Raw genomic sequence first — 72,089 nt, 5'->3', positions numbered from 1 at the left:
CATGACAAAATGAGGGCTTCGGACTCCAGGACCCTCCCTGGTTCAGGAGTGTGAAGAGCTCCTGGCTGCACACTGGCTTTTCAAGCACACCCGCATGTCCAGATAGTGATCACAGGAAGGACGACGCTGGGATGGGATCATCAAATTCATCCTGCACCTACTTGCAACACCTCAGCATTTTTCTTTTAGCCCATTGTATGCTTCATTTTTAGTCAGACTCTATGTTTATATAGATGCCCTAAGTAAAGATATTAGAACCCTTTTTTGATTGTACTATAAAAAGAACTCCAGTGGTGCAGCTTCCACAGGGCTTGGGGCAAAGCGTCCATTCATTGTTGGGCATTATCTGTGCCCTGAGCATACAGCAGTGAATGAGATGGAACAGATTCCTGACTGCAGGGAGGCTCAGAGGGACTCAGGCAGGGAAGTGCTGGGCAGGTGCACAGAGCACCCGGAGAGTGAGGTCTGGAGTGTCCTTGAGAAGTGATAGCATCCAATCCCTGAAGGATGGGTAGGAATGAGTTAAGAGGTGTAGGTCAGAGAGTAGGAGAGCATCCAAGCAGGGGAAGCAGCTGTGGAAAGGGCCCCAAACAGTAAAGAACTGACCCATTAGAGAACCTAAAGGGATGGGCAGGCTGGAGCACAGACAGAGGGACAGTGGTATAGGCTCTCCCTACACCTACAGATAAGGCTGCTGAAGGAGGTAGGGCCAGTGTATGCAGGGCTCCCAGGGTCAAGAAACATGGGTCCCAGTACCAGCTGTGACATTAACTGGCTGTATGGTGTTGGCAAGGCAGGTAACATCTCTCATCTTCTATTTCTTTAACTTAAACATTAGAGGTTTAGCCTGGCCAGTGTGGCTCAATGGTTGAGCATCGACCTATGAACCAGGAGGTCACAGGGCAATTCCCAGTCAGGCACATGTCCAGGTTGTGGGCTCAATACCACAATGAGAGGGCAAACAGGAGGCAGACAATCAATGATTCTCTCTCACCATTGATGTTTCTATCCTTCTCTCCTCCCTTCCTCTCCAGAACAAACATTTCTTCCCTCACATAAAGCACTGGGCTTTGTCCATTCAGGCTTTCTCCTTCACACCCAACATGGGCTACTTGAGAGGTAGTGGTGTTTCTTTCCCAGCTAAACCACACCAATCATACCTCCCTTAAAGCCATCTTCACGGGAAGGTAACCGGCTCCAGGGAACTGACTCATTTGGGAGTATCGAAGGGGACAAAACCTGTGGCTGCTGATGACTCAGCTTCTTGGTTTGGAATTCCCATCCTTAGCTGAAGTTTTCTCACTAGGGGAAGGGGTATCCCCACCACCCAACCCACTCTATTCTGTTCATGTGAGCAAATGGCAAACAAACATGACCCATGATGCCTCCTGAGTCTGCTGGCAACCAGGGGGAAGAAGTGACCTGTTTTTCTGGCCACAAAACGGACTGTGTTCAGTTTAGTGCAGGTTAACAAACTTTCTCTATAAAGGACCAACTAGCAAATACTTTAGGCTTTATGTATCAGACAATCTCTGTTGTAAGAACTCAAATATGCCTTTATAGCCCCAAATCAACCACAGATAATATGCAAGTGAATAGGCATGCCAGTTTATCAATAAAATTTTATTTACAAAAATAAGAAGCCCATAGTTTGCCAACCAATCCCTGGTCTAAGGTAATCAATACATAGGAACAGCTGAATAAGAATGGGAATAATAACCTTTCCCATACTATTTTTTCTTTTTATTGAATTTATTGGGGTGATACTGGTTAATAAAATTATACAGGTTTCAGGTGCACAATTCTATACTACATCATCTGTACACTGTATTGTGTGTTCACCATCCCAACTCAAGTATCCACCCATCACCATTTATCCTCCTTATACCCTCTTCCAACTCCACTCATCCCCCTTCCCTGGCAATCACCACACTGTCGTCCATGTCCATGAGTTTTTTCTCTTTCAGCTGTCAGCCTGCTCTCTATCTATGAGTTTGTCTCTGTTTTGCTTGTTAGTTCATTTTGTTCATGAGATTCCATATATGAATGAAATCATATGTTACTCGTCTTTCTCTGACTGGATTATTTCACTTAATATAATGCTCTCCAAGTCCATCTATGCCATCTAAAAGGGTAACATTTCCTTCTTTTTTATGGCTAAGCAGTATTCCGTTGTGTAAATGTACCACAGCTTTTTTACCCACTCACCCACTGATGGACACTTGGGCTGCTTCCAAATCTTGGCTATCCTATACAGACAGTCCTCAGGTTATGTCAGACTCGACGTACATCTTTTCGCGGTTACGTCGCCATCTCCCATTTATTTATATTTTTTAAAAAAAGTTCCATCATTTCAACGTATGTGCATATGTGCTTTATGTTTTTTATTATTTATTACTACAAGTAAATGCCAGGAATTGTTATCTTTCTTTTAAATTTTTTTTACTTTTTCACTTCATTACTGCTGTGTGTGTGCTCCATGTGAGTGACATAGGTGCTTATGTAGGTGGGTTCTGACTTACGGCGAAAATCGCATTACCTCATGCCGTAGGAAGGGATCTCCAATGTAACCCAAGGACCTACTGTATATTAAAAGCCCAGTGACCAAAATGGTGGAACGACCAGTATGATCAGAATGACTGCAGCCCCTCACCCCTGCTGGCCCCACCCCCCGCTAGGCCCTTCCACCCTGATCAGGGGTGGGACCAGCTTGCAAACTGCTTGCGGCCCCTTGCCCCAGCCATCCCCGCCCCCCAGCGAGGACCCTCACCCCAATCAGAGGCCCCCATCAGGGCAGGCCAGCAGGCACCGGGCCTCTATCCTATATAATAAAAGGCTAATATGCAAATTGAATGATCGGTGGAATGATTGGTCACTATGACACGCACTGACCACCAGGGGCAGATGGTCAATGCAGGCTCATGGCTGGTGAGCGCAGTGGCGGTGGTGGGAGCCTCTCCTGCCTCTGCGGCAGCACTAAGGATATCCGACTGCCGGCTTAGGCCCGCTCCCCGCAGGAAGTGGGCCTAAACCATCAGTCAGACATCCCCCAAGGGCTCCCAGACTGCAAGAGGGCACAGGCTGGGCTGAGGGACCCACACCACCACCACCAAGTTCACAAATTTTGTGCACCGGGCCTCTAGTTGTAAATGCTGCAGTGAACATAAGGTTGCATATATTCTTTTGAATTAGTGTTTTGGGTTTCTTCAAATAAATTCCCAGCAGTGGAATCACTAGATCAGAAGGCAGTTCCATTTTTAATTTTTTGAGGAAACTCCATACTGTTTTCCACAGTGGCTGCACCAATCTGCAACATTTCCCAAAACTTTTAAAAGAGTTATTTGCATCAAAGAGAGTAGAAGACTTAAAAAGTAGTTTGACCCAGTCACCATAGCTCGGTGATTGAGCAGCAACCTATGAACCAGAAAAACATGGTTCAATACCTGGCCCAGGTTGCGGGCTCGATCCCCAGGGTGGGGCATGCAGGAGGCAGCCAATCAATGATTCTCTCTCATAACTGATGTTTCTATCTCTCTTCCTTCCTCTCTGAAATCAATAAAAAAATTTTTTTAAATAGTTTGGAAACTTTGGGGGAATCAGAGTGGAAGAGCTCTTCATAAAACCTTCTGTGGCCTCTTCTTACCCTGACCAGCTCTTCAGGACCACCCCTGGCTTGGAGCAGGCAGAGGGACACTGGGATCTCATTGGATAGCCACAGATTGCAGAATGTTCAGGACCATCCAGCTCCCAAAGAAGAGGCCTTTCTGAGCCCCTAGAAAGATTCCCAGAGAAAGAGAGTGGAAGAGACCAGGGGGTGCTGGACAGAGGGGGTTTGTGAAGGTGACTTCTAATGGCCACATGTCAACAGCATCCTGGACCACCCCATCTGGGGTGAATGTACAGGTTGTGAGGAATATGTATTCATTTTGTAAATTTGAAAAAGGAATTTAATAATGAAAGATTTAGGTTTTAAAATAGAGCTCTCAAGATTCTGTCATGGAAAGGTAGAGGAGAATGATAACCAAATGTGTAAATCCCCTCCATGTGGCTGGGAGAGAAGGCAAGAAGTGGCTAATCTACAGTTCATGGCCATATTCTCTAGTTCATAGATCCTGCATACTGATTACAGATTCAGAAAATTACCCTAGCTACAGAGCAATGATTTCCAAACTGTGTTTTCTGAAATACTGGTGTAATAGCAGGTTAGCAATTACTATGTGAGATTTTCAGGGAAACTGAAGAATGAATTGACATTGACAGGAAACTGTTGTGTATCTATTCCAATGCATTTTTGCTTTGCTAAGTTATGCTTGGTTTAAAAAAAGAGAGAGATAGTATTGGAAGAACAGGTTCATTTGGAAATCATTCTTAGGAAACAGATTTTTTGGAGTCAAGAACAGACTACCAACCTGAGCCAATGCAAATAAAAGAGTTTTTCAGATAAGTGTTGCAGTGGTTCTCAAAATTTGGGTGTACATTCGATTCACCCACAGGGTATGTTAAAACTTAGGTTGCTGGGCCACACTCCCAGAGTATCTAATTCAGTGGGTCAGGGTGGAACCCAAGAATTTGCATTTCTAACAAGTTCTCAGGAGATGCTGCTGATGATGGTGTCCTAGGACCTCACTTTGAGATCCACTGCCTTACACTTGGCCCAATGCCTGACAGATATGAGACTTTATACCATAACATTACATTTATGCTTGAGGGTTACCACATTATAGGAAATCTGTTGGATGGCTTTCCACCATGCGTGAAGGTGTGTTGGATAAACCAGCCTCAAAGTCAGAAACATAGATGGGCTTTATTTGGGGGAGCTTTATTTCTGGGACACAATCTTCCTCCCAAACAGCTGCACTTGTCATAAGCAGCGGCAACTGCACATAGCCTGTTTCAGGATTTAGTTTCTTGGTTCATGATTCTTCTGTGCAAATTTGGAGATGCCAGTTAATAAATCAATAAATATTTCCTGACAGGGACATGGTTCTTCAAAATTGGGAACAAAATTCAAAATGAAGTTAACAGGAGGCCATAGTTGTTCAGAAAAAAATAAATTCAGCTTGAACAATTGGAATGTGACATATTTGGGGATTAAAAAGTACAAATACAGGTTCTGAAAGGACTACTCCAGCAAGGAGAACCTAAATATCTAGAATGTGGATCTGAGTCAGCTAAATGACGGAGTTATGGACAAAAGGCAACAAATACACCCTGAGATCTGTCATGTAAGGGCTGGGACACAGTGCCTCTCAACCTCAGGTCCGTCTTGAACATGGTCCTGATTTTTGCTAGCATACTCTAAAAAATAACATGAAGCAGTTAGAAAATGTTCACGGGATATTGACATATATTCTAGAAAAAAACATGAAAAAGCAGAAAGGTTTGAAAGAAATTTGAGTTGTTAAGCCTAGAAAAAATGAAGATAACTATTCTACCTTTAAATGAGTAAGAGTTTTATGCCTCTGGTCTTTCATTGCAGTGGTAAACTTAGCAAGAGGAAATATAATTTAAAAAATATATGTGATTTTAATTAACTGTGAGGAAAATATTCTTCAAAACCAGATGATAAAACACTGGGTGTGTGTCATTTTGGGCCTTGGAAATTTGCAAGAATCTAAGAGCAGTTATCCATTTTTTTTTTTAATTTTTTTATTGCTTAAAGTATTACAAAGGGTATAACATATGTGTCCATTTTATCCCCCCGCCCTAGACAGTCCCCCAGCCTCCCCTATCCCCCAGTGTCTTATGTCCATTGGTTATGCTTATACGCATGCATACAAGTCCTTTAGTTGATCTCTTACCCCCCTACCTCCTGCCCCCCAACCCTCCCCGGCCTTCCCACTGCAGTTTGACAATCTGTTTGAGGCAGCTCTGCCTCTGAATCTATTATTGTTCAAAAGTTTATAATGGTCAAAGAGCAGTTATCCATTTTATTTGCCTTTAGAATTTCATAATCTCTTCCATGGGTGCTATAGCCTGGAGCAAACCTGAAGGAAAGAACTGCCAAATTATGGAAATAGCTCAAATGTCGGTCAATAGGAAGGTGAATAAGTTGTGATATATTAGCACAGTGGAATAATAAACTATAGTAACATACAACAATATAGATAAATATAATATTAAGTTAAAAAGGTTTCAGAAGATTACACGCAGTAGGATACCCTTTTATAAAGTTACTAGAGGCCCGATGCACGAAGATTCATGCAAGAATGGGCCTTCCTTCCCCTGGCTGCCTGCACCACCTTCACTCTGGCTGGAGCCGCCTTTCCGCCTTCCCACACTGCCCAGAGGCCAGGAGCGGCTAGGGCGGTGCGGAACGCCTGCATCCTTGCACATCCCACCCCGTCCCTGGCCGCTTGGCGCCTGTGTATGCAAATTAACCCGCCATCTTTGTTGGGTTGATTTGCATACTCACTCCTGATTTGCTGGTGGGCATCATGAAGGTATGGTCAATTTGCTTCTTTCTCTTTTATTAGTGTAGATGAACAACTAAATTTTTTTAATCCTATATAATAAAAGGGTAATATGCAAATTGACCCTAATGGCCGAATGACCAGGAACAACCAGTTGCTATGACGTGCACTGACCATCAGGGGGCAGATACTCAATGCAGGAGCTGCCCCCTGGTGGTCAGTGAGCTCCCACAGGAGGAGCACCACTCAGCCACAAGCCAGGCTGACAGTTGCGAGCATAGCGGTGGTGACGGGAGCCTCTCCTGCCTCCTCGGCAGCGCTGAGGATATCAGACTGGGGCTTAGGCCCACTCCCGAGGGCTCCTGGGCTGCCAGAGGGATGTCTGACTGCCAACTTAGGCTCAATCCCCCAGGGAGCAGGCCTAAGCTGGCAGGTGGACATCCCCTGAGGTGTCCCAGACGGTGAGAGGCACCCCTGGGGGCACCCCCCCCACCCCCCTCCCGAGTGCATGAATTTTTGTGCACTGGGCCTCTAGTATTTTTATAAAAGGAAAACAAGAGATGACTACAGTGAAAATGACTGGCAAGGATATGAATCAATGGAAATTCACGTATACTGTTCATGGGAAGATACATTGGTTACAACCATTTGAGAAATGTTTTGGCCCAGCTGGTGTGGCTCAGTGGTTGAGCATCAACCCATGAGTGAAGAGGTCCCTAGTTAGATTCCTGGTCAGGGCACATGTCTGGGTTTCAGGCTCAATCCCAGGAGGGGGCATGCAGGAGGTAGTCAATAGATGTCTCTCTCTCATGGATGTTTCTATCTCTCTATCCCTCTCCCTTCCTCTCTCTAAAATCATACTTAAAAAGAAAAATGTTTTGGCATAATATCTACTGAAGCTAAACATACACAAACTCTATGTCCCAGCAATTCTCCTTTAGGTATAAACAACATATATCCATGGAAAGACATGTTCAAAAATGGTCATAGCAGCACTATTCATTAAAACCTCACTGTTCATTAACAGAGGAATGGATAATGTATGATATAAAAATATATAACAATGAGAAAAAACAATCTAAGATTACACACAACAATATAAATGAGTCTTACAAATACAGCATTGTACAAAAGAAGCCAGGCACAAAAGAGCACTAGTATATGTTACATAATTCCACTTATATAAAGTTAATAAGCAAGAAGAACGGATTTGTGATGGCAGCGGTCAGGCTACTGGCTACCTTGGGTAAGGACGATGACTGGGAGGAGGCATAACTGGGGTCTCTTGGGTCCTGGTTCTGTTTTTTATGTGGATGCTAGTTACAGGGATGTGTTTATATTGTGAAAATTTACTAATGATTGCACATGTCTGATACCTTATACTTTAATTAAAAGTTTATTTCAAGAGAAAAGAGAAGCAAGATAGAAGAGGGAAGGTGAAAATAAGAAAAACAAAATCAGCCCTCGCCGGTGTTCTCAGTGGTTAGAGCATCAGCCCAAGCACAGAATGGTCTTGGGTTTGATTTCTGGTCAAGGGCATGTACCTGGGTTATAGACTCAATCTCTAGCCTGAGGCAACCAACCAATGTGTCTCTCTCATATCAACGTTTCTCTCTTTCTCTCTTCCTCCCCCTTTCTAAAAACCAATGGAAAAAATATCCTTGGGTGAGGATTAACAAAAAAAAAAAAAAATGGAAGATGTAAAGAAGTAAGAAGTATCTAGCATATTTATCAAAAATATTTCAAAGTATACATAGTATCACTAGACAGTGAAATCTGTTATTGCAATGTTTTTCATTTGTGTTTAACGTTTATGTCTATTTATATAATCATCTCTTGAAATAATATTTTATAACATGTGAAATAACATTTAAAACATATTATGTTTATTTTTTTATTTAAAAAAACACAAGGAAAAATTCATTATTCCATCACTGAGGTCTAATTACTCTTAACATTTTCATGTGTATTTTCTTCTTTTTGTAAAATATATTTTTATTTATTTCAGAGAGGAAGGGACAGGGAGAGAGAGAGATAGAAACATCAATGATGAGAGAGAATCACTGATAGGCTGCCTCCTGCATGCCCCCACTAGGGATCAAGCCCACAACCTGGGCATGTGCCCTGACCTGGAATCGAACCATGACCTCCTGGTTCATAGATTGATGCTCAACCACTGTGCCACACAGGCTGGGTTGATGTGTGTTTTCTTAATCTTGATTATGATTTTTTTTTTAAATTTTAAAGCAGGGTTGGTGTGTGTGGAGGAAAGCAAAGAAGTGATGAACGTATGGTTTAGGATGATGGTATTGGGTGGGAGAGGGAGGAGAACAAAATGCAAGAAGGGAAAGTACAGGTAGGGAACTATTGATGTCCTTTGTTGTGGATGGTAGAATATCAGATTTTCATTCATTATTTAAAATAATTCAATTATATGGCATTTTTTTAAATTAAAAGTATTTCTAAAATACAAAAGAATCAATGAACAATAAAAATAATTTAAGTAATATGAGAGCTCAGTGACGTATCAGGACATATAATTAACATACAAAATCAATAGCTTTCATAGACACAAACAATAACCAGCTAGAGGAGATAATGGTAAAGAAAGCCCTATCTACACTAATAAAAGACAAAGATGCTAATTGACTGTACCTTTGCTACACCCACCAGCCAATCAGAAGAGTATGCAAATTAACCCAACAAAGATAGCTGTTAAATTTGCATACTGCAGGTGGGGCAGGCAGCACCAGATGCCACCCGGGGAGGCGGAGCCAGTGATCACCCCAGCCAGAAGCTTGAGGCTTTGGCAGGGGCAGAGCCGGCGATCGCACAGAGCTGGGGGTCACCTGCCCAGGCCTAACGGCCCGCCAGAAGCCTGAGGCTGGGTAGGGGCGGAGCCTGCGATCTCATGGGGCTGGGGGTCCCCTGCCCAGGCCTAATGCCCCAGCCAGAGGCCTGAAGCCTGGGTAGGTGATTGGAGCAGGCTGGGGGTCCCCTGCCCAGGCCAAAGGCCACGGCCAGAAGTCTTAGGCCTGGGCAGGCGATCGGAGTGGACTGAGGGTCCCCTGCCCAGGCCTAATGCTCTTCTGGCCTGGGCAGGGGCAGAGCCTGCTATCAGAGCGGGATGGGGTCCCCTGCCCAGCCTTAATGCCCCAGCCAGAGGCCTGAGGCCTGGGCAGGGGCTGAGCTGGGGATCAGTGTGAACTACAGAGGAAACACCTTTTCTGACCGCTCATTGGCTAAGCTCCCTGTATTCCACTAGTAATATTCTTAGTAACTTGGGCAATAAGAATCCAAGAAGGTGATGTAGGGTTTTTCCACCTCATTCCTGGAAAAAAAAAAAACAAAGGTCTGCTGCTGGAGGGGCTAAGAAATATCATATCCTGTCCTAGCCGGTTTGGCTCAGTAGATAAAGCCTCAGCCTGCCTACCTCAGGGTCTGGGTTCAATTCTGACCAAGGGCATGTACCTAGGTTGCAGGCTCTTCCCTGGCCTGGGCCCAGGTCAGCGCTCATGCAGGAGGCAACGAATCAAAGTGTTCCTCTCACTTTGATGTTTCTCTCTGTCTTTCCCTTTCTCTTCCACATTCTCTAAAAATCAATGGAAACATATCCTCAGGTGAGAATAAAAAAAATAATAAAGAAATGTCATATCCTATGAAAGACACATCTTGAAAATGCCTAAAGAAAGTTGTCATTTTTTCATGGTGAAGGGACTGGAGTCCATGTTGATGAAAACACCTTGGTGGCTGCGGTGACTGGCAGTGGCTGCAGCAGCAGGGTTATGGGGCTGGTTCCTTCCCCTGATCAGCCCGGTCGCCTCCCAAAAAGGGAGGCCAGACTGTGGCTTAGGCCCGCTCCCCAAGGGGAGCAGGGAGCGGGCCTAAGCCGTCAGTAGGACATCCCCTGAGGGGTCCCAGTATGTGAGAGGGGGAAGGCTGGGCTCTGGGATCACCCCCACCCCACCCCCCAGTACACGAAATTCGTGCACTGGGCCCCTAGTTTATAATAACAAAAAATATTAAGTAATTAGGAATACACTACTAAAATGTGCAAAACCTGTAAGAGAAAATGCTGCTGACACAGAATTCATATTGAACAAAAGGAAAGTCATAGCTGTTTTTAAATAGGACAACTCAGTATCATAAAAATGTCAATGGAATATAATCCCAATAAAAATATTTGCAAGCTTCTTTTTATGGAGCTAATCAAGTTGATGCTAAAGTTCATAAGGAAAAACAAACATACAGGAATAGACAGGAACAAAAACTACAAAGGTGAACTAGTCCTACCAGGTATTAAACCATGCTGTAAGTCTCCTTAGTTAAAACAGGGTGCTACTGCCACTGGAATAGACATACAGACCAGTAGAGCAGTTCTAGGGTAGATCTACCCCTGGGCTAAATCTAAATAAATTTGGAAATACCAAAGGTGGCCTCATAAATCACAGAAGTGAAGATGGGCTTTTTAATAAATGCTGCTGGCACAATTAGACTGGCACTTGGAAAAAAGATAAAATTAGATCCATATCTCACACCATGCCCAAAAATAAACTCTGTACTGATCAGGGAACTAAAGGTACAAAAGCAAATTAAATAGAAAATAATTTAAGCTAGAAAAAGTAAGGTGAATTCCTCTATAAACCCTGTGTAACACTAGAAAAAGCTTTCTAACACTGGCAAAATCCAAGGGCTATAAAAGAAATGGTTCATTAATTTGACTACATAAAAAAGATTTTAATTGTATGGTAAAATGAAGACAAAGACCTGCAAATAGAAGAAAACCTTTACAGTATTTATCACAGATAAAGGGCTAATACCAAAATATATCTAAAGAGCTATCAAAAGTTGAGGGGAAAAGGACCAAGCTCTGATAAAAAAATGGGAAGGGGGAGGTCGGGAAGAGATTAACCAAAGTACTTATATGCGTACATGCAAACCCAGAGAAACAGACAATAGTGTGGTGAAGGCCTAGGGGCAGGAGTGAGAAGGGGGGAAAAATGTGGGGAGAAGGGAAAGGGAACATCTGTAATACTTTAAACAATAAAGATACATTATTACAAAAAGAAAAATGGAAAAAATATAAGAACAAAAAAAATAAATAAAAATAACAGTAACGAAATAAAAGTGCACCAGGCATAGATCAATGATGGGGATGTCACCAGCTGGTTAATCCAATTTTGTGCACCTGAGGTCCAATTAAAACAACAAGAATGTCCAGAATAGATTTTATGCTGTAATTGAAAGTACGTTTGGTCTTCTGGAGACCTAGAATGATATTAAGACACACTAGGGCACACTGACAAATCAGAAAAAGAAAGGAAGAAAATGAATTTCTTTTCATCCCTAAACCTCACTCAGTTTCTGAATAACAACTCCTACACATGATAAACTTGGCCACCATGATGCAAACATTGCTGCGTCAGAAGGTTTCAGTGTGAACCAGACAAACTTCCCCGTTCCCTTCTGCCTCTAAAGTTCTGTGTTTCAGATTGATGGCCTGGTGTGCCCAAACAGTCTGCTTAAATCCACCCAGTGAATGAGGCAAAGGACGACCTTTCCAGACACTTTCCTCCTAATTACACAGGAAGTTTCCCCTGGGGATACTTCTCACTGTGTTCAGCCAAACTCCAGATTTACATATTTGTTCATGTGTTTATTCCCTGTCATTATTTATGAAAATGAAAGGTTTACTAGGGGGAGGAAATTGGGGTGAAATAAGAGCAGAAATAAAAAGTGACACCATGCGTAATATTAAAACACAAAAATGCACGCTTTTGGTTTCTGTCTTACACACATTTGGCTTGCAGTTTCCTAACAGTCAGTGCAGAGAGGGAAACAGGAGATAGAAGATGAATATGCCTATGAAGTCATTTGGGTAAGTTTTTCCAAAGAAGACCAGTATTTCTGCTCGTTTAGACATACGTCCCCATGGTATGCTGGAGCGAGCAGGCTTCCACCATCATGAGAGCCAATGGTTAAATATCAAGGATGTTTGCAAGTTGGCTGTGAAACCATAATAGCTGGAAATCTGCCATGGTGGGAATATTCAGCAAACACTACAGATCAAGGCGCTTTTACGCTTTGGTTTTGTTTGTTTGTTTCGCCTTCGGAGAGCACACCACTGCATGTTCCAGTGGCACTTGTAGGGAGACACTATACGAGGCCAGAGTTGCTGCAGGAAAAAGGGAGAGAGGCTCGGTGTGCAAGCTTGTTGAGTGCAGCAGAAACATCCCTCAGGAGAAGAGAGTGGGAATATATGCCCAGGGCCAGAGAATGACTGGAGGAGTATGTCTCAGCACTCACCTATCCTACCTCAGTCCTGCCGGCTTTCCAATACTACCCTTTGGAATTTCATACATGGGCTTACAAAAAATGCTATGCCCAGTGAGGGTCAGATATATCTCCCCATTCAAAATAGAAAGAGACTTGACTTGGGGTTCTGAACACCCAATGCACTATATAGATGATGTATTATAGACCTGTACACCTGAAACCTATATAATTTTGTTAACCAATGCCACCCCAATAAATTCAATTTAAAAAATGTATCCAAAGAAACTGGGAGAGGCTCAGGTGAAGGATTTTATGTTTTCCTCTAGGTCAGCATTCCCCAAGCCTATGTTTCACAGCATGTCACAAGAGTCCTTGAAGGGAAAAGGGGAGCAGTGAAAATGTTCGATGCCAACGTAGATTTGGGAATGAGCAGGTTACAGTAAGCAGTTATCTTTTTTTAACTTTAGTTTGATGGTTGGCACTATTACAAATGTCCCATTCCCACCCCTTTGCCCACCTCCACCCAGCTCCCACCCCCCTTTCCCTCTGGCTATCACCACACTGTTATCTGTGTCGTTGTGTTACGTATATATGTTTTTTGGCTAATCCCTTCACCTTCTTTCATCCAGCCTCCCCATCCCTGACAAATGTCAGTCTGTCCCATGTATCCATCCCTCTGTTTCTATTTTGTTCATTAGACTCCACATATAAGTGAAATCATATAGTATTTGTCTTTCTCTAAGCAGTTATCTTTACGTGGTGAATGTGCCCTTGTGTCCCAGAGTGCACAGCAATTCTCATATTTATTTTATCCCCAAAACATTTTGTGGTGGCACAGTTTGGGACACCAGACCAAAAATACACTCCCTTGGTAGTCAGGGCTCCTTGACAATTTTGAAAGACAACCTGGGACATTATTCCACAGAAATATTTCTTTCCTGCAGGACTTGAAGCTCTGGCATTTTTCTTCTTCTTCTTCTTTTTTTAAATATATTTGTATTGATTTCAGAGAGGAAGGGAGAGGGAGAGAGAGAGATAGAAACATCAATGATGACAGAGAATCATGGATCATCTACCTCCTGCATGCCCCCAACTGGGGATCAAGCCCAGAGCCCGGGCATGTGCTCTTGACCAGAATCAAACCCAAGACCCTTCAGCCCATAGGCCGACACTCTATCCACTGGCCAAACCGGCTAGGGCTGGCATTTTTTTTTTTTATGACAACATAACTTGCACGTCTGCTTTTCACCTGAACCATTTCATTAAGCCTGTGGGTGTCCACACATCCGTCAGCAGAGCTGACTTAAGGGAAACGTTTCAGGACATCAAATTTCTTAACTCGCGACCTGTGTGGGACACAGGCATTGGCCATATCAAAGCCCCAAAGCCAGTGTACATTTCAGCTCACAAGGTTCTGGAACAGAGAATGTGCATTTCTTTCATTTTTTAACCTTGAGTTTTTACTCCCACCCCTCAAATCCCATTCTGTTTTTTTATTCTTTTTCTGTCTTTCCCTTTCTCCTGGAGCTAGCCCTATAGACTCCTACGATGGTTTAGCATGTCTTCAAACTCCACACATGCATTCATTCACTCAGTCACTTAGGGGGCCCCTGCGTGTTCCAGGCCACAAACGAGACAGACCAGGCTCTGTCCTCAGGGAGCTCATAGTACAACATTTATAAGTGTTTGTTTCCTGTCCTACTTATTGTCTTTATTTGCTTTGTCTTGGCCATTTCTCCCCACTTTGCTGGGTGCCCATGCTGCTCCCGCCCACCCTGGTTCATCCTCTCTCCTCCCTTCCCTGATAGCTTTTCCAATGACTAACAGGAACCCAGCTCAGCTGGTTTTTATCACGCTCCTGTCCTTGCATTTTTCCGACTCAATTAAGCCATTACCCGGGCTAAATGAGGCATGGACTCTCCAAAAGTCACACCTGTTGTCAGGGAGATGGAGGGTAAACCTGTGCAGCTGGCCGGCAGAGGCAAGTAGGCTGGAGGGAGGCAGTCGAGTGTGACCAGAAGTTTGTGTCCCCTCAGTGCTGACAGAGGGCCCTCATTTTATTTTTTATTTTTATTGAATTTATTGGGGTGACATTGGTTCATAAAGAGTGTCCTCATTTTAAACAACATGCCCCTTGCTTTAATGCAGAAGGAATGAAGTCTGATACAGAACTGGGGAATGGTCACATTGGTGATGACAGATAAAATACCCCTAATTCTTTGGCAAATGTGCACCGGGTGTGCATAAAAACCCACATTGTGGGCTTGTGATCAGCAAGAGGTAAAAACAAAAACAAACACGCTGTAATCTGAGCCAGGTACCCACACAGTTTTGGTTGAACTTGCTCAGGGTTTCCCCGTCCACTCACATTAAAACATACACCTTTCTCTCAGAGTGGCTTCCCACCTTACTGTTCATATTCTTTGTGATGCGTGTGACAAAAGAGGGCACTGATTACAGCACAATCAACCAGAGACAAATCAGCATAGTTCCCTAAAGAACATAAACCATCTCTATTGGGAATACATTTTGGTTTCATAATCACCTTTTAGCTAGGCAACCTAGAGTTTTTATGTCTGCTGTCTAGGAATTGAGAAATCATAGATTTTGAGCTTGCCACACCTCTAATTTACTGAGTGGTTTTATGTTCCGAGGTCTATGCCTCGGTTGCCTCTAGCTGGAATGTGGGCAAAATCATTCTGCTCTAGAATTACACAACTTCCAGGAATTGTAAAGCTCAGGGTGGTTTTTACTTTGATGAAAATTGAAATAGTGCAGTGTTCGATCTAACCTTGCCTTACTATCCTCTGTTAATTTGTCCTCAGCTCTGGAGCTTGGATTAGCCATCCAACTTGTTGGACAAATGCAAGTTCACCATGTATTTTTTGAGCATCCATTCAGTACCAGGTTCCTTGTTCAGTTCTGGGGATGCAACTGGGATCATGATGAAGCCCCTTCCTTTAGGAATCTTCAATCTTGTGGGGTGACCCCTTCCCTATCCCACCCTAGAATTGCTCAACCAGCTTCTAGTTTTTCCTGATCATGTTTCACTCATTCATTCAGAAAATATCTGTGCAGCATCTATTAAGTTCCAGGCACTGTAGTTGGTGCCAGGCTACAATGATGAAGAAAAGAGACAAACCATACCCTCAGGAAAGTTCCAGTCCTCACTTGAATTAATTCTCTCTCCTGGCAGCCACCAGAGAGAACATCACTCTTCCCTCTGTGCTCCCTCAACACTTAGTTTATGCCTCTTCCTAATATTTGCATCACTGTAATTATAATGCGTCCTTTTCTCTCCTTTTAAGCCATGAGTACATTGAAGTTAACAATCTCAACTTTTTCCCCAAGTGCCTTACACTCCCTTGTGTCTAGCACATAGAGGAGTTTAATAAATGTTTTTTGAGTGAATAAATAATCATATGAATTTAGAAATTCACAAATCTATGGAACCATAGACCAGTCTGCCTTGACCTTTCATCCCACATCTCTCTCTCTCTCTTTCTTTCTCTCTCTCTTAAGTATGAGAGAGATCGCTCTCTCTTTTAAGTATGAGAGAGAGATAGGAGGGGAGAAGGAGAGAGAGATAGAAACATCAATGATGAGAGAGAATCATTGATCAGCTACTTCCTGCACGCCCCCTATTGGGGATCGAGCCCACACCTGGGCATGTGCCCTGATCAGGAATCAAACTGGTGGCCTTTTGGTTCCTGGGTTGACGCTCAACCTCTGAGCTATATTGGCAGGGCCATTCCACATCTCTTGGATGAAGAACTCATTGACCCATCATCTGTCAGTACTGGAACACTCCTCACAATTTCAAGGACCTTCTAAACATAAAACCAGCTGGTCCACGGATCATTTCTTCCAAATGTACCTGTCATTGAAATAAAGAACAAATAAAGCTTTAGCTTGTGTTTACAGTACTCTTTTTTTTACAGGAAGGCAAATATGATTACATATGATTTAAATGAAATAAACTTATAGCAAGGAGAACAAATGAGTTTATTTGTGACTCTTGGATAGATACAGTTAATACAGCTACAGTAGGAAAAATATAATAACAGTGGCTTAAACAAGCTAGAAGCTTTTTGTCTCTGTCACGTAAAAGTCCATATGGAGGTTCTGCTCCATGAAAGCCTCACCTCGTGGCACTGAGTTCCCTGGGATATGGCTCATGGTTCAAGATGGGCTCCAGCTATCACTTCACCTCCATACAGCAGAATGGAGGAAAGGGGGATGAAGGGACAAACAAGCACCAACTCTCTCTTAAGCAAAGGTTCCTGGAAGCTGCCAGAGGGCACTTCAACTTAACATCCCATTGGCCAAAACGTAGTCCTATGACCACACATAATTATAAAAGAAGTTGGGGAAAGTAGTCATTTTATTTTGAACAATCACTTGTCCAACTGAAAATTATTTCACTATGGCACAAAAGGAGTATAGATGTGAAGGATACAATTAGAAGTCTATCACAAATACTAAAACTGAAGTGTTAGTGATTATTCAAGAACTTTTGTATTCTCACTATTATAGGCTGAGGTGACAATAATGAACTCCAATTGTTCATCCACAGTGTAACAATCATGGTTGGTACTGCTCTGGTTGTCCATAGCTAGGAGCAGGAAGGAGTGAAGAAGAAAGAAAAAAAAGCTTTTGTAATAAGGAAGTTGGGGTGGAGGTGATGCACTGAGGAAAGGAATGAAAGGAGGAAGGCAGAGTGGAAAGAGATGGTAGAATCAACAGGACAAAGTGATTGGATATTGGAGGAAAAGGAGAAGAGGGACCTAGAATGATTCTCAGCTTTGAAAGCAAATTAGACCCTGGTAACTGGACTAAAAAGGGTGGTTTGGAGACTACATTAGACTGATGGAGTTAACTACTGCAAATTGACCTGAAATCTCCCCTTCATCTATTATTTCTTGCCATGAATTTTCTCTTGAATGGACTAATGAAGTTAATAAACTTTTCTAAGTAGTTAATCTTTCACAGGAAAAAATTAACAGGTCTTAGTGACTTACCCAAGCCAGTTATAATGTTCCCTCTCTTAATTCAGTACACTACACAGGACTCCTTAAAATTTAGTTCTTAGGGCATTTTTAACTCAATGTCAGAATTTCTCACTTGACTAAGCTGACTATTTGAAGAATCTATCCCCACAACTGGAAAGTAGAGTTGGTGCTTTGCCCTCTTTACATTGTGAAGTTTAAAATACATTGAATGTTTAAAGGACCTGCCTCATGACTGGTTCAGTAAATGCTAGTTTCTGTCTCCCTCCAAAGTGCTTTTTCGAATGCATTCATACAAACATTTATTCAGTGGTTACTATTTCACACTGTGCTAAGTGCTGGGGAGAAAAAAATGAATTTAATCATTGAAAACAAAGTTATAATATTTTTTCTCATTTCTGGATGTTGAGGTAAAATGCAATCCTTTACACCAGAGTGCCTGCCCCCTGGACTGGGAGTTTCTGAGGGCAAGGAACAGGCAGGTGTTTGTTACTTTATATCCCTGGGCCTTAGCATGTGTGTTTATTAAATGTACTAGAGGCCTGGTGCACAAAAATTTGTGCACTCAGGGGGTCCCTCAGCTCGGCCTGTGCCCTCTCACAGTCTGGGACCCCTCAGGGGATGTCCACCTGATGGCTTAGGCCTGCTCCCCTGAGGATCAGGGAGGAAGGAGGAAGGCAGAGTGGAAAGAGATGGTAGAATCAACAGGACAAAGTGATTGGATATTGGAGGAAAAGGAGAAGAGGGACCTAGAATGATTCTCAGCTTTGAAAGCAAATTAGACCCTGGTAACTGGACTAAAAAGGGTGGTTTGGAGACTACATCAGACTGATGGAGTTAACTACTGCAACCCAGGCTCCCAGCCCCTCCTTGAGTGGAGGCCAGGCCAGCTGGAAGCAGGTATCTGGGATTTATTTATCTTCTATAATTAAAACTTTGTAGCCTTGAGCGGAGCCCAGTGTGGGCCAGGGCAGGGGGGAAGCTTGGCTTCCTCCATTGCCGGGGGCAACTCAAACCTCCTGCTGGCTCCAGCTCCATGGCCGCCGCCATCTTTGTGACAGAGTGATGGAGTGATGGTTAATTTGCATATTACTCTTTTATTAGATAGGATGGTTGAATGTATGACTAAGACCCAAGGAATAAAGCCAAAAAATCTAAAAACAGGACTGGAGTTAGAGAACCGGGATGATCAGTATTGTTCAGACATTACTGGAGGCCCTTCCATGAATCCTGAGTATCTATCTGCTGGGCTGCTCATGCCATGTGGGGCTCAGCACCCTCTTCTTGAATGGCTGTTGGAGGAGGTGGGGATCTTAAGAGACAAGGGGCGCATATGACAATGATAAGAGCTTGACATTTATGCATATAATTATAATAAAGTTTGATGAATCTTTCAAGAATACTTACCTGGCAGGGGAGATACCATGATCACGAAGGTGGTTTTCCCAGGGTGAGGCTTATCCATTGCACTCCAGATGTGCTGACCCCTGCGATTTTCCCAAGAAAAAAAAAAAAAAAGAAGAAGGGAACTCCAAGATCCAAGATATAAAAGACTATTACAGGTGGACCTACCTGGTCTGAGGGTTCAGGGAAGGCCTCCTTGAAAAGTCCTATAAATTGCTTATTGCACAACTGAGGTGTTAGCATAGGTGGAAATCCAGACTGTGTTTCACTCCCCAGGCAGTAGGTTCACATTGGCCCAGGACTGTTTCTGCCCCCAGAGGAGTTCTTTTCTCCATTTACACAAAGGCCTCACAGTTCACTATGTCTTCCTCACTGCTACCCCTCAGCCATGCCTCCGAAGTTATGGACATCTGAAAGATAAGCGGATGTTTTCCAGACAAAGTTTAGGCCAGGTGGACCAATAAGGGGAGCATCATGTATGAGGTCTGGGGGATATAAAACAAGCCTGTGGCCTGGCTGGCGTGGCTCAGTGGTTGAGCATTGACCGATGAGCCAGGAGGTCATGGTTCGCTTCTGGCCAGGGCACATGCCCAGGTTTCAGGCTCAATTCCCGCATCCTGCGGGGCGTGCAGGATGATTCTCTCTCATCATTGATTTTTCTATCTCTCTCTCTTCCTTCCCCTCTGAAATATTTTTTTAAAAAAATAAAAGAAGCTGGTGCATTTGAGGATCTGAAGAAAGTTCACTATGGCTGGAGTGGGGAGTTCAAGGGGAAGTTTAGCAAAAGTGAGGCTGGAAAGGTGCTCGTTACAACTGGCATTTTCTGTGACTTTACTAGCTGCGCTCTGCTAATGGATATCCATGCATTAATTTATTGAGATAACAGAGGTTAAGTGACTTGCCCAGAGTCATATGTTAGGAAATAGTGGAATTATGATTCAAAGCCACGTTTAACTTCGGAGCTGGCGCTCCAAACCCCTTGTTCCCTGGCGTCAAATGGTTTGCAACAGTGGGTTGCAAAGGGACATAACTGGAGGAAGGGAGGCCAGTGAGGAAATAGCTGCAGAAATCCAGGTAAGAAATGTTGGTGGACTTAACATGGCCTTGGAAATGGGAAGGAGTGGGAGGATTCCAGAGATATTTAGGAAGTGCAATCTATGAGGCTTGGTGCTTGTTTGAATATGAAGGGCAATGATGAGAAGAGGGAGGAGATAAGGATGACCCTATGTTGTGTCTTCGTGGATGGCATGTCATTTGTTGAGATAGAAAATGGTGGAGGGACAAGTTGGAAGCACCTGTGGAACATTCAAGTGCAGATGTCCAGTTGGTGGTTGGACGCTTGGGCCTGAAACTCAAGGGAGGCTGTGTAGCTGACGTCAACATGTAATTGTTAGCCCACAGAGTGGATAATAGAGAGTGTAGAGTGAGAAGAACAGAGAGTTCCTCCTAGGACAGCCATGCTAAAGCAGATCCAGCTGTTGAGCTTTGTAGAACATAACTGGACTCTTGGTTTACTTGCATCCTTTATCCTTTTCAAGAACTAGTCTTCAAAGGTTTGTGGAGTGTCATGTTATATAAATTGTAACCAGAGATCTGTGTTGAAGAAGCACAAAAAAGGGAGGCTACCATAATGAAGAAAGAATAACTGGCCTTCCTGACATTTTTGTTTGATTTAAAGTCAGATGTAAACTTAAATATGACTCATAAGAACATATGTGCTCAATAAGGTATTATTATTATTATACAAGGAATTGCCAATTGCCTATGCATTAATTACACAGAAGGACAAGAGCCATGCCTTCCCCTGCTACCCTCCAGCTTCTCTAAATAGAAATTCTGAACCACGTTTGTTGCAGTCGTCATAACAAGATGGAGAGTTAGGCTTAGTTGAATTCATTTTGTCTCTCTTTTCTCTTAGAAAGGCTCGCAGCAGTCTCTACATGATGTGGCTTCTAAAGATTCAAGGACCATCCACCTTACTAGTTTGCAATGGAAACGGCAGAAATGGAAATTCAAACACCACGACTTCCATTCTGTTATTAATCACTCTGTAGGCATGTGCCCCCACCGCAAGGAGTGAGCTGCACCAAACTTCAGCACTTCTTGTCTCTCCCCCTGGAGAGGAAGCAGAACTATGGCGCTTTATAGCTGCTGTTTGATCCTCTTGGCATTTACCTGGCACACTTCTGCCTATGGGCCCGACCAGCGAGCTCAGAAGAAAGGGGACATTATCCTCGGGGGACTCTTTCCTATTCATTTTGGAGTAGCAGCCAAAGATCAAGATCTAAAGTCAAGGCCAGAGTCTGTGGAATGTATCAGGTAAGGGAAGGAGCCAAGTCAAAAATCTCTTCTCTTCTGGGTGGTTGGAGAAAAGCTGTACCAAACCCAAAACAATTCTTCAAACTTGGTTTTCTCTTTTCAAAAATGGTGATTGGTAATCATGCTGAAATTTATTATCCTCCCACCCCTGACTTTTTAAAGAAATTTTTCCAAAAGGATATTATCACCTTCCTTAACCTGGACACGAGAGACCCTTACTGCACCCCAAGACTTGACCCATCTTCTAAGAGAGAATAGCACCTTCATTTTGAGATTTGCAACTTCCAAAAGTGATCCAGCACTTTCCTTGGTCTTCCTAGTAGCTGAAAAATGAAAATGAAGAGTAGGATTATTCTTAAAAAAAACCTGGATTTTTGTTTATGTACTAGTGAGAGCTCACAAATTAGAGAACATTCTCACATTTTTTTTTACGAATTCAGAAAAACTGAGTGCAGAATTTTACTGGTCCTGATTATATCCTTCACATAACCCCTGTGGACAAGAACCCCTTTGCTGCACCCTGCTGGTCAGAGTTGTGCATGTGCCACATGTATACCTAAGATCAAGCAAGAAGCTTGACATTGAGTGATATGTATTATATTAAGAAAGATAGCAAAATTAGCTTAACAGTACAGATGTTTTATGTAATCAAAAATTCTATAATATCTCTTCACAACTTTTCAGATTTAAAATAAATAATTAAATAACAGAAACATAAAGGAAATGACTAAGAGAAAACATTAAAAGTTAGATCAGGACCTTCAGCACCCTAAACAATATAGGGGAGATTGTATTTCTCACCTCCTGTCACAGAGTTCAAGTAGTACAGCCCACGATGCAAAGGGAGAACCTGCAGAGTTGTTTTGGGCACAGATACACTGACTCAGCACATTTTTGGAGCCTTGACTCTGAGCCAAGTCTTCAGAGGATAAAACTATGTCACTGACCCTATTTCTCTGGGTTAATTTGCTTGATTTTTTTACTTAAAACAATGTCCTTTGAAGAGCAATCCATGCTCATTTTTTTAAAAAGAGGAAGTATAAATAAACCAAAAGCACACAATTTTAAAATCATATTCCACCACCCAGAAATAACCAATGCTTGTGAACAACCTTTCTATGCATAATATTTGCTTACTTGTTTATTTACAAAGGTGACACCACCCATTTCCCTTTCCCCTTTGACCTCCAGGACTGTCGTGGTCTAAATTTGTGACTTTGCAAATCTGAGGTTATTCTTGGGCTCCTACATATTAAAATCCTAATCTATTTTTATTTTCCCTAGTCCTTTTTCTTTTTAAATCTCTATATTACCAAGGAACCTCAAATTCTTTGTTGGGTGAGTCAGATACAAATTATTAATTCTGTTACTAATAACAGTCTTTATTCGTATTATTCCCTAACTCTGTGAGGCACCATGCTGAGAAGTTTGTATAATTATCGCTTGTTCCCAGCCACCCTATGAAGTCTGTGTTATCCCCATTTACAGAGAGGACCTTGAGTCTCAAAGAACCCAACGTCATGAAACCAAAAAGTAACAGAGCCAACCCAGCTTTGCCCAGTCCTTACTCTAAAGTAGGTGACCGGAAAGCCTTCCATTTTCTTCCATTTCTTCTTTCTTCCAGGTACAATTTTCGGGGGTTTCGCTGGTTACAAGCTATGATATTTGCCATAGAGGAAATAAACAGCAGCCCGGCCCTTCTTCCCAACATGACGCTGGGATACCGGATATTCGACACTTGCAACACCGTTTCTAAAGCCTTGGAGGCCACCCTGAGTTTTGTGGCCCAGAACAAAATTGATTCATTGAACCTTGATGAGTTCTGCAACTGCTCACAGCACATCCCCTCTACCATTGCTGTGGTGGGTGCAACCGGCTCGGGCATCTCCACAGCCGTGGCAAACCTGCTGGGGCTCTTCTACATTCCCCAGGTATCCGGGCCTTCTTAGAAGGGGCGATGTGGGCTGGGGTCAGGAGAACCGCCTTGGGGGACTGCCATCCTCAGTGTCTAAACAGTTTGCTCTTTTCCTCTCTCTGGCTTTACATGGACACAAAAGTCCTCTTAATCACTTGGGACATTGGATCATGACCATTGGGAATTTTTGAGACCCCCCCCCCCCCATGTCAACATCAACTAGACCTTCACAAGTCTTCCAAAATTCATTTAAATATACCTTATGTAACACTTTGTATATGACTTCTATTTATTTATTTGTATACCTTGCATAGAACTTTCCCCCCCAAAGTGTTCAGTTCTTTAACTTCCACGCCATTCCTTTAGTAAATGACCTTTCTTCTGCCTTTACTAAAAGGAATGAGACCATATGCGTTAAGCTGTTCAAACCTCAAATATGTCCCTAATCCTACTCTACTCCCTTAAACATCTCTTCCTCTCAACTATCTGGTTGGAAATTTAGCTCAGAGAGAAGCAAAGCATGTTTTCTCACAAAACAGGAACTTGGTTGCAGATTCTAGAAATGGAAAATATTCTATTCCATTCAGCAATTATTTATAGAGTATATATGAAGAAGCATCTCCACCCTGTAGGAAGTCAGTGTAGGTGGGGAGATGTCTGTATTTTCAGTGAATTGCATATTGACTGAAACATGTGCTTTGATAAGTGTTTGTTCAAAGTTGTATATTTTTTTCACCAAAAAAAAAAAAAGACAGCAAGCTTTCAATGTCATTTTATAACCTAATTTTTCTGCCTTAATACTATAGAGCAAACTTTTTCTCATGCCAATATTTATAGATCTATGACATCATTTTATAATAGTGAAAAATTGGAAACAACCTAAATGTCCATGGGTGGGAGAATCAGCTCAATTGTGATTTATTTCTTATATCATTTTTTTAATTAAATTGTAAATCACGTTTTAAAAATCAAATTTTAAAATTTTTTATGTCTAATATTTAAAATTTATAAATTCCTTCGATAAACCCACATTTCTATGTTGTGAGATCCTTGTTTTGCTGGATGCTAGCCATTATCCCTTTACATACACGTGGCAACTGAGAAAGTCTTGTCATCATTTCCCGAATCCTTACTTTCAGGGAATTAAAGGTGTTTCCCATGGGGAAGCCCTGGCTCTGTAACTTTTGTGCTAAAATGATCTAACAAAGTGAATGTGTTGGGCAAAATGCAAATGTGTATCTTGTAAGTTTCACATATGGTGCAGTATTATTTTTAATACACAGTTAAAGTAGATTGTTGTGATCTCATGTCCAGCAGGTATAAGATGTAATTGTCATCAATTAAGAACATGAAGGGAAAGATTTTAATTTTTTGTGATTTGAATGAAAGATAACGTTAGCTTGAATTTGAATATTAGAAGTGCTGAGAAGACGACAGTGATTACCAGTCAAACCAATGTAAGTGTATCTACAGCAGTGGTTCTCTGCCCTGGCTGCATGTTGGAATCACTGGAGAGTTTTCAAGATACTGATTCCTGGGTCTTATTTCCCAGAGATCGTGGTTTCATTGATGTGAGATGCAGCTTGGGTGTTGGGAGCTTGGGAAGTTCCCCAGGCAATTCTAATGGGCAGCAGAGTTGGGAACCACAGCTCTGCAGGGTGGGGTCAGTGGTATTTCTGTGCCACTCACGCCACCAAGTGGATGGAACGAGCAGACCAGCTTCCTTGTTCTAACCATAATAAGTTGTGGTCAGAACAGGTTAGTGAATCATCCATGAAATTCTCCCCTTATAATAAAAAAAATTTTGTGTGTTTTTAAGGAGTTTTGTAGGGGGAGGGAGTACAAAGTGGTGTTTATCCCCCCACTGGACAAATGTTATGAATGCATTCTTTAAGAGAAACATACACATGAGGGATATGTTTGTTTTTCAATTGTATTCCTTTAAAACTCTTTTTGGCCAAATTTTCAAAAATCAAGAAGTAAGCAATAATGAATGGATTTAAAAATGCCCAAGTAGGTTTTTCATTTGCAAAAACCTGATTTAGAAGCCTATTGGTTGGGTCTGCAAATAGAGCATCTCAACAAATTATTTAATCTCACAATCTATCTCATTAACTCCCACAGTACAGCAAGCAGGGGCTTATTCTGAACAAAAAATTTTTTTGTCAATTTCATATTATAACTTACAAATTCAAAGTTTTTATTTTAAAAATATGCCTGCCCATTAGCAATATTGGTCCAGTTTTTCATAGACCAATGCCTTTTATGTTTTGGTATAGAAATAATTCATTGTTAAGAAGAAACATTTTAGAAAAATTCATTTTAAAAACACTGAACATAGGAAATTAATTGTTTTAATTGGTGATAAATATCTAAAAAGGCATTCTTCAAAATTTCTTTAACTTCATATTTTTAAGAAGTTTAAAAATCTCCCTAGAAAACTGGAGAAAAGTGATATTAACATCCCTCATTACCTAAAAGAAATTCCATTAAATATAAAAATGCTTTGTTCTTCAGAAGAAATGGTCCAATAACTTGGAACTTCCTAACTGGTGAGCCAGGACACACAGGAGTGCTACAGATAGGCCAAAGCCTGCCAAGATATTGATCCCCTCAAAGTTTTGGATGGCTAAGTCAGAGCACCCTCCACCAGGGCTGCTCAGCCTCTTCCATTAACCTCATTTTCTGTGTTTGCCACAATGTTGGAGGGGGAGGGGAGTTGGGAAGCTCTGTACTAACAAATGCTTTACATGATATTCAGATACTTCTGCAGGCAATGATCTTTTACCATCAAAGAAAAGGCTTTCTTCCCTTGGTGCCTCAAATATAGAACGGGCTATGTCTAAGAAAGTGGAAAGACAGCAAGGCAGCTTCCCAAGGTTCCTTTTCAGTCTCTCTAGGATTTAGAGACCCACCTAAAAGCCTGTCAAGAGGCTTAGGCCATCACCTGAAATGAACAGAGGAAGGGGCTCTGAATGGTGACAGAACCCACTGAGAAGCCAGGCGGGGAAAGGATGTATTTCTGACTACATTTAATAATGTATGTCATTGTTATGGTGGTGCAGGGAAATTGAGCCTAATAAGCCTAATGACTAATTGAGCCTAAAAGATAAACAGTTCTTGTAAATGACTACAATTAAGGATACTTTTATCTAAAGTACTGTGGGGAGGAGGAGGGGGAGAACGGAGTGGGAAGAGAGTGAACTGCTAAAGACTAGAGATGGACAGGAAGAGAGAAACTAGGCAGACTAGGAAAGGGGAACCCCTTGGGGCTCCTCTGAAGAGACTTAGGCTCATAACCCAAAGGGAACCTATACCTTTCAGAAGTGAGTCATGGAAAATGTGTTCATCGCAGTAAAGGGGGAGCTAAAATGTTCATATCAGAACCTGGACCCAACAAGCAGAAAATGTGTACATGGGTATAGTGTAACCAAGAGGCAGTACCGAGGAGGTTAGGAGAAACGATGGGACAGTGCATAAATACTCTCCGTGAAAGAATAAATGGACCCTACTATTGTTGAGCTGACTTTATGGCCAGACCCATTTTTGAGGGTAGCATTGTGAAGATCCAGCACCTGCGAATTAGAATGCTCCCTGATAGACTGACTGACAGGTGCTTGGATGCTCACACTGGAGATTCTGGTTGTCCTCACCCTTTCATCATGTCTGCAGTGAAGAACATATTTGATAAATTATATTAATAAATGCTCAACAAGCCACCTCCACACAGCCTTGAGGCTCACCTAGCACCTCCCCCAGTCATTCATTCTGTGTTCTGTATTCTTTCCAGGTCAGTTATGCCTCCTCCAGCAGACTCCTCAGCAATAAGAATCAGTTCAAGTCCTTCCTCCGTACCATCCCCAATGATGAGCACCAGGCCACCGCCATGGCAGACATTATTGAATATTTCCGCTGGAACTGGGTGGGCACCATTGCAGCTGATGATGACTATGGCCGGCCAGGGATTGAGAAATTCCGAGAAGAAGCTGAGGAGAGGGACATCTGCATTGACTTCAGTGAACTCATCTCCCAGTACTCTGATGAGGAAGAGATCCAGCAGGTAGTAGAGGTAATCCAGAATTCCACAGCCAAAGTCATCGTCGTCTTCTCTAGTGGCCCAGACCTTGAACCCCTCATCAAGGAGATCGTTCGGCGCAATATCACGGGCAGGATCTGGCTGGCCAGTGAGGCCTGGGCCAGCTCTTCTCTGATCGCCATGCCGGAGTACTTCCATGTGGTCGGAGGCACTATTGGATTTGGTCTGAAGGCTGGGCAGATCCCAGGCTTCCGGGAATTCTTGCAGAAAGTCCATCCCAGGAAATCCGCCCACAATGGTTTTGCCAAGGAGTTTTGGGAAGAAACATTTAACTGCCACCTCCAAGAAGGTGCTAAAGGACCATTACCCATGGACACCTTCCTGAGAGGTCAAGAAGAAGGTGGTGGCAGGATAAGCAACAGCTCCACTGTCTTCCGACCTCTCTGTACAGGGGATGAGAACATCAGCAGTGTTGAGACCCCTTACATGGATTATACACACTTACGGATATCCTACAATGTCTACTTAGCCGTCTACTCCATTGCTCATGCCCTGCAAGATATATACACGTGCTTACCTGGGAGAGGGCTCTTCACCAACGGTTCCTGTGCCGACATCAAGAAGGTGGAGGCTTGGCAGGTACATCCTTCTCTTAGATAGCAGTTCTCTGTGTAATAAAGCAGAGTTTGGCCGATCTGGGCAAGACAGATAAAATGGTTACTGCGAAACAACAAGATCCTAATAAAATCACTAAATGTAGCTGTGAATTCAAATTGCCTTTACAAATGTCTGAGCAACTGACTCTGAACAATTGATATTAATTTAATTTGATTATCTGTTTAAAGCTTTGGCTCAATTGTCCTTTAGCCTAGTGGTTCAGAATATCTACAGTATGGCCCCTAAAAGGTTTTTAATATCCTGGGATAGATTTAGTACTGAGGGAAGGATGTTTTTCTAATGCTTTACTTTAAAGATACTGCTGTGAGTAACATGTATTTTTTTTTTAGTATTTATTACATTTCATATGCTAACAGACATAAAACTAGTGTTACTGTGTGTAGTCACCACTTTGCCATTATAGTACTCAAAATATAATGTACTAAACCACCCAGTAGACCATTTAAGCTTAGGACACAAGCAAGTCAAGGGTACAGATAAAGCTTGCCTTAAAAGTATTTGATATTGGGCATTTCAAAAAGAAGCACTGAAATAGTTACAATAGAAAATAATCAGAACTTAAGTGGAATTCCAATACTCATTCTATGGTTTACTCTAGCTTTGTATTTTTAAATTACATGTAGGAGAGACATCATAATCTTTTCATTTCATAGAACTTATGAAGATAAACCTGACCTGACTTATGTCTTACATAACCATTCATGTCTGGCATATGTATCTTGATTTTTATTTTTTAAGTATAGTTGGTATACAATATTATATTCGTTTCAAGTGTATGAAATAGTGATTTAACATGTATATACTTTACAATGTGATTACCACACTAAGTCTAGTAATACTCTGTCCCCGTGTAACCTTGCCACAATATTATTGACCATATTCCCCTTCACCTTGTTACCCATACCCCTCACTCTACCTCCCCTCTGATAACGATCATTTTGATCTCTGTTTCTATAAGTCCATTTCTGTTGTGTTTTCTTTGATTGGCTGTTTTTGTGTGTTTTTTAGATTCCACATATAAGTGAAACTATACTAATTTTTCTTTTTCTGCCTGACTCGTTTCACTTTGCATAATGCCCTCTAGGTCCATCCATGTTGTTGCATATGGCAAGATTTCATTCTTTTTTATTGCTGAGTAATATTCCATTATATGTAATTATATACCACATCTTTATTTGAAGAAAACAAGAACAGTAATTCAAAATGATATATGCACTTCTAAGCTCCTTGTAGCATTATTTACAATAGCCAAGATATGAAAGCAACCTGGGTGTCCATTGATAGATAAACGTACCTTAAGTTTTAGATGGTGAACCTGCAACCCAGATACATGCCCTTGACCATGAATCAAACCTGAGACCCTTTGGTGCTCGGGCCAACATGCTAACCACTTAGCAACGCCACCCTAGGTTCTTTTGAAGATGAAATGAGATGATGTATATGAAAGCAATTTGTAAAGTTTTAAACTCTAAACAGGTGGTGGTTATTATAGTAGGATTTCAATATGTCTCTAATTAATCAATTAGGAAAAAAAAACACTAAAGTAGCTTTGTACACAGAACCAAATCACCATAGACCCTTTGGAAAAGATACCGAGACACAAAGAATTTACAACCTATGTCACTCATGTTAGAGATTCTCAGGGGATAAGGCGTGACTATTGAGGCTTGGCAGAATGAGTCAGGACACACACAATTTTGGTTGTCCTTGTGTGGGAAATACCTTACTCAGACATCATTGTTGGCTGAAGTTTCTAATCTCTATGAGGTCCTTAAAGTTTCCTTCCTTGCTTTGCACACCTCCCACCCCCAACCCTGTCAAAGAAAGAGGAGCTTTAATGAATGTCAAAGGCCAAAAAGAATTCAGAAGCCATGACTCTAAGTTGTGGAGTTTTAAGAAGAAGAAATAAATAGACAATCTTTGAGTAAATGTCTTTTCTCTCTTCCCTTGCACATCCCCTGGAAAGAGGAACCCAGCTTCTGAGAGCCTATAGAGCCAGGGTGGGGTTGAAGAGGAAAACACTTCCAGTGGGTACTTTGACATTCTGCTCTTCAGTAAATCCTCTCCCAGGCAAGGATATAAGACCCAGATGGTCAAGATCAAAGCTTGGACATATGAGAAAAAAGCCAAGAATCAGGCTATAGTCAAAATATGAACTTTTAGTTGCATGCTATAGAAAATACAAGCCAACGGGCTTAAACAAAAGAAGGAACATTATTAGTAGCTCATAATACTGAACATCTCAGAAGTACAACTAGATGCTTTCATCTCCATGTCTCTCTTCCTTAATCCTCAGGATTAACAACAGTTTCAGGTTCATAAAATCCTTACTGCTAGGCTCTCCTTAGTTTCCAGGATCTCCTGTAAAAGTCCCAAAATCCACATTGATTGACCAGTCCAGGGCCACATATTCATCCCTTAAGCTAGACTTCGTAGACTGAGAGTAAGGCAGGGAATAGATCCCCCACGTTAAATCAGGATGCTATTGTGAAAAGAAGGTGGAAAGAGAAGGAAAATAGCAAAATAAAGTGTTCTCTACACAGACACCTCAGTTGACCCTAGTACAGGTAAAGATTTGGCCTCCTGACTCACATACAGTCTGGTGTAATTCATCCAGGAGAGGAAACAGGAAAATAAGGCCAGAGCTCTAAAGAGGAATAACATGTGGGCACCAGCCAAAATGTCCTGTGCTGTAAGTCTCCTTTGAACCTCAGGATTCCAGGAAGTTGGGTGGGCGTTCTGGAATTTAAGATCTTGGCCATGTGTCTATCAGAAGATGTACCAGCAATGATTCACACTCATTATTAAGACCTATATGGAAACTTATCACCCATACAATCTAATCCAAGAATTTCAGCCTGGAATTCCACCTTCTCTCAATTGTCTTATAAGCCAAGCATTCTGTCACCTTCCCACAAAACACTAGTTACTTTTGGCATAGAATTTTTGCTTACATACTATCCCACACCCAAAGAGCCATCGTTGTTGTCTATCATTGTCCACAGCAAACTTTTAACTTTTTCAAAATTTACTTTCTCCTGAAAGTCTTTTCAAGTCATACCCGCCCCCCCCCCCACACACACACACATGCTTTCTGACCATTCTTTCGTCCTCATTTTTGCCATTTATACACCCAGCTTAAGCTTCCAAAGCTCTTCAGTTGACTGAAATAGTAAGGTCAATTATAATTTTCTTTTGTTAACCATTTCTTCCCCTCCCCCCCTAAAATTTATCAACCAACTAACTCATATGCCTCAAAAGTAATACTAACAGGTAATTTATGAGCATAAGACACACAATTACCTCCTGACCTCCACGGAGACACTCCCCACCCTGACCCTCCTCACGATGCTCATCAGCTCTCTCTTCACTGTGATTTCCCCCATTATACTACTCTAAGCTTCATGAGGGCAGGAACCATGTTTGTATTCAGCACTGTGTCCAGAGCGCCTGGCACCTGAATATGTGTAGAATAACGGAATGAATGAGTAGCAGTCTAGTTGATTTGACCTGACAACACTACTTAGAGTCCTTTGCAGAGAATTATTTAACCCTCAATCAAGCACTGGCCAGTGCATTCTAGGCTGTGATTGGAAGAACCTGGGTCACACGCCCAACAATCAAGTTTGAATGGGGCATCATGTAAGTAAGTATGGAACTGCCTTCTTCCTCTGTCAGGATGATTGTGCACAAGACATGCTTCCTACTTTCCTCCACCATACACAAACTACTCAGTAGACAAAAAAACAACAAAAAAACAGGCATGCATGATGACAGTACCATGGTAATAACAGAAGCCAAACAAAACTGATCTTTCCAGGAATTGCTGGTACTGTTGGGGGTTGAGAGAGGGGAAGTGAATTGAGGTGAGAGCCAAAGGAGATGCAAAAGATGGAGCCAGAAAATAAGGCTGAGGTTAGAGAAGGGAATTGGTCAAGGATTTTCCCTATACTCTTAGCACAGGAAGTGGGCAAGAAGCAATAGGATCCTTATCTGTGTGAACTCTCCCTCTTAGCCCATGTGAATGGGGTGCTTTGTGCATCTTGTGCCACTGTCCCTCTGTGCTGGGAAGTGATGCCAAGAGTAGAGGGGGAGGGTAAATAATTGATTATTAATGGACACGGTGAAATTTTTAACTCGAAAAATTCAACACTCATATGATTTTATTTATATGCCTGCTGTGAGGATGAAACACTATTCAGGTTAGGATTTGAAGTAAAGAAGAAAATAAAAGATGTCATTCAAGTTGGACCTTGAAGGCTGGATAGGGTTTGTGGAAAGGATCTGTTCCTTGGAGGAAATGTAAACTGCAAGGCAAACACACCCAACAATGAAGGTGAATCACAAAACCATTATGTTACGTGGAAAATATTCAGACCAAAAAAAAAAAAAAAGAATACATAACTGTGTGTTCTATTTATACGATATTCTACCTCTAATGATAGAAAACAGATCAGCGGTGGCCTAGGGCTGCAAGTGAGGGTGGGATTAATTTGGAAGGGACATCGTGGTACCTTTGGGAGTGATAGTAGTGGCAGTTACACAGACATGTACATTTGCCAAAACTCAGAACTATACTCTTAAAATGGGTGTATTTTATTCTATGTAAGTTGATTAAGAATACAAAACAATGGAAAGTCCCATGGGTGGGAAAGTACAGGCCTTTCATGGAGATCTGGATGTCACTCAGTTTCTACCCTTTTCCCATTATGGCCTCTTGTGTTGCCATAGTATTATACATGTCTCCACCTCCCACTTTTAAAATATGTCCATTTTCTCAACCTCAGTTTTATACTAGTTAACCTGTTGTAACTAGGGATAGACAACTTAATAGATACTGTCTACTCTGACTCCTACACCTGCGTAGTAGTATATAGTGAAATGGTTAAGAGTTTGGACTCTAGAACCAGACTAACTGGATTTAAATCCCAGTTGCTACCTAATAACTTTATGACCTTTGGAAGTCATTTAATGGGTCTCGATTTCTTCACCTGAAAAAATGGAGATATGAAACATAAATTTATTATGAGGATAACATTAGTTCATATGTATAAGGTACTTAGGATACTGCATATATATATATATATATATATATATATATATATATATATATATGTATGTATATATAGTAAGTGTTCAGTAAATATTAGTCTTGAGTATTATTCTTTTGAAGGTGAGGAAAGTAAGACTCAGAAAAGCCAAGATGACTTGCCCAAAGTCATATTTAGCCGATAATAAGAAAGGCAACATCTGCCACAGGCATTCTTTCTCTGATGAGGCCAAGGTAACTGTTAAAAGAACCATGTGCCCAGTTGGTTCTCTGGGCACATGTTTTCTAGCTCCTGAGAGCCTAGCCAGGTCAACTGATGGTTTCATAGTAAAGATACTGATCCATAGCCCTTAGTCTTCTGGTGTACTGCTGTCATCATTCTTATATGGAACAGTTGTTTTTTTGTACTTACCCTTCTCTTCAGGTAATGCTCAGCTGTTACTAAAACATTATTGCACTACTAGAGGCCCAGTGCACGAAATTCTTGCACTCATTGTGGGGAGTCCCCTCAGACCGGCCTGTGCCCTCTCACAGTCCAGGAGCCCTCAGGGGATGTCTGACTGTCAGCTTTGGCCCACTGCACTTGCCAGCCGTGAGCCCAGCTTCTGGCTCCTGCATTGAGCATCTGCCCCCTGGTGGTCAGTGTGTGTCATAGTGACCGGTTGTTCTGCCATTCGGTCGATTTGCATATTAGCCTTTTATTATATAGGACTAGAGGCCCAGTGCACAAAAATCTGTGCACTGGTGGGGGAGGGAGGTGGGGGGTGTCCCTCAGCCCCACTTGTGCCCTCTCACAGTCTGGTAGCCCTTGGGAGATAACCATCTGCTAGCTTAGGCCCACTCCCCGGGTGGCAGATGGGAGGCCCGATCCCTAGGTGCCTGCCCCACCTCCCCAGGTCACGCACATGGCAAGGTCGATCCAGGGGTTGGGACACCACCCTGGGTCGCGCACACAGCAGGGCCGATCCGGGGATTGGGGTGCTGCCCCAGGTCGGGTTGCACATGGGACACCCCAGGTGGGTTGCACATGGGACACCCGGGCGGGCCAGCCAATCGCTGCTGCCCCACCCGGCCGCCCTGGGTCAGGTCGCACACGGGATGCCTGGATGGAGGCCGGGCGGGCCAGCCGATCGCTGCTGCCCCGCCCGGCCACCCCAGGTCGGGTCACACACGGACGCCCGCCACCCTGGGTCGCAGATAGCAGGCCCGGATGGTGGCAAGGCAGGCGGGATGGTGCTGTCCTGCCCTGCCTGCAGTATGCAAATTAGCCGCCATGTTTGTTGGTTATTAATTTGCATATCACGCTGATTAGCTAATGGGAGGCATAGCGAAGGTATGGTCAATTACCATGTTTGTCTATTATTAGATAGGATGGTGATTCCAACTCCCCTCTTCCTTAACAAATTGGTGGAAGTTTTATAATAAGTTTATTCCATGTTTTGAGTATTTACTGAAAATTAAATATGTGCTCATAATTAAAACTTGACATGTAGCCCTAACAGTTTGGCTCAGTGGATAGACCAGCCGTGGGCAAACTACGGCCCGCGGGCCGGATCCAGCCTGTTTGAAATGAATAAAACTAAAAAAAAAAAAAAAGACCGTACCCTTTTATGTAATGATGTTTACTTTGAATTTATATTAGTTCACACAAACACTCCATCCATGCTTTTGTTCCGGCCCTCTGGTCCAGTTTAAGAACCCATTGTGGCCCTCAAGTCAAAAAGTTTGCCCACCCCTGGGATAGACTGTCTGCTTGCGGACTGAAGAAGGGTACCAGGTTCGATTCCAGTCAAGGGCATGTACCTTGGTTGCAGGTTTGATCCCCAGTAGGGGGCATGCAGGAGGCAGCTGATTGATGTTTCTCTCTCATCGATGTTGCTAACTCTCTATCCCTTTCCCTTCCTCTCTGTAAAAATCAATAAAATACATATTTTTTAAAAAATTGACATGTAAAATATGATATTTATTTATTTTTTAAATATATTTATTTATTGATTTCAGAGAGGAAGGGAGAGGGAGAGAGAGATAGAAACATCAGTGATGAGAGAGAATCATTGACTGGCTGCCTCCTGCACGCCCCCTACTGGGGATGGAGCCTGCAACCCAGGCATGTGCCCTTGGCCGGAATCGAACCTGGGACCCTTCAGTCCGTAGGCTGACGCTCTATCTACTGAGCCAAACAGGCCAGGACTAAAATATGATATTTAGCTGTAGCTTTCTTAAAAGATCACAAAGGAAATATTTCCCCAAAAATATCCAAAACTTCTCTTTTTCTTTCATAAAGAGAAAATTAACATTTTATCCTATGAAAACCACAATTCTTATGACATGTCTACCTTACCACTATTAAGTAAAATCTTTTAGCACATTTTAAAACAAATTCTACTAATATTTCTCTGTTTGCCTGTTTGTTTCCTTGTCTTAATCTGGAAGGTTATTTTTCTTTTTAAGTCAGAACACAGAACATTGATTATAGTTATAGCTCAAAGAAAGAAATTGTACTGGCCCTTTATCCTATAGTTATACTATAGTTTTCAGTAATTTGCTTTTCAATATATAGGTTTAAGTTCAACCAATTACATAAAAGCCTTAAATTCTATGGTCCTCAATGGTAGATTTTTTTAAAAGTGACCTATGTCTTTTCACTTTATTTGAAAGTTGTTTTGTTTGTTTGTTTGCTTATTTGTTTTTGTTTGAGTGTAGAACTTAGATCTTTATGTTTTTATCCTAAATCAGCCTGATCCAGCTTGGCTAAAACTTCCAGTACAGCCATAGTGGGAACAGACTTCTTGTCTTGTTCATGATCTTAGGGGGAAAGCAGTCAGCCTTTTTTTAAAATAAATTTTGATTGATTTCAGAGAGGAAGGGAAAAGGAGAGATAGAAACATTAATGATGAGAGAGAATCATTGATTGGCTGCCTCCTGCACACCCCCTACTAAGGATCAAGCCCGCAACCTGAGCATGTGCCCTTGATTGGAATCAATCCGGGGACCCTTCAGTCCGCAGGCCAATGCTCCATCCACAGGCTGATACTCTATCCACTGACCAGCTAGGACAGCAGTCAGTCTTTTACAATTAAGTATGATGTTACTAATGTAGGTTTTTCATAGATGTCCTTTATAGCATTGAGGAAGTTCCCTTTTATTCTTAAATGGCTGAGAGTTTTTATCTGGGATGGAGGTTGGAGGTTATAAACATGTTTTCTGTAACAATGGAGATGATCATATGGTTTCTCATATGGTAGCATGTTAATGTAGTCAAATGCTAAACTAACTTTGCATTCCTGGGGTAAACGGAACTAGGTCACAGTGTGTTTTTCTTTTTGTAGATAGCTAGACTCGATTAGAGATACAGTGGAAGCGAGCACCCCTGCACTTGGAGGCGGGATCGTGCCTTGCTCTTGCTTGGTGCCTCAGTGACCTCTAGCCCTGGGTGGGTCCCACATAAAAGACCAGCTGCTGAGTGCCCACTGCCTCCTCTTGACCCACGTCAGGGGCACTTGGGAAGCAGAGCCGGGAGCCTGGTGATGCTTCTGTAGGCATACCCATTAAGAGCACAGGCTTTGCACCCCTTGCTAGCTGTATGGCCCTGAAAAGATACTTTTGTTTTCTGTGCCTCGGTTACCCAAAAATAAAATGGGGTAGTAGTACTATTTGTTGTGAAGATTCGATTCGATAATAAGTTATTTAGCATTGTTCCCCAAAGGGAATAAAATATCTAGGGAGGTTTAGTCATTATTATCATTACTTTGTTTTGTACAAGGGCTTGGTGACCCATAAGACCCTGTAAAAATAAGGGATTGGCCGTAACTGTTACAATAAGACTCCACCCACAGCCTCATGTATTTCTTCCTCCCACTCCCCTCCGTTTGAGTTTTGGTAGCGAGACGCTTCCACAAAAACAGTAGCACAGAGAAAGAAGGTGCAGATTATAAAGGCACGTAGTGCCTCACTCCTTCCCCAAAGCCCATCTCAGAAAACACCAAGAACGGCTCTGGCTTACAAACCCATCCCTCCCGGGGCACCACCGGATGGTAATGCACCTGTAGAAGTCTTGTCTCGGCCTTTGGTGAGATATCTCTCCTTTCCTTCCCTAATTTCAAGAAAGTCCTTCCTACCCCAGGTACAATTTAAGTACCACGTAAAGCCCCTAGCTTACCAGGGCTGCTGCTAACACATGAAGTACCCCAGCATAAATTAGAAAAAGGGGCCTCTTCCTCAAGTCATGTTCCTTCCACTTTATTAGATCAAGATAGTTTACTGCCCTTTCTCTGTGCAAAAACCTACATAACCATATGTGGCAGCCCTGCGGCTTATACTCAGAATATTCATCTCTGTTCCTCTTTAGGTCCTGAAGCACCTACGTCACCTAAACTTTACCAACAATATGGGGGAACAGGTGACTTTTGATGAATGTGGTGACTTGGTGGGGAACTATTCCATCATCAACTGGCACCTCTCTCCAGAGGATGGCTCCATTGTGTTTAAGGAAGTTGGATATTACAACGTCTATGCCAAGAAAGGGGAAAGGCTCTTCATCAATGAGAAGAAAATCCTGTGGAGTGGGTTCTCCAGAGAGGTATGTGCTGCCCATCTGAACACCAGATGCCTCCTCCACCATGGCAGGAAATGTGCTGGGCTTTGGAGGGCCTTGAACTGTTCACCACTGGACTTCCAGAATGAGTCCACTTCCCTCAGCTCACTCTGCATCGCCAGGCTCCCCATGAAATCCATGAGTGTTTGGTGTACAGCAGAGAATCCTTGGGACCTGAGCCCCATGCTTATTATTTTAAAACAATTTTATTCTTTACAAATCTGACTCCCTGGTTAGTAATAGTTTCCTTAACTAAAACTTTCTCCAACTGGAGCAAAATATTTAAGCAAACACAAACATCACTCAAGGCAGGGCCTGGGTAATTAATTCACAAAGAGGTAGTTCCCTATGATTCAAACATCACAGGGCTGCTGACTTATTAACCAAAATGACCATTTATTTTTCTCCCCGGGAGATCTGTAACACATAGGAGGGTGTTTGTGACCATGATCAGGGTCCTACCCCTTGAATATCACTGCATTTAGACGCCTGGTTAATAATCAGAAGCCTCTCACCCAGTGAATATGCTCTCCAGGAAAAGACACATGATATGCTAAAATGATGACCATTTTGTGGTGATTGAGTCCCAGAATGTAATAGGCTACTGAGGACCCAGGTCCTCTGTAATACAAATCCTGGACAAGAGTTAAATCCTCTTTAACTCTCCCGAGATGCCTGGATGAAACCCACTACATTACTCTTTGCGTTTGCCTTCCTAGTATCACTTTTGAGTCTCTTGAACTATTTTATAAAACGTGACCAAAGATTCAACTTCATCTTTTGCCAAATGCTCCTTAGGTTGGTTGGTGGGTTTCTTATCAGATGCTATAATTTTATTGGTTCCCAATGTGTAGGATACTTACCCGTGCAGAGGTCTACTATAGATAGTGACGCTTATCCACAGGGTGCGAGTCATTGCTAGCCTCTACCTCAGAGAATGGATTCTCAATTTTAAACATGTCACAACCCTTTCCAGAGATTTGGGGCTTCCAGAGGTTATACAACCCTGTCCACTAATTATACCCTTGTCTAACTTATCACAAGTTTCAACTGACTATAATCTAAATTGATCAGCTATACCGGTGGTGGCGAACCTATGACACGCGTGTCAGAGATGACACGTGAACTCATTTTTTAGGTTGATTTTTCTTTGTTAAATGGCATTTAAATATATAAAATAAATATCAAAAATATAAGTCTTTGTTTTACTATGGTTGCAAATATCAAAACATTTCTATATGTGACACGGCACCAGAGTTAAGTTAGCGTTTTTCAAAATGCTGACACGCCGAGCTCAAAAGGTTCGCCATCACTGAGCTATACTATCACTGATTCTCTGCTGTTAAATCACCGAGGTTATCTTTTACCTCCATTAATGTACATAATTGATTGTCTCTAATAGGTGTATGTCTCGTCTCCCTTCTTGCATGGAAACTATTTCCTGTATAGTTCTCTATAACCTAAAACAGTCTGTGCACACTGTGGCTTTAAACATTGGAAAATGAATAATAAGGATTCTTTATGAACTCAATCATTTATGTTCCTGAGGTAGTTGACAGAGTTATAAATTAAATCTAATTTTTCCACAGAAACGTTACTTCAAACTTAGTACACATAGGCACTCAACAAATATTAGGGTCTAATCCACTTTTTTCTGCATATTTTTATAGAAATGGCCACAAAAATGCCATCTATATTTAACTATAGATAATGTATTAATAATTTCCCTACATAGCTCACAAAGTTGTTAACAAAATCAAGGATGCAAAAATTAATAATGCAAACTGTTATTAATATAGCATTTATGTATATAAAAGCCCAGCGACCATGACAGCGGAATGACCAGAACAACTGGTCACAATGATGTGAACTGACCACCAGGGGACAGACACTAATAGAGGAGCTACCCCCTGGTGGTCAGTGCGTTCCCACAGGGGGAGTGCTGCTCAGCCAGAAGTCGGGCTCATGGCTGGCTAGAGTAGCAGCGATGGCAGGAGTCTCTCCCGCCTCCACAGCAGCACTAAGGAGCAGTGAACCAAATGGTCAGGAGCAAGCAGGCAGGCAGTTAGGAGTGAGCAGGCAGGAGGTAATGAGTGAGGGGTACCAGATTGCAAGAGGGTGCAGGCTGGGCTGAGAGCCCCCCTTCCCTTGTGCACAAATTTTGTGCATCGGGCCTCTAGTTATAATATATTAATCAATGTCTCAGTTCACTTTCTAATGAAGCATTTTAGAGCCAAAGTTTCTTTTTTTGAGCTAGAGGGTATTTAAATATCTTTGTATCCAATACCCGAATTTGAAGTTGATGACACAGGTTTAGGAGGGCAAAGGTGACTTCCAAGACAGGACATATGGTCAGTATAAGAGTTGAGACTAGGATCCAAGTGCTCTGACTCAGACCCTAGTGCTCCATCTTCTACACTATACTCTCCATAATTATTTCCTTATTTTATTACAACAAAAAAGAAGAAAAAGAAACATCTTCTTTGTGGTCTTGGAATTCAGATGGGCTTCCTTGGCCAGAATTGGATAAGCATCTTTGATGAAGTTATTCAGAAGAATTAAAGATACTTGCTGGCTTTTTGCAAAATGGATTTTTCTTGATGGTTTCCCAGTCCACTCCTTTGGTGATAGGATTTCTCTTTAGCTAAGGGATGCAGAAGGAGGCAGTAAGAGGGCTTAGAGGTTGGCATTATTCTAATTCTTCACTATATAAAGCAGGATTTTGGTACAATGAAAAGTACAGACTTTGGAATACTTACCTGGGTGTGAATCCAAGCTCTCCAATAAGTCACTATATGACCTTGAGCTTTTTTTTTAACGATTATGAAGAAAAAGTTGTCATGACAGAGACTGCTAGAGGCCCCCAATATTTGTTCTCCCCCTTTTCTTTAATAATAGAACTCAATTTTAACTGGGCACATGACCATCCAGAATAAAAAATTTCCCAGTCTCAAGTAAGTACGGCCACATGACTAAATCCTGCAGAATGGAATGCAAGTGGCAGTGTTATGTGGTGGAATCTGGGAACCTTCTTTTAAGAAAGTGCTTGCAAGAATCCTTTGCTCTCTTCTTCATCTTTTCCTTGATCCTGCTTCCTAGAAAACAGATGCCCAGCAGATAGCAGCTAGACTTGGTGTACACGGGGATTTTTGCTGAGTGGCGTCAGACCTTGTACTGACATGGAGATTGAACCTATATAAATCTGGTGAACACCATTCACCCTACCTGGTGACACACTGAAAACTTGCCTCATACCACCAGAGGCTCTTTCAGTAACTGAGCCTAATAGGCAGCCAGCAGGTGGAGGCAGGCAGAAATGGACCTAGGGGTCCCTTAGGCCTTTTTGCTGATGTGTCCCCAGGCTTGGTGCTGGTGGAATCCTGCCTTAGTGCACACCTTGGTCCTTCCCACGCACATTCAGGCCCAGCAGAGGCAGCCACAAAGTGACAGGTAGCTCAGGACCAGTCACAGGCAGTGTCTGATATTGACCTGCACCAGAGTTCCTCCTAAGAGGCCCTAGAACCAACACCCTCAGTGGCCAGGATCCAATTAGTTTCGCAAGTGGCATATCCAAAGGGAGATCTCAGCAGGCACCAGAATCTGCTGAAGCAAATTTTGCTTAGTGTGGTCAGTACCTACACAGCAACTCATACACTGTGCTCAAGGTTGAACCTCACAGCCAGCCAGCCTGAGAGCTGAACTCACCCACAAATGGGCCAATAGCAATAAAAAGTCAATTACAACAGGGGAACGCACATAACCCATATAAGGAACATTCCTAGAGTACCCAACTCAGGTTATCAAGGAGACTGCACCACTAGATCCCACAGGACACCTATTATATAAGGACACCTACCGATACCGGAAGACATAGCATATCTACTTAATTCATAGAAACAAATACAAAAAGGCAGCCAAAGTTGGTAGACAAAGAAACATGCCCCAAGTGAAAGAATAGGAGAAATCTCTAGAAAAAGGGCTAAATGAAATGGAGGCAAGCAATTTACCAGATATACAATTCAAAAAACATGGTTATAAGGATGCTCAAGAAACTGAGTAAGAACTACAAGGAACTTATTGAGAACTCCAACAGCATGAAAATAGCCATAGAAACCATAAAAAAGAATCAGTCAGAAATGAAGAATACAGTATCTGAAGTGAAGAAATCACTAAAGAAATAAATAGTAGGTTGGATGAAGCAGAGGATCAAATCAACAATTTGGAAGACAAGGTAGCAGAAAACACCCAATCAGAGCAGCAAAAAGAAAAAAGAATCCAAACATATATGGATAGTTTAAGGGACCTTTGAGACAACAAAAAATATAACAATATCTGCATCATAGGGGTACCAGAAGGAAAAGAAAGAAAACAACAAATCAAGAACCTACTTGAAGAAATAATGGCTGAAAATTTCCCTAACCTGGTAAAGAGAAAAGCCACTCAAGTGCAGAAAGGGCAGAGAGACCCAAACAAAATGAACCCAAAGAGGCCCATACCAAGACACATCATAATTAAAATGGCAAAGTTTAAAGACAAAGAGAGAATCTTAAAAGCAGCAAGAAAAAGACAGTTAATTGCCTACAAAGGAGCTCCCATAGGACTTTCAGCTGATTTCTCAATAAAAACATTTCAGGCCTGAAGGAATTGGTATAAAATACTCAAAGTGAAGAAGCAAAGACCTACAGCTAAGACTACTATACCTAGCAAAGCTATCATTTTATTTTTTTTAACTTTTTTTTATTGCTTAAAATATTACAGAGTAGTACATTTGTCTCCTTTTTTCCCCCTTGACCTTCCCCAGCCTCCCCTACCCCTCAGTGTCTTGTGTCCATTGGTTATGCTTATATGCATGCATTCAAGTCCTTTGGTTGATCTCTTATGCCCCCCCACAACCCTCCCCAGCCTTCCTGCTGTAGTTTGACAGTCTGTTTAATGCTGCTCTGCCTCTGTATCTATTTTTGTTCATCAGTTTAGAATGGTCTTTATTATCCATAAATGAGTGAGATCATGTGGTATTTTTCTTTCATTGCCTGGCTTATTTCACTTAGCATAATGCTCTCCAATCCATCCATGCTGTTGCAAATGGTAAGAATTCCTTCTTTTTTACAGCAGCATAGTATTCCATTGTGTATATGTACCACAGTTTTCTAATCCATTCGTCCGTTGATGGGCACTTAGATTGTTTCCAAATCTTAGCTATGGTAAATTGTGCTGCTATGAACATAGGGGTGCATATATCCTTTCTGATTGGTGTTTCTGGTTTCTTGAGATATATTCCTAGCAGTGGGATCAATGGGTCAAATGGGAGTCCCATTTTTAACTTTTTGAGGAAACTCCATACTGTCTTCCATAGTGGCTGCACCAGTCTGCATTCCCACCAACAGTGCATGAGTGTTCCTTTTTCTCCGCATCCTCTCCAGCACTTGGTCATTTTTTTGATTTGTTGATGATAGCCATTCTGACAGGTGTGAGATGGTACCTCATTGTTGTTTTGATTTGCATCTCTCGGATGATTAGTGACTTTGAGCATGTTTTCATATGTCTCTTGGCTTTCTGAATGTTCTCTTTTGAAAGGTGTCTATTTAGGTCCTTTTCCCATTTTTTTATTGGATTGTTTATCTTTCTTTTGTTAAGTTGTATGAGTTCCCTATAAATGTTGGAGATTAAACCCTTATCAGAGATAACATTGGCAAATATCTTCTCCCATGCAGTGGGCTTTCTTGTTGTTTTGTTGATGGTTTCTTTTGCTGTGCAGAAGCTTTCTATTTTGATGTAGTCCCATTCGTTTATTTTCTCTTTAGTTTCCAATGCTCTAGGACAGTGATGGCGAACCTTTTGAGCTCAGCGTGTCAGCATTTTGAAAAACCCTAACTTAACTCCGGTGCCGTGTCACATATAGAAATGTTTTGATATTTGCAACCATAGTAAAACAAAGACTTATATTTTTGATATTTATTTTATATGTTTAAATGCCATTTAACAAGGAAAAATCAACCAAAAAGATGAGTTCGCGTGTCACCTCTGACATGCGTGTCAAAGGTTCGCCATTACTGCCCTAGGAGATGTATCAGTGAAGAAATTGCAAGGCTATCATTTTAAATTGAAGGAGAAATAAAGAGCTTTCCAGAAAAGAAAAGGTTCAAGGAGTTCATTACCACCAAACCAGTGTTACAAGATATGTTAAAGGATCTTCTTAAAGAAAAAGAAAAAAAAATAATAAAAAACAACAGAAGAACATAGTTACAAAGAATAAAATGGCAATAATATGTAACTTCAATAATCACTTTAAATATAAATGGCTTAAATGTTCTAATCAAAAGAATAAGGTAGCTGAATGGATACGAAAGCAAGACCCATACATATGCAATCTACAAGAGACCCACCTCAGAATGAAAAATACACAAAGACTAAAAAGTAAAGAGATGGAAAAAGATATTTCATGCAAATAGAAATGAAAACAAAAGCTGGGGAGAGCATTTGAGATCTTGCTCCCCATCATGTTGTCAATTCGGCTCAAATAAACCCTTATAAAAATTCAAAAAACAAACAAACAAAAAGCTGGGACAGCAATACTTATATCTGACAAAATAGATTTAAAAATAAAGGCTATAATAAAAAACCAAAAAAGGACACTACATAATGACAAAGGAATCAGTCCAACAAGATGTATAACCCTTCTAAACATTTGTGCGGCCAACTTAGGAGCACCGACCGAAATATGTAAAGCAAATCTTGATTGACATAAAGGGAGAGATCAACAGTAATACAGTCATTGTAGGGGATTTTAACACCCCTTTGACCTCAATAGATAGATCTTCCAGACAGAAAATTAATCAGAAAACAGCAGCCTTAAATGACACACTATATCAAATGGATTTCATTTGTATCATCAGAGTATTCTACCCCAAAGCAATAGGATTTATATTCTTTTCAAGTGCTTATGGAACATTTTCTAGGATAGACAACATGTTAGAACACAGAACAAGTTTCAATAAATTTAAGAAGATTGAAATCATATCAAGCATCTTCTCTGACCATTATGGTATGAAACTTGAAATCAATCACAAGAAAAAAACTGAAAAACACACAAAGACATGGAGGCTACATGTTACAAAACAATGAATGGGTTAACAATGATATCAAGGAAAAAATCAAAAGATACCTTGAAACAAATGAAAATGAGAATACAACAAGCCAAAACATATGAGACACTGTAAAAGCAGACCTAAGAGGGAAATTCACAGCATTACAGGCCTACCTCAAAAAACAAGAAAAATCTCATATCAACAATCTAACTTTACACTTAAAGCAACTTGACAAAGAACAACAACGAAACCCAAAGTGAGTACAAAAAAAGAAATAATAAAAGATGAGAGTAGAAATAAATAAAATAGAATCTAAAAGAAACAACACAAAAGATCAATAAACCAAGAATGGTTCTTTGAAAAGATAAACAAGATTGACAAACTTTTATTCAGACTCATCAAGAAAAAAAAAGAGAAATGACCCAAATAAATAAAATCATAAATGAAAGAGGAGAAGTAACAACTGCCACCACAGAAATACAAAGAATTGTAATAAAATACTGTGAACACTATATGCCAACAAATTGGACAATCTGAACAAAATATATAAATTCCTAGAAGCATGCAATCTTCCAAAACTGAATCAGGAAGAAACAGAAAATCTGAAAGACTAATTACAACTAATGAAATTGAATCAGTAATCAAAGTTTTCCCAGTAAACAATAGCCCTGGACCAGATGGCTTCACAGGTAAATTTTACCAAACAGTCAAAGAACTAACACTTGTTCTTCTTAAATAATTCCAAACAATTCAAGGTGAGTCCAGCCAGCATGCCTCAGTGGTTGAGCATTGACCCATGAACCAGGAGGTCATGGTTCAATTCCTGGTCAGTGCACGTGCTGGGGTTGCAGGCTTGATCCCCAGTATGGGGGAAACAGGAGGCAGCCAATCAATGATTCTCTTTCATCATTGGTGTTTCTATCTCTCTCTTCCTCTCTGATCCCCAATATGGGGGGAACAGGAGGCAGCCAATCAATGATTCTCTCTCATCATCAGTGTTTCTATCTCTCTTCCTCTCCCTTCCTCTCTGAAATAAATAAAAACATATTTTTTAAAAAAGTCAAGAGGAGGGAGAGACCATGCCATCTTGAAAAAGAAGAGTGGCTGTGATAGAAAGCCCAGCCTTACCTTCAACTGGGGAGACATCGGATACCTCCTGGGACCCTACAACCGCAATGCCCAGGGACCAGCTGCCTCAGCTGCAAACCCACAAACACAGAGATTCCAGCCTCCCTGACTGCAGGTGCCAAAAAGTTTGTCCAAGGGGAGACAAAGTGGAGCTGAATACGCGCACAGGTGCTGTACCTTCTCATGGAACAGATAGAAGGAACAGCTGAATCGAATAACATCCACCTTGAATTGGCAAATTAAACACAGCTGGTAAGGCAATCCATGGATGGAAAGGTCAGAGATCAACTAGAGAAAGCTCTGCCTCCTCAGATTCATCTGGGTGTTTGTTGTTTGGGTGTTTGTTGTTTGCATTTTTTGGATTAGTTGTTGTTTGTTGTTTGCATTCATCTCTGGGTGTTGGTTGCATTTTTTTAATTAGTTGTTATTGTTTTGGAGTTTTCTCCCCATATACATATATTTTTCCCCCTTCTTTTTTCTTCTCTTTCTTTTCTCTCTTACGTTTTTTCCTTTTCTCAATATCATTTTTGTACTCTTCTCTCACCTAATTCTCTTTTCTCTGGTGGTCACCTTTATTTGGGGTTATTAGTATCGTGAAAACAATTGTGTTTGGTGCCCTGTGCATTGTGTCTTGTCATGTTGTATTTTGTGCCTTAAAGTCAATACAGGAAAGAGAGAGCTACATAACCAGACACCTTTCAAGGTGCAATCATGGGGAGATAAAAACAAAACAAAACAAAAAAAAAACCCCACATACGAAAGAAAAGGAGGAATCACTGGAAAAGGAAGTAAACGAAATGAAGGCAAGCAATATATCAGAGAAAGAATTCAGAGCAATAGTCATAAGGATGCTGAAAAGGCTGGAAGACAAATTCAACAATATGTGTAAGAACAAAGAGGAAATAAAGAAGAACCAAGAAGAAACGAAAGATGACATCCCTGCAACAACAACAAAACACAAGAGAAAGCATCAACAGTAGACTAGAAGAAGCAGAGGACCACATCAGTGAGCTAGAAGACAAGGTAGAAAAAAATACCCAAGCAGAGCAGCAACTAGAAAAAAAAACAAACTTAAAAACAGGAGGAGAGGCTAAGGGAACTTTGGGACAACATAAAACAAAACAACATCCGCATAATAGGGGTGCCAGAAGGAGAGTAAACTGAGCAAGGAATAGAAAACCTGTTTGAAGAAATAATGACAGAAAACTTCCCTGATATTGGGAAGAAAAAACTCACACAAGTTCAAGAAGCTCACAGAGTCCCAAACAAGATGAACCCCAAAAGACCAACACCGAGACACATTATAATTAAATTGGCAAACACCAATAACAATGTAAGATTCTTAAAGGCTGCCAGAGAGAGTCAGAAAGTTACCTACACAGATATCCCATCAGGCTATTGACTGATTTCTCAACAGAAACACATCAGGCCAGAAAGAAATGGAATGAAATATACAAAGTCATGCAAAGCAAGGGTCTGAATCCAAGAATACTGTACCCAGCAAGACTATTGATCAAATTTGAGGGAAAAATCAGGAGCTTCACAAACAAAAAAGGACTACGGGAGTTTATTACCACCAAACCAGCAATGTAAGAAATGCTAAAGGGTCTGCTGTAAAAAGAAGAAATAGTAAGGTAAGAAGGAACACAGGCATAAAGAATAAAAATGGCAACAAACAAGTACCTATCAATAATAACTTTAAATGTGAATGGATTAAATGCCCCAATAAAAAGACAAAGAGTAGCTGAGTGGATAAGAAAACATGACCCATATATCTGCTATCTATAGGAGACCTACCTTAGAACAAAGGACTCACACAACTGATGGTGAAGGGTAGCAATGCTTATATCTGACAAATTAGACCTCAAAGTGAAGGCCATAACAAGAGATAAGGAAGGCCACTTTATAATATTAAAGGGAGCAATTCAACAAGAAGATATAACTCTGGTAAACATATATGCACCCAATACAGGAGCACCCAAATACATAAGAAAACTTCTGGAGGAGATCAAGGGAGAGATTGACAGCAATACAGTCATAGTAGGGGACTTTAATACCCCACTAACACCACTGGACAAATCCTCTGAACAAAAAATCAGCAAAGAAACAGAAATCCTAAATGACTCACTAGATCAGATGGACTTATTTGACATCTTCAAAACATTTCAACCCAAAGCCACAGAATATACATTCTTCTCAAGTGCACATGGGTCATTTTCAAAGATAGACCACATATTGGGACACAAGCAAAGTCTCTTCAAATTCAAGAAGATAGAAATCATATCAAGCATCTTCTCATATCACAATGGCATAGAATTAGAAATCAACTACAATAAAAACAATTTAAAAAATCAAACACCTGGGGCTAAATAGCATGATTGGGTTACCAAAGAGATTAAAGAAGAAATAAAAAGCATCATGGCAACAAATGACAATGAAAACACAACAATCCAAAATCTATGGGACACAGTGAAAGCAGTCTTGAGAGGGAAGTTCATAGCTCTACAGGCCTGCCTCAAAAAAACAAGAAAAAATGGTAATAAATTATCTAACTCTACAACTCAAAGAGTCAGAAAGAGAGCAACAAGAAAGGCCCAGTGTAAGCAGAAGGAAGGAAATAATAAAGGTCAGAGTGGAAATAAATGACATAGAGACCAAAATAAAAAATACAAATGATCAACAAAACCAAGAGCTGGTTCTTTGAAAGGATAAACAAGATTGATGAACCTCTAGCCAGGCTCACTAAGAAACAAAGAGAGAGGACCCAAATAAACAAAATCAGAAATGAAACAGGTGAAATAACAACCGACCCAACAGACACACAAAGGATTGTGAAAAAATACTAAGAACAACTCTATTCCAACAAAATGGACAACCTAGATGAAATGGACATATTATTAGAAAAATACAAGCTCCTAAAAATCAATCAGGAAGAATAAAAAAAAACCTGAATAGGCCTATAACTACCAAAGAAATTGAAGCAGCGATCAAAAATCTTCCAGCAAACAAAAGCCCTGGTCTGGATGGCTCTACAGGGAAGTTCTACCAAGCATTCAGAGAAGAACTAAAACCTATCCTCCTCAGGCTATTCCAAAAATTTCAAGAGGAAGGCACACTTCCAAGTTCTTTCTATGAAGCCAGCATTACCTTGATTCCAAAACCAGATAAAGACACCACAAAAAAAGAGAACTACAGGTCAATATCCCTGATGAGCATAGATGCTTGCTAAAATCCTCAACAAAATTCTAGCAAATTGAATTCAGCATTACATTAAAAAGATCATATACCATGAACAAATGGGATTCATCTGGGCATGTAAGGATGGTACTATATCCACAAATAAATAAATGTGATACATCACATAAACAAACTGAAAGACAAAAACCACATAATCATATCAATCAATGAAGAAAAGGCATTTGACAAAATCCAACATCCTTTCTTGATAAAAACTCTCAGCAAAGTGGGAATAGAGGGATCATACTTCAACATAATAAAAGCCTTATATGACAAACCTACAGCCAACATCGTATTCAATGGGCAAAAACTAAACATATTTCCCCTAAGAACAGGAACAAGACAGGGATGCCCACTTTCACCACTCCTGTTTGATATAGTACTAGCAGTGCTAGCCATAGCAATCAGACAAGAAGAAAAAAATAAAAGGCATCCAAATTGGAAAAGAAGAAGTAAAACTGTCCTTATTCACAGATGACATGACATAGAAAACCCCAAAGACTCCATCAAAAAACTACTAGACCTAATAAATGAATTCAGCAATGTAACAGGATACAAAATTAACACCCGGAAATCTGTGGCCTCTTATACACCAATAATGAACTCACAGAAAGAGAAACTTAAAAAAAAAAAATCCCATTTACCATTGCAACAAAAAAATTAAGATACCTAGAAATAAACTTAACTAAGAACGTAAAAAACCTATACTCGGAAAACGATAGGCCATTGAAAAAAGAGATAGAGGAAAACATAAACAAATGGAAGAACATACCATGTTCATGGATTGGTAGAATCAACATCATTAAAATGCCCATACTACCCAAAGCAATCTACAGATTCAATGCGATCCCCATTAAAATACCAATGGCATATATCAAAGAACTAGAACAAACTCTCCAAAAATTCATCTGGAATGATAAAAGACCCCGAATAGCCACAACAATCCCGAGAAAGAAGAACAAAGTTGGAGGGACCTCAATACCAGATATCAAGCTATAAATATGTCTCTCTTCTCCACGTCCAGCTCAGCTAGAGAGTGATCTGGTTCCTGAGTAGGGGTAGCTGGGGATTGAGAAAATGAAAGAAAGAGACAGACACAGAGATGGAAAGAAAAAGCTGGGGCCAGGTGGGACCACTGTCCTCTGACCGGGACAGGGACAGAGACAGTGACAGTGACAGTGACCAGAGCCGATACAGCGTATTTATTTTATACAGCAAAAAACAGGAAGTTTTATTAAAAGTCAAGACAAAGGAGATTATTTGCAATCTTGGGTGGGCCTGAGTTGTATTCATTCCTGGTGCTTGGCTGGATTTAAATAACAAAACCCACCCCCTGGCACCTGGGCGGAAGGTCAAGCTGACAACATTCCTGCCTTTTGTCAAAACGCGTTTCCAGGACATGGCTTTGCCAAATGCTGTTGGAAATAGCTGACATTAATTAAAGAAATGCCCATGTGCCTTCCCAGGTGCTGTCTACATCAAGCTGTATTACAAAGCCACTGTTCTCAAAACTGCCTGGTACTGGCACAAGAACAGACATATAGACCAATGGAACAGAACAAAGAACCCAGAAATCGACCCAAGCCATTATGCTCATGAATATTTGACAAAGAGGGCAAGAGCATACAATGGAGTCAAGACAGTCTCTTCAATAAGTGGTGCTGGAAAATTTGGTCTAATACATGCAAAAAAATGAAACTAGATCACCAACTTACACCATACACAAAAACAAACTCAAAATGTCTCAAGGACTTAAATATAAGACAGGAAACCAAAAAATTCTTACAAGACTCTATAGGCAGCAAAATGGAAGACATATGTCATAGCAGTATCTTTACAGACACAGCTCCTAGGGCAGTGGAGACTAAGGAGAAAATAAACAAATGGGACTACATCAAAATAAAAAGCTTCTGCACAGCAAAAGAAACCATCAACAAAACAAGAAAGCCCACTGAATGGGAGAGCATAATTGCCAATGTATCTGATAAGGGTTTAATCTCCAAAATGTACAGAGAACTCATATAACTTAACAAAAGGAAGATAAACAATCCAATCAAAAAATGGGCAAAGGACCTAAATAGACACTTTTCAAAAGAGGACATTCAGAAAGCCAAGAGACACATGAAAACATACTCAAAGTCACTAATCATCTGAGAGATGCAAATGAAAACAACAATGAGGTACCACCTCACACCTGTCAGAATGGCTATCATTAACAAATCAACATATGACATGTGCTAGAGAGGATGCAGAGAAAAAGGAACCCTCCTTCACTGCTGGTGGAAATGCAGATTGGTGCAGCCATTGTGGAAAACAGCATGGCATTTCCTCAAAAATTTAAAAATGGAACTGCCATTTGACCCAGTAATACCACTTCTAGGACGATATCCCAAGAAAACAGAAACACCAATCAGAAAGGATATATGCACCCATATGTTCATAGCAGCACAATTTACCATAGCTAAGATTTGGATACTGCCTAAATGCCCATCAGCAGATGAGTGGATTAAAAAACTGTATTACATCTACACAATGGAATACTATGCTGCTATTTAAAAAAAACAAAAAACTTTTACCATTTGCAACAGCATGGATGGAACTGGAGAGCATTATGCTAAGTGAAATAAGCCAATTGGAGAAAGATAAATATCACATGATCTCACTCATATGTGGGATATAATGATCAACATAATTTGATGAACAAGAATAGATCCAGAGACAAATGGCAAGGCAGGGGGAGGGGGAAGGGGGGAGGGGAGGTTTAGAGATCAACCAAAGGACTTGTATGCATGTATATTAGCATAACCAATGGACACAGACACTGGGGCAGTGGGGGCTTGCTTGGGGTGGTAATGTTTGGAGATCAGGGGGCCCAATTGGAGGAAAAGAAGACATATGTAAAACTTTAGACAATAAAAATTTATTTAAAAAAACTTTGAAAATATACATGTATTTTTCAACTGACTGTGACAAACATGTATTACACTTTTAATTTAAAACTGAATAAAATAAATTAGTATAATAAAAAATAATAATAATCAAGAGGAGGTAAGACAAAGCCAGGATTATCCTAATTCCAAAACCAGAAAATCACACTACAAAGAAAACAATTTTAGGCCAATATCCCTGATGAACATAGATGCTAAAATTCTCAACAAAATATTAGCAAATTGGATCCAGCAATACATTAGAAATATCATACACTATGACAGGTGGGATTTTTTTCTGGGGATGAAAGGTTGGTACAATATCTGTAAATCAATAGATGTAATATACCACATTAACAAAAGAAAGGATTAAAATCACATGATGATATCAATAGATGCAGAAAGAGCATTTTATAAAATCCAGCACCCATTTACGATAAAAACTCTCAGCAAAGTGGGACTAGAGGGAACATACCTCAACATAATAAAGGAGATATATATATATATATATATATATATATATATATAGTCACAGCCAACATCATACTCAATGTACAAAAAGTAAAATCAGACAAGAAGAAGTAATAAAAGGCATTCAAATTGGAAAAGAAGAAATAAAACTGTCACTGTTTGCAGTTGACATGATACTGTATATAGAGAACCCTAAAGATTCTACTAAAAAAAACCTATCAGAACTGATAAATGAATTCAATAAAGTATCAGGATACAAAATAAATATCTAGAAATTGGTTGCATTTTTATACACCAATAATTAACTTTCAGAAAGGGAAATTAAGAAAAATCCCATTTATAATTGCATCAAAAATAAATCAATACAATACAATACAATACAGAGGAGTAAATTTAACCCAGGTTGCAAAATGTGCTCAGAAAATTATAAGACACTGAAGAGAGAAACTAAAGGAGATACAAATAAGTGGAAGCATATTCCATGTTCATGGATAGGAAGAATTAACTTCATTAAAATGTCCATACTACCCAAACCAATCTATAAATTCAATACAATTCCTATCAAGATACCAATAGCATATTTCACAGAATTAGAACAACTATCCCAAAATTAATATGGAACCACAAAAGATCCTGATAGTAACAGCAATCTTGAGAAAGAACAAAGTTGGAGGAATCACACTTCCTAATATCAAACTATGCTATAAGGCCATAGTAATCAAAGCAGCATGATATTAGCATAAAAACAGACATATACTAGTAGATCAATGGAACATAATAGAGAGCCCAGAAATAAACCCACACCTTCTTGGTCAATTAGGGTTTGACAAAGGAGGCAAGAACATCCAATGGGATAAAGACAATCTGTTCAATAAATTGTGTTGAGAAAATTGGACAGATACATGCAAAAATATGAAACTAGACCACTTCTTTTTTTATATTATTGCTTACAGTATTACAAAGGGTATTACATATGTGTCCCTTTTTTTCCCCCGCCCTTGACAATCCCCTGGCCTCCCCTACCTCCCAGTGTCTTATGTCCATTGGTTATGCTTATATGCATGCATACAAGTCCTTTGGTTGATCTCTTACCCCCCTTCCTTCTGCCCCCCACCCCTAGACCACTTCTTATACCATATACAAGAATAAACTCGAAATGTATTAAAGACTAAAATGTAAGAGTCAAAACCATAAATATCCTAGAAGAAAACATGGTCTTGGACATTTCTCATAGCAATATTTTTTTCTGATATATCTCCTCAGGCAAGGGAAACAAAATAAAAAATAAACAAATTGGACTACATCAAACTAAAAAGTTTTGCACAGCAAAGAAAACCATCAACGAAATGAAAAGACAACCCAACCACTGAATGGGAGAACATACTTGCCAGTGATACATCTGCTAAGGAGTTAATATTCAAAATTTATATAGAACTATCCAACTCAATACACAAAAGAACAAACAATCCAATTTAAAAATGAGCAAAAAATCTAAATAGACTCTTCTCCAAAGAGGATGTACAGATAGCCAATAAACATATGAAAAGATGCTCAAAGTCACTAATCATCAGAGAAATGCAAATTAAAACTGCAATAAGGTATTACCTCACACCTGCCAGATTGTCTATCATCAATAAATCAACAAAGAATCAGTGTTGGTGAGGATGTGGAGAAAAGAGAACCCTCTTGCACTGTTAGTGGGAATGCAGGCTGGTGCAGCCACTGTGGAAAATAGTTTCCTCAAAAAATTAAAACTAGAACTACCATATGGTACAGTGATTCCACTTCTGGGAATATATCCGAGGAAACCTGAAACACTAATTTGAAATAACATCTGCACCCGTATGTTCATTGCAGCATTATTTACAATAGCCAAGATTTGGAAGCAGACCAAGTGCCCAACAGTAGATGAGTGGACACAAAAGCTGTGGTACATTTATACAGTGGAATACTACTCAGCTGTAAAAAAAAAAAAAAAAAGGAAATCTTACCTTTTGTGACAGCATGGATGGACCTGAAAAGTATTATGCTAAGTGAAATAAGCCAGTCAGAGAAAAACAAATACCATATGATTTCATTTACATGTAGAATCTAATGAACAAAATAAACTAACAAAGCAGAAATAGACTCATAGATACAGAGAACAGAATGACAGCTGTCAGAGGGGAGGGGTGGTGGGAGCCTGAGTGGAAAAAGGTGAAGGTATTAAGAAAAAACCCGCAGAGAGTATGGTGACTGTAAGAGGAAAATGGGGTGGAAGGAGGTAGAAGAGGGTAAAGAAGGGATAAATAGTAATGGAAAGAGACAACTTTGGGTGGTGAACACACAATATAATATACAGATGATGTGTTACAGAATTGTACACTTAAAACCTATATAATTTTATTAACTAATGTCACCCCAGTATATTCAATAAGAATGTATATAAAATCAATTAAACTTGGATTTCATTTTCAAGAACACTGGTAGGCTGTGATATTTTAGCCTGGAGCTTCTCTCCAATTATTTTTAACTAAAGGCCCAGTGCATGAAATTCATGCATGGGAGGGGGGTGTCCCTCAGCCCGGCCTGCACCCGCTCCAATCCAGGGCCCCTCAGGGGATGTCCATAGGGATCAGGCCTAAACTGGCAGTCAGACAACCCTCTCTCAATCCTGGCTCCTAACCACTCACCTGCCTGCCTGCCTAATGCCCCGACTGCCCTCCCCTGCTGGCCTGGTCACCCCCAACTGCCCTCCCCTGCCAGCCAGATCACCCCTAACCCCCTGCTAGCCTGATCTCACCCCAGCTGCCCTCCCATGCCAGCCTGATCGCCCCTAATGGCCTCTGCCTCAGCCCCCACCATCATGCATTTGTCCGGAAGGAAGTCGGATGTCCAATGGCCAGTCGACCCAGTTTAATTAGCATATTACCCTTTTATTAGTATAAACTAGAAGCCTGGTGCACAAAAATTTGTGCACTCGGGGGGGGAGGGGTCCCTCAGCCCGGCCTGTGCTCTCTCTCTGTCTGGGACCCCTCGGGGGATGACCACCTGCTGTCTGAGGCCTGCTCCCCAGGGGATTGGGCCTAAGATGGCAATCAGACATCCTCTGGCAGCCTGGAAGCCCTTGGGGGATGTCCACTTGCCAGCGGGGAGCAGACCTAAGCTGCAGTTGGACATCCTTAGCGCTGCTGAGGAGGCAAGAGATGTTTCCACCACCACCGCTGTACTGGCAGCCATCAGCCTGGCTTGTGGCTGAGCAGAGCTCCCCCACTGACCACCAGGGGGCAGCTCCTGCATTGAGCATCTGCCCCCTGGTGGTCAGTGTGTGTCATAGTGACCAGGCATTCCCAGTCTTTCTGCTGTTAGGGTCAGTTTACATATTACCCTTTTACTATATAGGATAGAGGCCTGGTGTATGGGTTGGGGCTGGCTGGTTTGCCCTGAATGGTGTCCCAGATCAGGGTGGGGGTCCCACTTGGGTGCCTGGCCAGCCTGGGTGAGGGGCTGATGGCTGTTTTCAGGCTGCCTGCACTCCCTTTAGGGTGGGCATCCCTACTAGGGTGCCTGACCAGCCTGGACGAGGGGCTGATGGCTGTTTTCAGGCTGCCTGCACCCCCTTCAGGGTGGGCGTCCCCACTGGGGTGCCTGGCCAGCCTGGATGAGGGGCTGAAGGCTGTTTTCAGGTAGGCCAAGCCTGCAACTGAAGCTCTCAGTCTCTCCTTTTTTTCTTTTCCTTTTTTTTATTCCCGGATTTACTTACCTTCTGTAATTAAAACTTTGTTGCAGCTCCAGCTCTGAGGCCAGCTGGCTGAAAGCAGGTATCTGGGGATTGTTTAGCTTCTATAATTGCAACATTGTTGCTTAGACTGGAGCTCAGAGCCTGGCCGGGGCAGGCGGGGAACCTTGGCTTTCTCCATCGCCGGGGCAACCAAGCCTCATGTTCGCTTCAGCTGCCTGGCTGCCGGCCGCCATCTTGGTTGGCAGTTAATTTGCATATCGCCCTGATTAGCTAATGGGAAGCATAGCGGAGGTATAGTTAATTACCATGTTTGTCTATTATTAGATAGGATAATTTGATTGTTGACTCTTTTGGATTTTCTATATGGACAATCTTATCATCTGCAAATAATAACAGTTTTATTTAGTCCTTCCCAATATTTAAGCCTTTATTTTTTCTTATTCTACTTGCTAGTTAGGAACTCCAGTGCAGTGTTTAATAATAGTTGTGATAGTAGGCACCCTTGTTTTAAAGAAAATGCTATAAATACTGTCTTATTTGGATGATTATTTTGTTATCCTTTTGCAAGTTAAAGATATTTCTTCCTGCCCCTTTTCATTAAGTTTTTATCACTAGTCTTTATTGAATTTCATCAAATGCTTCTTTTTTTAAAAATCCTTATTGGAGGAAATGTTTCCATTGAATTTAGAGAGAGAGAAAGGGGAGAGAGACGGAAAGAGAAAAACATTGATCAGTTGTCTCCATATATGCCCGACCAGGAATCAAACCCACAAACTATGTGACCTGTTGGGGAACCGAACCTGCAACCTTTTGGTATACAGGATGATGCTCCAATTAACTGAGCCACCCAGCCAGGGCTCATCAAATGATTTTTTTTTTTTTATCTGTTGATGATCATATTTTTCTGTGTTAATTTACCATTGCAGTGATTGACACAGATTTTGTAATCTTAAACTTGTTTGTATTCCTGGCATAAACCTAAAATTATGTGTTTTCTTTTTTATGTCCTTTGACTTTGTTTGTTCATTGTTTTCGTATCTTTCATCTATTTTCAAGAAGTGGAAAATAGTTGTACTCTTCTCAGATCCTTTCACATTCCTTACACTTTGCGTGCACCTCCAAGACTTCAGCATATTTTTGTTTCCAATAACCAGAACTTGCTGCTCTTTCTCAGAAGACTGCCTTGCCTGCAGGCTAATAGAACCCACTTTGCCCACAGACTCAGAGAGGCAGAAGAGCCTAGGAGTTTACATTTCCCTAAAATGACTTCTTAACCAATGAGTGGGGGAGAAGTCTGAAAGCCCTAACCCCTTCTCCTCAGATCAAGACTGTTCTGAGTTCCCCTGGGGACCAGTCAGGAGCTACCCTCTGAGGGACTTTGCTAGAGATCACACCCTTGCTTCTCCCCTCCCTTCTGTGTTCTACTTCCTCCATTCTCTTCCTGTTTCCATTGGGAGAACTTTCTTTATAAATTACTCAAGCATAAATTCCTGACTTAAGTCTGTTTCTGAAAACAAATTAATGTGTGAAATGGGCCTGTATTTATTTTTTTCTTTTTCATACTGTTCTTGTCTGGTTTTGGACTCAGGGTTATAGTGACTTTACAAGAATGAGGTGGAGGGTATTCTTTTTTTATTTTTATTTTTCCTAATTTCCAGTAGAGTTTGTATAAGATTAGATTGATCTGTCCTTTGAAAATTTAGTGTTACTTGCCTGTGATGAACCCAAGATATGAATATGTGGTGGGGGTGGAAGTTAGGGGCAGAGGAAGGATATAGTTAGATGTAGTGTTATTGTTTCAGTCTTAGCTTTTGTTTTGGGTGGTTGTCATTTAAAATGACTAACTAAAAGTGAGTCAAACATGAACAAGTAATGATGGAAAGAAACAAGGATTATGATTAAATTCTGCGCACTTGAAGTCCATTAAGGAAATAAATATGTCAACTAAAATCTATGTTATCTGAAATTAATGTCGCTACTGCAGCTTTCTTTTGGTTAAGAGTTGCCTGATATATCTTTCTGATCCATTTACCTTCAACCCCTTCATGCCTGTACTGCCTGCCTCCCTGAGGATCTCAGAAATCTCCCTGCAAAGCCTAAAATAAAATTGCAAGAATTGCAATTCACTGCAAAGTTTACAGTCTCCTTTTCAAACAAATTTCCCCTCATCTCCGAATTTCCCTTGTAATTGTCCCTCTGTGTGTAGGTCCATGTCCTTGCATCTTTTAGTCTGTCTCAAACTTTTACTTCCATGGAGAGTAAACAGATGGCTTGTTCTGGGACCTGGAGGGAATGGAAGGGGGGTTATTTAAGAAGGATTTGGGTCATGGTGTCTTCCCAACAATGAATTTTCCTAGAATCCCATAGGTGTGTGCACATGTGTGTGTGTGTGTGTGTGTGTGCGTGCACGCAATTGCATGTTCACTGGTCCATAGGCATTTCTCCCCTTCATAGACCCCATGAGGTAGAGTCTCTGGACCTTCCTCTGCCTGGAAAGGGCCTAGAGCAGTGGTTCTCAACCTGTGGGTCACGACCCCTTTGGGGGTCAAATGACCCTTTCACAGGGGTCGCCTAAGACCATCGGAAAACACACATATAATTACATATTGTTTTTGTGATTAATCACTATGCTTTAATTATTTTCAATTTGTAACAATGAAAATACATCCTGCATATCAGATATTTACATTACGATTCATAACAGTAGCAAAATTACAGTTATGAAGTAACAACGAAAATAATTTTATGGCTGGAGGTCACCACAACATGAGGAACTGTATTAAAGGGTCGCAGCATTAGGAAGGTTGAGAACCACTGGCCTAGAGTCTGCCACACTGGTTCTTGAGCCCAACTTCTCCTTATATGTGACAAAGGAGCTATAAGACTGATCCCACAGCTGCAGCCCCTCACTTTTGTGCTCTCCATCTTCCAGGTGCCTTTCTCCAATTGCAGCCGAGTTTGCCTGGAAGGGACCAGGAAGGGAATCATTGAGGGGAAGCCCACCTGCTGCTTTGAGTGCGTGAAGTGTCCTGATGGGGAGTACAGCGATGAGATAGGTAACAGAACAGCCCTTTGTGGGCATCAGGTAGAGCTTTGGGGACCTGGGGTCAGTGAAGTCCCTCGAAGGGCTAGGCTGAGATGATGCTTAGCACAGTTTCTCATTTAACAAGGTATATCTGAGCATCATGCTGGGCTGGGCTCTGAGAGAGATAGAAAAAAAATGTTAGATGTCTTACAACACCATGAGAGCTTACAAACACACCTGTTACACATCTTCCTTTTGCTTTAATACTTCTTTCCAATATTGTTTTTCTTTGCTTATAGCTCAGAGGCCCTGAATAGACAAACTTCTGTCTGATCCGGGCTCCAGAGTTAATAGGCCATGACAGATGGCCTCTGGGTGCCTGGCACTGTACTTGCTGTCTTACTCATGTTTTTCCTGTGCCTCAGTTTCCTCACCTCTAAAGTGAGACTTCAATGAGTTAATATTGGTAAAGCACATGGTAAGTTCAAGGTAAATGTCTATTCAATAAAATCCTTGCTGAGCACATTGGAAGCACTCTATAAACATTAAGTATAATTGCTATTATCTAATTTCATCCTCCCCATAATAAGGGGTTATTATTGCTCCCAGTTCATACATGAGAAAATGGAGGCCCAAAGTTCATACCGCTAGTAAATGGCAGGGCCAGGATTCCCATCCAGCTCTCTGACTGCAAAGCCCATATTCCGTTCACGTCCCCAGACTTCATGGGCGAGGGACACACCAGAGACTTAATACACGTTCCTTGATTAAATGAGCCTATAGCCTCCTTCATTGGAAAGCCTTGGAGGAAGGCACAGGTCATAGTGTGAGATACTCTACCTAGATCTGAGGATGTCTCCCTCTGGCATGTCTGCAAAGCCCATCCACATATCCAGAATGAGTCAGGCTGAGCTTGAATCATTCTGTGGAAAGTTGGTGGACTATGCCATACCTCTGGGCAGCCACCTGTCCAGCAAGATTGATCATTCTCTGCTGCAAACCATCAGCAGATAGTCTTAAAGGAAACATGTACACCACCACCACCACCACCACCCCCGCCATGTACAAAGGGGCAAAAACTATAGATAATCAAAGGTACATGAAATTAAGTATAGAATTAAACATGTCCGAGTTCAGTATATTACTTGATCATGTAAAAATCACAATTTTCATCAGTAAGTACAATGTAAAGTGACCAGACCCACTAGCCTGTGTACGCTCACCACCACATTCACACTCATAAATTTTAGTCGATGCTACTCGGTCACTCCCTCTTCGCTGGGACATTTTACAGATGCAAGTGCCTGCGACAAGTGCCCGGATGACTTCTGGTCCAGCGAGAACCACACTTCCTGCATCGCCAAGGAGATCGAGTTTCTGTCCTGGACGGAGCCCTTTGGGATCGCGCTCACCCTCTTCGCGGTGCTGGGCATTTTCCTGACGGCCTTCGTGCTGGGGGTCTTCATCAAGTTCCGCAACACGCCCATCGTCAAGGCCACCAACCGAGAGCTCTCCTACCTCCTCCTCTTCTCCCTGCTCTGCTGCTTCTCCAGCTCCTTGTTCTTCATCGGGGAGCCCCAGGACTGGACCTGCCGCCTGCGCCAGCCGGCCTTCGGCATCAGCTTCGTGCTCTGCATCTCCTGCATCCTGGTGAAAACCAACCGCGTCCTCCTGGTGTTCGAGGCCAAGATCCCCACCAGCTTCCACCGCAAGTGGTGGGGCCTCAACCTGCAGTTCCTGCTGGTCTTCCTCTGCACCTTCGTGCAGATCGTCATCTGTGTGATCTGGCTGTACACGGCGCCGCCCTCCAGCTACCGCAACCACGAGCTGGAGGATGAGATCATCTTCATCACCTGCCACGAGGGCTCGCTCATGGCGCTGGGCTTCCTGATCGGCTACACCTGCCTGCTGGCCGCCATCTGCTTCTTCTTCGCCTTCAAGTCCCGGAAGCTGCCGGAGAACTTCAACGAAGCCAAGTTCATCACCTTCAGCATGCTCATCTTCTTCATCGTCTGGATCTCCTTCATCCCGGCCTACGCCAGCACCTACGGCAAGTTCGTCTCTGCCGTGGAGGTGATCGCCATCCTGGCGGCCAGCTTCGGCTTGCTGGCCTGCATCTTCTTCAACAAGGTCTACATCATCCTCTTCAAGCCGTCCCGCAACACCATCGAGGAGGTGCGCTGCAGCACCGCGGCGCACGCCTTCAAGGTGGCGGCCCGGGCCACGCTGCGCCGCAGCAACGTCTCCCGCAAGCGGTCCGGCAGCCTCGGGGGCTCCACGGGGTCCACCCCCTCCTCCTCCATAAGCAGCAAGAGCAACAGCGAGGACCCCTTCCCGCAGCCCGAGCGGCAGAAGCCCCAGCAGCCGCTGGCCCTGCCCCAGCAGGAGCCGCCGCCGCCGCCGCCGCCGCCGCCCTCGGCCCTGCAGCCGCAGCAGCAGCCCAGATGCAAGCAGGTCATCTTCGGCAGCGGCACCGTCACCTTCTCGCTGAGCTTTGACGAGCCTCAGAAGAGTGCCGCGGCTCACAGGAATTCCACGCACCAGAACTCCCTGGAGTCCCAGAAAAGCAACGACACCCTGACCAGGCACCAGGCGTTACTCCCGCTGCAGTGCGGGGAGCCGGACTCAGAACTGACCGCCCAGGAGACAGGCCTGCAAGGGCCTGTGGGTGGAGACCGCCAGCCAGAGGCAGAGGACCCCGAAGAGATGTCCCCAGCTCTGGTCGTGTCCAACTCCCGGAGCTTCGTCATCAGCGGTGGAGGCAGCACTGTCACAGAGAGCATACTGCACTCCTGAAATGGAAGGAGAAGGCCCGTCCAGGGAGGATCAGAGAGCTCCTGGGATCCGTACACTCTCCCACCGGGATGAGGGACTGCTCCCAACTCCTTGCCTCTGAGGAAGGAGGAATAATAGACATGCCAGACGCCTGGAACTTAGCTGCACTGTTTTATATGGCAGTGAGTTGACTAATGTTCCCTTTAAAATTTAAAAAAGAAGAGCCGTGTGCTTCTGTGGTTGGATTCGTCAGAGCACTGGGTCGCCATGGTCAGATTTGCTGTTCATGTCTCTTCTTTTGTTCTCTTCTTCTGTTCTAGCTGACCCAGCAGCCCAGAGAGGGAACCAGGCTTTAAACCAATCACTTACCCTCCACCCACCCCCCTCTCTTCTTTTTTCTTTTCTTTCCTACTGACATGACTGCCCTGAGCATTGCGGACAGCCTGGCCCAGGGACAGTGTGCAGAGTGGCAGGACATCATCTTGGCCACCACTAGAGTGAAGAGTCTCAAAGGCAGGATGTCACCAGTGTTGCCCAACACCTTGACAGGGGAAGAACTTTACACGTTCGAAACCGTAGGTGAATGTGTCCCCTCCTATTTATGGAAGCCATAAGGTGTGTGGTCTTCTACCTGCTGCTGCCGTCATGCGGCACCTAGAAGGTTAGCCCTCCTCCTGTACCAGTGCACCTGGTTTCATGCAGCATGTGACTGTGATGCCACGCGTAGATTCTCGGAGGATAAAGAACCACCTCAAATTGTTGGGAGGGGACTGCATAACTCCACTGAGCTGTATCTGAAATTAATATTGCTCTAGGTACCTTTCTCCTTAAGAAAATGCTTCTGTTGTCACAGTCCATGGACAATATAAACTGAAAAAAGTCACAGTTTGGCTTATATAAGGCAGTATTACTGAGCTCCGTATTCCTTGCCCACCCGCCACCCCCACCCCATAAGCTAAGCCCTATGTGAGCCCTTTCAGGGCCCCAGGAGTCCAGAATCTGCACCCATCCTTGCCCCAAAGGCTTCCTGAAGCCAGATTTATCCTTGTGCCTGTGGAGAATAAGCTCTCAGTCATTGGTCCCCTACCAGTTGCTGGGGTGAGACAGTGTGGTTTCAAGAGAGCTCTCACAAGGCATTAGCCTGGCCCTCCACCCCCCAAATGCCATACCATGTTCCCTCCAGCAGTGGAAGCCTGCCCATGGGTAGTTAAAGGGGTTGAATGGCACACAGCTGAGATGTCAGGCTCTAACCAGAGAAACCTAGGTTCGAGCCCTGATAAGTGGGCTGGTCACTTATCAGTTGGGTGACTATAGACCAGGAACGCTGGCCTTGGTGAGCCCCAGCTTCTTTGTCTCCAAAATGGGGATGATAATCATTCTTTTCCCTCAGAGCTCTTGTGTGGATTAAATAAGATAATGTATGGGTCTCTCTCTCTCTCTTTCTCTCTCCCTCTCCCGCTCTGTCTAGCACACCCATGCCTTTCCCTACCCTCTTCCCCAGGCATGTTTTCCTTGCCTCTCTTTCCCCTAAGCTCCAGGGGCCCTTCTTTTGCCTCTGCCACTTGTTTCCTGAGCCCATTTCTTCTAGGCTCACTTCTTCTACCTCTGTGACTTTCTAAATAAACTTTCTCTTATTAAAAAAAAATGAGATAATGTATGTAAAGTACTTTAGCGTGGTGCCTAGCACATAGTAAGCACACAATAAATATTAGTTAATATTATTACTGATATTGTAATTATTTTTTCACTTGTCTGAAATGCAAAACAAACTTGTTTATGTATCATTCAGATTTTAATGACAAGCCCACTGATGACAATGACGTTCTCCATAATAAACCCAAGAACTCAGGGCCCAGGTCACGGTGTGAGCCCTGGTGATATAGCTTGTGCTGAAGAAGAGAGGTCAGGCACTTGCCCAGAGGCTCCACGCTCTGCCTCTGTGATGTCAGCACCCAGATCTCCAGGACCAGCGGAAAACTGTCCCAGTCTGGCTGTAGTTTCTCCGGTAGTTTAGATGACAGTGAATTGATGAATGTTCCCTTTAACATTAAAAGAAGAGCCGTGTGCTTCTGTGGTTGGATTCGTCGGAGCACCAGGATCACCAGGGTCAGGTTTGCTGTGCATGTCTGTTCTTTTGTTCTCTTCTCAGCTGCTGCTCCTAAGCCAAGGCCAAACATAGCAATTGCGTCTGGGTGAGGCCTCAAACTTTATAGCTGCCGATAACGTCTTCCTCCGCTCGCCTTCCTCCAAAGGGCTGCCTTTCCATGCATGATTTTTAAAGTAACCTATCCATTGATATGACAGTTGTTCATTTGGATGAAAAGACAATAGAGGGCGCCACATGGAAGCATGACTCAGATTAAGAGAAGGTTTCAAACAGGAAAGCCCCGGTGAGGCATCTGCTCCCCTAGCCAGGCCAGCCTGCTGTTCCCACCCTGGTCACACCTATGAGCAAGGCACAGAGCTGAGTGAAGGTTCATATGTAACATTTTACTCGGCCTGTTTTTTTAAAGCTGAAAGATTGATGGCTTGGTTTTTATGTGTCAGCATAGTTATGTGGAAATAGCTATTAGCGATGCAAAATGTCACATACTTATCGTTCCCAAGATTGATTTCACTGTGCAGCTCACCCATCATGCAGTGATCTGGAAGGGAGCAAGGGGTCTGGCTCATCACAGACAACACACCGGTTACACTGAGCTTCATTTCACCAAGTGCTTGCAAATAAAGCATTCTCTCCCATTATTCTTGTCAGAAAGGGAGACTCAGCGTCATTGTCCTCATTTACATGTAGCTGGGATAGCTCTCAGCACAAAATCAAAGGTATGAAATAAGAACTCGCATTACTTTTCTGTGATAAACTAGTTTCTATCTCAAATTCCCATTCAGCCTTGTGACAGAAACTTCATCTTAGTCAACTTGAGATTTTTCCCAGTAACTTCAAAGGTTTCTGAATCAGAGCATGGCAATGGATTTATGGTGGGCCCTGCTCTGTAGGCCTCTCATAGTGTACCCATGCCAGAATAAACTGCAGCCCCAAATCATTGCCCCACCTCCTTACCCATGGGCTGTGAGCACTGAAGGGGAGTACACAGTTTTCTGAATCAATTTAAATTTCTGGGGGTCTGACTTCAGAGGTTTGTTCCTTTCCCCTCTCAGGAGGGTTTTTTGTAGTGTAAAAGGGGCAGGATTCCTCATATATGGCCAGCTGCTGTTGACATCTCTGAGAACATTCTTATCTTGTCCCCCAATAATTAATATGCCTCCATGCTAGCATTCTCTGAGGCATTAATTGCATCCCCATAGGGTCCCCACACATGGGATCCACAGTGATTTCCTCAGCTGCATCACCCCTCCCAGGCCTGCCAGCTCTCTCATGAGAGGGGGCACTGGGGCCTGGGAACTACCGGGCAGCTCTCAGGCTCCTCCCTCCTGGCACCCTACACTGCCACGTCTACTTGACCGCTGCCTCCCATGCAGGTATGAAGAATTCAAGAAGGCCAACAAGCTTCCAAGACGCCAGAAGAAAAACAGGGCACATGCCTCTAAACCTGCATAGGCATTTGTGGAAGGCCGAATAAGGTTCCCCAAGATGCCCATATTCCAATCTCCAGAGCCTGTGATGATACGTTATACCACGCGGGTAAATTAGGCTGCAGGTGGAATTAAAGTTGCTAATTAGCTGACCTTGAGATAGGAAAATGAGTCTGAATGATCCAGGTGGGCCCAATGTAATCACAAGGCTCCTTAAAAGCAGAAGAGGGAAGCAGAAGAATCAGTGTCAGAGTGATGCAATGTGAGAACAGCTCCACTGGCCATTGCTGCCTTTGGATAGGGAAGGGGACCATGAGGCAAGAAAAGCAGGCAGCTTCTATAGGGTGTCCCAAAATTCACGCAAAATTTGCAATTGAATTGCGAATCTTGCGTGAATTTTGGGACACCCTATAGAAGCTGGAACAGGCAAGAAGACTAATTCTCCTGAGTTTCCAGAAGGAACCAGCCCTGTGAACACCTTAATTTTAGCTTAGTGAGACCCTTTTTGGACCTCTGACCTCCAGAACTGTAAGATAATATCTTTTTAAAATATATATATTTTTTTATTGATTTCAGAGAGGAAAGGAGAGGGAGAGAGAGATGGAAACATCAATGATGAGAGAGAATCATTGATCGGCTGCCTCCTGCATGCCCCCTACTGGGGATCAAGCCTGCAATTCAGGCATGTGCCCTTGACTGGAATTGAACCTGGGACCCTTCAGTCTGCAGGCCGATGCTCTATCCACTGAGCCAAACCAGCTAGGGCAAGATAATATCTTTATGTTGCCTTAAGCCACTAGGTTTGTGGTAATCTGTTCCAGCAGCAACAGGAAATTAGCACAACAATCTTACTGTCATCTCCTTCCCTGAGTGTTGGCAGCTCAGGGAACAAGCCTGGGCCTTCCTCAGAGATCCACATCTGCTCTTGTAGCATTCTCCCCACCAACTAGTTTCCTCTTTCTCCCCTCAGAAGAAAGTTCTGATAATACTCTATTTCTCCAAATCTTTTTGGGGAGAAGTATAAACCTTGTTTTCTGAGTCTTTCTGGATTTTAGTTTTAGATAATAGCCATTTTCTCTCAATCTACTAGTATTATCTGTTAGTTGTAGAAATCTGAAAAACAGTGGCTTCAACAAACCAGGGTTTGTTTTTCTCTTGTATAAAATAGACCAGGTTGCTTGGCCGGTGTGGCTCAGTGGCTGAGTGTCAACCTATGAACCAGGAGGTCATGGTTCGATTCCTGGTCAGGCACATGATCGAGTTTCAGGCTCCATCCCCAGTGTGGGGCGTGCAGGAGGCAGCCAATTAATGATTCTCTCTCAGCATTGATGTTTCTATCTCTCTCTCCCTCTCCTTTCCTCTCTGAAATCAATAAAAATATTTTTTAATTAAAAATAATAATAAAATAGGTCAGGAGAGTTTCCTTTAGATTCTCTGGCAAGATTCATTAGAGTCATCTGGCAATGGGAAACTATTTACTTTTCTTTGGAAAAGAAAAATGAATTGTACAGTTATAAAGGACTTTCATTCAAATGATAACATTTCCTAGAAGACTTTAAAAATTTATGTTGGTAGTTCAGAGGTAACAATTAGCATATAACATTGTCCCCCTGAAAGTCCCTATGATCATTAAGAGTTGTATAATTGCATTAGTTTCAATTTTGGGGAAATCAGGGCTGCTCTACCTCTATCTACAACAGTTGTATTTAAGGTCAATGTTATTTCTCCTTTTGGCCTGGCTAAAATAATATAAACTGTGGGCTAGTTCTGCATGGAGCCAGAGTTTCCCTCTGCTCATCTGCATTCAAACTTACCAGTGATAGAAGAATATGAGAACATCAGTAAGGAGAGCTGGTTAATCACTGGAGGAGGTGGCCTGCATTGGCCTAACATAGCTGGTCATTTTAGGAGCCTGCTGGGGACAAAGGCATCTCCCAAAGATGGGTGGAATTTGGGTAGGTGGAAGAAAGTTCTTGTAGTGAGATCACTGGTCTCCAGGAGACCCCGGATTTCCTGTCCCGGGTCATGAAAGAATATTCGGGGATGAATGAGAACTTCGCTATTGTACAAGGAGTGAGGTAAGGGTCAGAGATACTATAGGTACAGGGTAGAACTAGTCAGGAGAACCAGGTTGCATTTCATTTCAAAGATAGGGAGAAGTGTTTTAGCCTTAAGGGAAACTGCTCAGCTAGTGGTATGAGAAGTGGAGAATTAATAGAAGAAGGCCAAATTGGGGTGGGTGGAGGGCAGAACCAGCATGAAAGTTTATTTAGGGTTTGGAGGCACAACCAAGGCATCAAATAGAGTTAAGGGGACCTTCTCATCTGCTGGAATGACCAGCACATCCCCACCCTCCCATGAATCCTACACAAGAATGGAGTTTGGAGTGGAGGTAGGGGTACCTACTTATATCAAGAGCTGGATTGGAGGGAGCAGTGAGCTATGGAGATATGTCACCAGCTGCCTCCCTCTGAAATTTCGACACTAGCTAGCTGGATAACTAACTAGAATAGGAGGCTAGAATTAATGAAAACAATTAACTAGGACTGAGCTTCCAGCACGTGATGGGCAAATGCTTATGAGTATAGTGAAAACAGGTAAGAGAGCAAAGCCCAAGAATAACCTTCAGGGTCAGTATAAGACTTGATCCCTGCCGAAACCGGTTTGGCTCAGTGGATAGAGCGTCGGCCAGCGGACTGAGAGGTCCCAGGTTCAATTCCGGTCAAGGGCATGTACCTGGGTTGCGGGCATATCCCCAGTAGGAGATGTGCAGGAGGCAGCTGATTGATGTTTCTCTCTCATCGATGTTTCTAACTCTCCATCTCTCTCCCTTCCTCTCTGTAAAAAATCAATAAAATATATTTAAAAAAAAAAAAAAAGACTTGATCCCTGACAAAAGCATCAGGAAATGATTTTGGAAAAATGTGGCTATTCTTCTTAACATTAACCCAAAGATGTGGTTATTGCTTAAAATCTCCCAATTTTCTTTAAATTTTTTGTTTCTACCTGACCTCTAAAAACATTCAAATTATAAACAGAGACTTTGGCTTCTTTAGAATTGTCTATACTTCCAAAATTTTACACATTAAGCACTAAATTATATTGGAAAATAAAGAATTTTAAATAATAACCATGTAATAAAATTTTAAACAGATAAGCATACAAAGTTGGGTAAGAATAACCCAGTTAGGTCAGTTGCCACTCCTATAAAGTTTTGCTAGAACTATATTTGGTCTCAGGAACTATCTTTTATCTGTTTTATTTACTCATGAACAGGCTGGGTATATGAAATAGTGGAAAACCAGAAGTGGGATTCTAAGCAATATAACAGATACACTAACGTCTTTGGATAAGGTACTTAGTCATTCTTTGTCTTGGTTTCTTATATAAAGAGGATATAATATTACCTGCCATAATTACTAACTATTGTTATTTGCCAAATAAAATAATTGATGTAAAAATGTCACCTTCAGAAATATAGGAAAAATATAGAAAATCATTAAAACCATAGATGACTGAAGTTTAGAGGGATTTTTTATAGATACTCAAGAAGTAGCATAGAGTTCAATGATTTCTCCTATAGAGTTTCTTAGTTGGAGACAATAGAATCCACTCTAACTAGTTTAAGCAGAAAAGGATTTGTTATAGGGCATTAAGATGCTTCTAAACTTCTGAAGATCAAGCTTGCATGCTACATAATCAGGAACAATGCAGCCAGGAGAAATACTGAATCCCTCCATGGGTTTGCTCTGACAGAAACTTCACTACCTCACCTGCCTTACACTTAGCACCCATGACACAGGGAACCAAACACTGGAGCCTACACTGGAGCCAGAGGAACCAAACTTCTCTGCCAATGTGCTTGGTCCTATTTACATCAGCTTTCCAAGTCTCCCACTCACCATGCACAGAACCGTAGCTGCAAGGGAGTCTGGAAATGTAGCTTTTGCTGCCCAGCCTCTCTCGTCTAGGACTAGGAAGACATGCTCAAAGGACTTAAAGTGAATATTGAATAAGTCAATCTGGAATATTCACTGCCCACAAAGTATTTTTAAGATCAAACACAAAATGAAAAACACTCCTGAGGGGGGAAAGAAAAGCAAAAGATGATTTCCTTTCATCTTAACAGCTGTGGTAAATCAGAAAGATATTGTACTTAAAACAGAGCTGCAGCTGGCATTTTTCCATGAGAGAGCCTGCTATCAGATACAAGAGAACAAGCAAGGGCAAGCACTTCAGGGGATGGGTCTGGAGGGAATGGGAGGATGGGAATCATTACTACTATTTGACTTTTTATATAATGTGCATATGTTTGTTTGTGTGTCTATGTGTGTATTTGTGTCTGTTTAAATAGCCTAAAAAATACATAATCATTTAATACTTGTTAAGTCTGGGTGTTAGAAATATGAGTAATTTTTATGTTCTTTTTAAATATTTTTGGTGTTTTCCCTTAATTTCTTTCCATGAGCATAACTTATAGAAAATAAGAAAAATCTGTTCCTGGATTATCAGGTGTGATGATATTATAGTGATATTGTTTGTTTGCTTGCTTTTACTTTTTATTTAGAAAAAATTTCAAACTTACAGAAAATTTGCAAAAATAAGTAGTACAAAAAACACTTGTACTCTTTCTACCCAGATTTTATTGATAACATTTTACCCCATTTACTTTCTCATCTACACTGTGGTCATTTAAAAAAAAAACATGACAAACACTGAAGTATTTGTGGGTGAAACTATATAATACCCAGGATTTGCTTTAATATACCATGAGGTGGGGGGAGGAAATAAGCATCTAGGGAGAAAGGTAAGGAAGAACAGCAGAAAGTTCATGTTATGAAGTTCAGTGATTGGTACATGGGGCTTCATTTTTCTATTTCTTCTTTTTGTGTTACTTTTAATTTCTATAATAAAATTTTAATTTTTTTAAAAAAAAACAGCCAAAGGATAACAAAAATTCATCAGTTAAAAAAAATCACACCAAAGAATTTCAAAATTTGACTGGTTCCATTTGTCACAAAAGAAGTCAGTGCATCAAACACGCAAACAAAAAGAACCTAAAAGTCTGACATTTTAGTTGAAAAGAAAAAATTTTTAAATAAAATTAAGGTCTTTACAACAGGTTTAAAAAGTAATTTTTTGAGGCTCCAACTGCAAGCTGAGGAGAGAGGCTTCACCAGAAACCAATCCTGCCGGCACTTTGATCTTAGACTTCCAGCCCCCAGAACTGTTAGAAAATGAATTTCTGTTGCTTAAGTAAAACAAAAGGTAATGATTTGAATTACTTTTTTCAGAAAGGCCTTCTTGAGAGACAAGTCTCCCTGGATTTTCTGACATGATCTATTATGATCTATCTTATCCTGAGATGAATCAACTGAGGGCTGGTTTCAAGTTTTCTAGATTGTCCTCTGGCAAAAGGTTTAAAAGTCTTTCAAAAATCCTCCTCAGCCTTTGCACCGGTCATTTCTCTTTTATGTACACACTCCCAAGAAAATAATGTAACAGGCAACAAAATTAATTAGCACCAATGTGTTTTGGCTAAATGAAAAACTGCCTGGGCCACGTGCCAAGAGGCCTACACCCAGGGGAGCACTGACACACTGCCGAGGTCCTGTGATGCAAACAGAGAGAATCCAGATGCCCAATACCCAGGGGATGGCTAAGGAAATGAAATTATGCTCTAATCCCATTGTGGGAGATGATACATCAGCTATGACAAGTGTGTGCACTATGTCAAAACGGGTAATCAAGTTTAGAAGGTTAAGGGGGAGAGCAGGACACAGAAAAGTATGTCCACACAGAATAACGTGAGTAAAATTTCATTGGAAAGGAAGAAGAGGGAATGAATGCAGGGGAGGAAAGTCGTTTATTATTTGCTAGCTTCTTTCTTTTGTAAAGTTATATAACTTCACTGAAATAAGGAAAGAGCAAAGGGGGAAAAGAGGAAGAAACACAGCCTTGGCTGAGGTATTTTAGCTACAGTTTAAGGAACAATAATGCCAAGACAGTAGATTAGAAGAAATCACTTGTGGGGGCTCTTGATTGGATAAGCTATGGACAGTATTAATCCATTTCCCTACACCCTAGCCAATCTTAAGTGACTTTATATTTTTTAATTTATCTTTATTGTTGAAATTATTACAGATGCCCCTTTCTCCCCCCCCCCCCCATTGACCCCTTCCACCCTGCCCCCACCCCTCCCAGCCTTCACCACACTGTCCATGGGCTATGCATATATGCATATAAGTTCCAATACTTTCCAGGTCCCTCCATGCTGTCTCAAATGGTAAGAGATCCTTCTTTTTTACAGCTAGATAATGTAAATGTCCCACAGCTTTTTTATCTACTCATATACTGATGGGCATTTGGGCTGTTTCCAGATCTTAGCTATTGTAAACTGTGCTGCTATGAACATAGGGTGCATACATTCTTTCTGATTGGTGTTTTGGGTTTCTTAGAATATATTCCTAGAAGTGGGATCACTGGTCAAAT

The 72,089-nt window shown here is 41.8% G+C and overlaps 1 protein-coding gene across 1 annotated transcript; it reads left to right on the top strand.

Moving 5' to 3' along the window:
- Positions 1-21,236: 21,236 nt before the first annotated feature.
- On the top strand, positions 21,237-62,084 carry CASR (calcium sensing receptor; the record flags this gene model as incomplete). The annotated part of the gene is made up of 6 exons (XM_081088063.1): positions 21,237-21,421; positions 23,046-23,352; positions 27,127-28,011; positions 37,449-37,679; positions 59,196-59,319; positions 60,583-62,084. The coding sequence occupies 6 exons, from the start codon at positions 21,237-21,239 to the stop codon at positions 62,082-62,084; spliced, it is 3,234 nt and encodes a 1,077-aa protein (XP_080944189.1).
- Between the last annotated feature and the right edge of the window lie 10,005 nt (positions 62,085-72,089).

This window comes from Myotis nattereri, assembly GCF_964212035.1.
Source record: "Myotis nattereri genome assembly, chromosome: 3".
Lineage (NCBI taxonomy): Eukaryota > Metazoa > Chordata > Mammalia > Chiroptera > Vespertilionidae > Myotis > Myotis nattereri.
This window is presented reverse-complemented; position numbering and strand designations above follow the sequence as displayed.